At 45.2% G+C, this 71,743-nt stretch overlaps 2 protein-coding genes across 2 annotated transcripts in view; one reads left to right on the top strand and one right to left on the bottom strand.

Moving 5' to 3' along the window:
* The first annotated feature begins 1,167 nt into the window (after positions 1–1,167).
* On the top strand, positions 1,168–51,940 carry MFSD4A (major facilitator superfamily domain containing 4A). Its single transcript, XM_056867729.1, has 10 exons — positions 1,168–1,421; positions 22,522–22,720; positions 25,976–26,215; positions 42,287–42,455; positions 45,140–45,255; positions 45,825–45,998; positions 47,669–47,816; positions 48,950–49,020; positions 50,123–50,243; positions 51,455–51,940. Exons 1-10 carry the CDS (start codon positions 1,189–1,191, stop codon positions 51,514–51,516), a joined length of 1,533 nt encoding a protein of 510 aa, XP_056723707.1. The 5' UTR covers positions 1,168–1,188; the 3' UTR covers positions 51,517–51,940.
* Positions 51,941–64,015: 12,075 nt separating this feature from the next.
* Positions 64,016–71,743, bottom strand: part of ELK4 (ETS transcription factor ELK4) — a 14,690-nt gene continuing 6,962 nt past the window's right edge. The window contains exons 2-5 of the mRNA XM_056867730.1: positions 71,141–71,356; positions 67,617–68,495; positions 66,211–66,327; positions 64,016–64,151 (exon numbers count right to left, since the gene is read on the bottom strand). Of these exons, the coding sequence (XP_056723708.1) occupies positions 64,053–64,151; positions 66,211–66,327; positions 67,617–68,495; positions 71,141–71,347 (1,302 nt within the window). The 5' untranslated portion in view covers positions 71,348–71,356 and the 3' untranslated portion in view covers positions 64,016–64,052. The remainder of the gene's footprint in view (positions 64,152–66,210; positions 66,328–67,616; positions 68,496–71,140; positions 71,357–71,743) is intronic.

Below are 71,743 nucleotides of genomic sequence, written 5' to 3' on the forward strand. Positions count from 1 at the left end.
GTCACGTGTGATGACCGCAAGCGCCGGGAGCCCTCGACGGCGGGCAGCCGCGATTGCTACTGCACACCCGCGGCGGGAAAAGACGCGTGTAGGATTTTGCTCCCGACGCCTGGCTTCAGGCGCTGCTCTGCACAGGGGGACCCTTGAAGCAACGCCATGGGGAGGGGGGGGGCGTCCCTGAGCAGCCCGGCCCGAGCTCAGCTCGACGGGCTCGTGTCCTTGCATTTGCAGGGGAACTGGGGTTGGGGGGGGGGTATTGCTTTCTCGCTTCATTTCTGGACGGGTCGTGCAGAGCACGTGATCAGGGGTCTAGAGCAACTGCCCCACGGGGAGCGGTTAAGACGCTTAGGGCTGGTTAGCTTGGAAAGAAGGCGGCTGAGGGGAGACACGATAGAGGTCTATAAAATCATGCATGGTTTGGAGAGAGTGGACAGGGAGAAGTTTTTCTCCCGCTCCCATAATACTAGAACACGGGGTCATCTGCTAAAGCTGGAGGGCGAGAGATTCAAAACGGATAAAAGGAAGTATTTTTTTCACACAACGCATAGTTAAAGTGTGGAACTCCCTGCCCCAGGATGTGGTGATGGCTGCCAGCTTGGAGGGCTTTAAGAGGGGAGGGGACGTGTTCATGGAGGAGAGGGGTATTCATGGCTGTTAGTAAGAATGGCTACTAGTCATGCTGCATGCCTATTCCCTCCAGGATCAGAGGAGCATGCCTATTATACTGGGTGCGGTGGGACACAGGCAGGACGGGGCTGCCGCTGCAGGCGTCTTGTTTGGGGGCTTCCTAGAGGCCCCTGGCCGGCCAGCCTGCTGGCTTTGATGGGCCTGGGTCCGACCCAGCAGGGCCGTCCTTCGGTCCTTCTGCCCGGAGCGGCTCCGCCCTGCCGCCGCACCTGTGCGCGGACGGAGGCGAGCGCCCCGGCTGGGGGCGGGCTGGCTCCTCCTCGCCCGCGGCGGGAGGGGCGGGGCGGGGCCAGCGCCGCCGCCGCCGCCCGCGACTCGCATCCTGCTGCAAGGCGGCGAGCGGGGCGGCAGCGCGAGGCGGGCGGCCCCGGGGGAGGCGGCAGCTGCAGCGGGCGGGCGTGCAGGGCGGGCGTCGGGGGGGGGGGGGCGCTGCCGGCGCCTCTGCCTCTGCGGTCCCCTTGCCGGCTGGCCCTGGGCGGCCGAGGCGCTGCGGGGCCGAGGATGTGGCGGTGGGATGCGCGGGTGGCGACGCTCTTCCAGAGGAACCTGCAGCCCACGCTGACCTACTGGAGCGTCTTCTTCAGCTTCGGCCTGTGCATCGCCTTCCTGGGGCCCACCCTGCTGGACCTGCGCTGCCAGACCCAGAGCTCCCTCTCGCACATCACCTGGGTCTTCTTCTCGCAGCAGTTCTGCCTGCTGCTCGGCAGCTGCCTGGGAGGCGTCTTCAAGAGAACGTAAGACCCCCCCACCCCACCCCCGGCCTCCTCCTCCTCCTCCAACCCCCCCCGGCTCGGGCATCCCCGTTGGCAGCCAGGATGCTGCTGCAGCTGGTGGTGGTGGGCAGCCCGCCCCGTGCCCTCTCCTTCTCCGAGGGTCAAATGCTCAAAGCCATGCGGGGCGGCGCTGCCCGCATCCTGCCAGGCTCTGATCCCGAAAGCCGTCTCTGATTGCCAGCTCTTTGCCAGCTCAATGCACAGGGGGTCGCCGTGTTCGCCTGTCTGCAGTAGTGGAAGAGGGGCCAGAGTCCAGGAGCACCTGAAAGACGAACAAGAATATTTTCTGGTAGGGTGTGAGCTTTCGTGAGCCACAGCTCGCTTCTTCAGATACGAAAGACTAACAAAGAACTAACAAAAATATTTTCTGGTAGGGTGTGAGCTTTTGTGAGCCACAGATCACTTCTTCAGATACGAAAGACTAACAAAAAGCTAACAACAATATTTTCTGGTAGGGTATGAGCTTTCGTGAGCCACAGCTCACTTCTTCAAATATGAAAGACTAACAAAAAAATAACCAAAAAAAACTAACAAAAATATTTTCTGGTAGGGTGTGAGCTTTCGTGAGCCACAGCTCACTTCTTCAGATACGAAAGACTAACAAAAATATTTTCTGGTAGGGTATGAGCTTCCGTGAGCCACAGCTCACTTCTTCAGATACGAAGTATCTGAAGAAGTGAGCTGTGGCTCACGAAAGCTCATACCCTACCAGAAAATATTTTTTGTTAGTCTTTAAGGTGCTACTGGACTCTTGCCCTTTTCTAGCTCTTTGCTGTGTACCTGCAGGATCTCTACCCCTGGGGTCATCCTCGGAGAAGGGCGCAGATTGGTTTGCTGCAGTTTCTATCCTTCTAACTTGAGGCTGTTCGGAACAAGTACATTGTAAACAGTTGCCTGGCTCTATTTTGGGCAGAAGTGGTCCATGGACTCTTAAGGGGAGCAGGGGCTATATGAACCAGAAACAAACAAAAAAAATCTTGTTCCTTAAAAAAAAATCTTTGGCCATTTATGCATGAGAGGTTTTGCCTTGGATTTGCCACTCTCTAAATGCTCATTCCCCCCATCAGAATTCTCAAAACTCTGCATGGGGGCTTATTGTTGATTTTTGGGAATGTGGATGGGAAAAATGTGCATCTAGAGAGAGGCAATTCCAAGGCAAAACCTCCCATGCATAAATGGCCTTTGTGGAAAAAAAATCTGTTTTGCCAAATGATGTTAAGGTATTGTTTCTCTCCAGACTAGTGTAGGGTGGCATGGGATGCTACTGTACATGGTCAGGTAACATATAGCAGTCATCATCGCCATAAGAACATAAGAAAGAACTTAAGGCCCTGCTGGATCAGACCCAGGCCCATCAAGGCCAGCAGTCTGTCCACACAGTGGCCAATCAGGTGCCTCTAGGAAGCCACAAACAAGACGAGTGCAGCAGCACCATCCTGCCTGTGTTCCACCGCACCCAAAATAATAGGCATGCTCCTCTGATACTGGAGAGAATAGGTATGCTGCGTGACTAGTATCCATTCTAACTAATAGCCATGAATACCTCTCTCCTCCATGAATATGTCCACTCCCCTCTTAAAGCCCTCCAAGCTGGCAGCCATCACCACATCCTGGGGCAGGGAGTTCCACAATTTAACTATGTGTTGTGTGAAAAAAATCTTCCTTTTATCTGTTTTGAATTTCTCACCCTCCAGCTTTAGCAGATGACCCCGTGTTCTAGTATTATGGGAGAGGGAGAAAAACGTCTCCCTGTCCACTTTCTCCAAACCATGCATGATTTTATAGACCTCTATCATGTCTCCCCTCAGCCACCTTCTTTCCAAATGTAGATGATATTTTTTTTCTGGGGAGGGGGTCCATAGCTTTCATCAGCTTCTCAAAGGAGTCTATGATCCCCAAAAGTTTAAAAGCCACTGATATAGGATCACCTGCTCCAGATTCTGGTAGCCTGGGACTGTAATAAAACGTGCAGCGACTTTTGAATATTACAGGTTGCAGTCCTCTATGCACACCTGGGGCCAAGTCCTATTGAACTCAGGGTGACTTCTGAGTATGCCTAGGAGCAAGCTGTGAGACTGACAAGCTGAAATATCCCATGCACATATATATGAAAATTGCATAACAGTTGTGGAAGCCAAGGGAAAACATAGTTTACAATGTTGCTTAGGAAACGCTCAGGTCTGGACAGCTATTGGGGCGCTTCCCCTTTGGGTGCTGTTCAGAAGTGGTATGCAGATAGTACAGTCGAGAGGGCTCCCTTGGTTGATCTTAAGAGGGCTGTGGTAGAACACAAGAGTGGAGGAGGGCCCTGAACGCCCAAGCGTCATAACACCAGTACAGGGGAATATTAATTCGACACCACAACTTCTTTAGCCCCTTTTTCTGGTCAGGTTGCCACCTTTCTTACTGGCCCTGCTCCTGTACAGCCTGATGCTCTCAAACGCTAGCCTCTGAATCAGAACTTGACAAGTGGCAACCCACAAGGACTTGTGGGAGGCATCTGCTTTCCCCCTCCCCTCAGATTTGTCCGACTTGGCTGTTACTACCGGTATATAGATTGTATCACCAACACTTTATTTGTTGAAATTGTGTTCTGACAAGAACAGAACATAAAATCACAGGAGAGATTTAAAGTTGGTTATTCTGAAGCAATCACATACGCTGCCCCCCCCCCGACAATTCTTTCATACATCCGCAGTTGTGAATGCAAAGGAGCCTACCTCTTCCACTCAATTTCTCCTGCCTGATGGCTAGTCATTTTTTGTTGGTGGGCCAAAGGGCTGTTTCTCACAGATAAATTGGCCAGCTATTTGGCTCTTAATTCTTCATATGCTGAGCATGGAAATAAGCAATGCAGCAGGTCCTTAACAACTCCTTTCCCACAAATATAGAATTGCAGAGTTTTGCTAAATATTTATACACACACAAACAGAGAGAGAGAGAGTTGTGGGAATCCCTGACTGGGATCAGAGCAATGCATTGTGTGTGTGTGTGTGAGAGAGAGAGAGAGAGAGAATGAGAGAGCTCCCCCTGCCCCTGCCACTCTCCTAACTGGAGAGAAAACACAGGCACTGGCTTAAAAGCAACCATGGGCTAGTCTGAATCAGGTAAGACCAAGGGTGCTGTTTTCATTTTGAAGAGCAGTGGGAGATTTGCTGGCATTGTAACATCTAGTTGAACCCATTGTAACATCTAGTTGAACCCTCCGATCCTAAGGGTGTTTTCCCCCCTGTGTCTACTATCCATAGCTATAGAAAGCATCTGCTGACATCCCATGAGGGTTACAATTCTACCAAATTGATACTTAGCAAATCAAGAACTGATTGCTTTCTTATCTGAAACCATATTCAATCATATGGTGATTTTGACATGTCCAGTTGAGCAAATGCAGTTAAAAAAAAACAAAAAACCTTAGCTTTCACCACCTATAAATCATCATTTCAAACATATTAATGGGAGAAAAGTTGACTGGACAAAAATAAGATCTTGTATAACTAAAAACACCCCCTTTAGAAGAGTATGGCCTTTTATGCCATACTGTTTCCCTTGTGGTCACCTCTCCCAACGACTTCGGGTCTTTGTGTTGATCATGCATGCTGTTTCTGACAGTCAGAGGTCGCCTTGGTCTCCCCCTGCATTTCCCCGTGTTTTCAGGGACCTGTTTTATCTCAAATTTGAAAATGCAGGGAAACGCAGGGGGAGAGTGAGGCGACCTCTGACGGTTGGGAACAGCATGCATAATGAACACAAAGACCCGAAGTCATCGGAGAGGTGACCGTGAGGGAAACAGCCATGCATAAATGAGGATTGCTGGTAGTTGCGTTTGGGCAGCCTGTTGTCTTCTGTGGCCAGTAGATTGACATCCATGTCCACTTCAATAGCACAAAAGTTCTGCATGTCAGGAAAGTTAACGGTAGACTTCACAATTATTTGTGGGTGTCTTTTTTTATGTGTTCTTCTCCTGTGTTTACTTTAGGACAGAGTTGAGGTTAAAATTCTTGCAGTCTGTTTCATTCTTACAGTCTCCCCAGACTAACCATTATTGTTTTACCCCCTTTCCCTGGTTTATCCCTATTTCACATTTGGCTGAACACTCTCTCCCACCTGCTGCTACTCTTCTTTTCCTGTTCCAGTTGGGCTAAACCTCATCAGCAATGACTTCATTCTACTTGCATCTGGAAAATCTCTCCCACCGTTCCCGTTTCCTTATCCCTTTCTAACTTTGCCTGCATTTTTTTCTCCTCTTGAATTATTGAAGGATGTATCTTTAGAAGCATTCAAAGGGCTCATCTGAATAATATCAAAGGACCGTGGGTGCTACTTGATTGACCCAAAAACGATTTGGACAATTTTGACATAGAAGTGTTGCAAGCCTTACATAACTAACAGAGCTCTTAGTCACTGGAGTGACTATTGAAATCAGTGGGATTGCCTGGGAGGGTAAAGGCTGCAGGGTTTTTGTTTTTGTTTTTTTTTGCTCTGTGGGACCCTGGCTCTGTTCTAGAGCCCGTGCAGCCAGATTCTTGGATCTGTTCACTGTGAACTTGATGTAATTGTGGTGGTAAGCTCTCCTTCCCTGGAGGTTTTTAAGCAGAGGCTAGATGGCCATCTGTCAGCAATGCTGATCCTATGACCTTAGGCAGTTCATGAGAGGGAGAGCATCTTGTCCATCTTCTGGGCATGGAGTAGGGGTCACTGGGGGTGTAGGGGAGAGGTAGTTGTGAATTTCCTGCATTGTGCAGGGGGTTGGACTAGATGACCCTGGTGGTCCCTTCCAACTCTGTGATTCTATGATCTGAGGCCTTTTTCCACATGGAGTTAGTTGCAGAAACTGGACCATGTAGCGGGATCCTGGAAAGACTTACAGCAGGGCTGCTGTAAATAGAACACAAACTGCATCAACACCGAGCCCTTGGGCTTCAGACGCCACGCTGTGGCTTTCTCAATGTGTTTTTATAACCCCAGGGCTCTCTTGTAAAGGATCTGTTTTAATAACCTCTGTGTCAGAACTCAAGCTGTCTCCTTGCTCTCCAGAAGGTTGGCAGGCTACATGCAATGTCGCACAATAAGCACTTTGAAGCTGATGTGGGGTAAAAGAGGCACAGTAAATGTTCCATTTTCACACCGAGTTCCTGGAAGGACAGTGATATCCTTTACAAATCAGCTGTGCTTTCTGATCCCATTAATGAAAACTCATAGCAGGCCTCTTACACAAGGATCACTTTAAAACAAATATATTCTATGTGGTGTTTTCTTCTCCCCCAGCCCCAATAGGTCTTTGGCTGCTGTTGAGCACTCATTTGTTTCCTGTTTGTATTAGGTGCTCTAATTTTGGGACATTAAGCTATTGTATAATCATGCGTGAACTGATGTACAAACAGATTGCTTTCAACAGGGTGTGTGTGTGTCCATGGCTGGAGGTGTAATTGACTTAGCTACGGGTTTTTCTGCTTGTTTAGTTTCTTGTATTAAATATTAGTTATCTAATTTCACAGGCTGATTAGACAATATTTGGCGAACTGTCTCTTTGTGCTTTGTAAAAAAAAAATAACCTGAAAACATATTGCTCGGCTCGAGACAAGCTCATAGAATAGTCTCAGCAACAATTTAAGTGTAGGGTGTCTTTTCACAGGGCATCGTCGCTGATTAAAAAGAATGACACTGATTAATGTTTTCAGCACTACAATTACAGGCTTCACTGCCATGGGAATGCCAGCCCTTTTAATTGTCTGTGGTTCACACAGCAGGCAAAATGGTTAGCGCAGCCTCCATGCAAGTTCTGAATGTCTCTGTACACTGCTCTTACTCCTGTGTAATAACGTGTTAGAAGCTCAATGGTTTGACCGGGCCATATTTAATAGGGTGATCTGGCCAAGTTTTTTTTAATGCCAGGATGCTCCTAGAAAAGATCTTACATTAGTTGTGCTATAAAGATACTACCTCATTTTCTGCTGAAGCTTATCAGCTACAGAGAGATTCCTTGCCACTGCTATTGCAGTGATGTCTGTTTTAGGAGGCATATGCAGTATGGGCCTTGATTTATCACACTTCACCTCAAGCAAGAGGCAGTATGTCCGGGCAGAGTCTGATAACTTTGCCCCATTGGTGCCTAGTAGAATCCTTTCAACCGTTCTTCACAGCATTGAATCTGTTTTGCCTTCCTAAGTAGCTGTTCTCAGAATCCTTCTCAGATCTGTTCCATCGGGCTACTCCCAGGAAAATGTTCCTAGTATGTCACTGGGAAAGTCCAGGTAGTGACGGTGTCATGTTGAACACCAGGAGGATCCCATTGGACATTTTGCCTCCTTGTAGCAAATTGCATGACCTCTCCTCTTGTTGTAGGGTTTTGCTAAGCGTGGCTCTTAAAGTAGTTGCTTGGTTGTAGTGTTTCTTTAGTTGGGCAGCAGGTAGAAAAGAGCTTGCTGACATTGACAAGCTCACTCTGATCCACGAGGCCATTAGTAGCTGGACGGTGTTGCTCAGAAGAAGGTCATAAGCATACAGTCCACTTCTGCTAATTTGTATTGAACCGTACTGTAGAGTGACTTAAAGACTTCTTTGAGACATTCTCCATAGACTGTAATGATTTCAGCCACAGTTTAAAGCTAACATAGCATGCAAGTTAGGGGAGGGGAGCTTCAATTTACTATTTCCATGCACTCTTTTTTAATGAATGGAACTTAACGGTCCCAGCAAACTTGATAATTCTCCTAAAACTTCATATGCAGAGCAGGTGCTAAAGAGAGAGGGTTGTAGCTGCCTGATATTTTGAAATCGTGACACAGATTAAAAGATTGACTCTTTAGGTATAATCCACTGGCCATAGCCACCATTTCCTTTTTTATAATGTGCTGGCTGAACTTCACAGTGGAGCAGGTTAGCACATATATTCTATATGATACCCACTGACTTCTTGATGTTCGGTGACTGACTCAGGTCAGTTCCTAGACATGCACAGCAGTTGGAGGGATGGGATGTCATTTCACTTTTCAGGAGGACAGAATAATCTTTCATTTTTCAGCTGGGTGTAAACCATCCCGGGATAAAGCAGGCCAGTCACACCAGTGTTGGGAAGAGACTCTAAGAAAATGTTTCGCATGCATATCACCTGTCTGCACTAGGCTAGCTGGAAATAGGATCTGCTGAGTTAAAGGTTTTGGTTGCTGGAAGAAGATGAAGCTCTCTCTTTGAAAGACAGGGTAGGAAAGTCTGGGTACTATTCCGTCTTGACTTGTCAAGGGGAGGGGCTGTGGCTCAGTGGTAGAACATCTGCTTGGCATGCAGAAGGTCCCAGGTTCAATCCCCGGCATCTCCAGTTAAAGGGACTAGGCAAGTAGGTGAAGTGAAAGACCTCTGCCTGAGACCCGCTGCCAGTCTGAGTAGACAATACTGACTTTGATGGACCAAGGGTCTGCCTCAGTGTAAGGCGGCTTCATGTGTTCCTGTGTGTCAAGTCCAGTAATGCTTTAGGGGCTGGAACTGGGCGAGACAGTTGCTGCTGAGAGAGAGGGTGTTTGGAGATGAGAGAGAGCTTCCCCTACTTCCAACAGCAGAAGCTCTCTAAAGCTGCTTTCCTGGCTCCACAGGTGTCTCTAGCTTGAGCAAGGCAAGAAGATGAAACTGGCTAGTCTGCTTGGTCACAATTGTTGACCAACTGGGGGGGGGATCTCAGAGTTGGAATGCCTGATTCTGACTTGTTGGCAGACAAGGTGGCAAATCTATCTATCTAAAGGTGGCAAATGGACCCCAGGCTAACTTTGGTCTAATTTTGAACTAAATAATCTCACTTCCTTTTTCTTTTACTTAAAGCACTGTATGCACAGAAGACTGACTGATTTTATTGACGCGCTTACTTCATTTAGCCTACCTTTCTCACTGAGTCTCAAGACAGACCACACGATTAAACCATGCAACAAAAAACCCATATAACAAATAAAAACTGGATTACAAAATTTGAGAACTCAAGAACCCCCAGAATAATATACCCAACAATCAATGCAATTAAAAAAATAAGTTTTGAGAACATTGTAATACAGTATAATTAGGGCTGCCAAGTCTCTCTTTGCCACTGACAGGAGGTTTTTGGGTGGGAGCCTGAGGAGGGCGGGGTTTGGGGAGGGGAGGGACTTCAGTGCCATAGAGTCCAATTGCCAAAGTGGCCATTTTCTCCAGGTGAACAGATCTCTATTGGCTGGTGATCAGTTGTAATAGCAGGAGATCTCCAGCTAGTACCTGGAGGTTGGTAACCCTAAGTATAATGCAACAAGAAATGTAATGAAAATTACCTAAAATTTCTGAAGCCATTAAGTTAGAACCCTGTTCCTTTTATAGACAGTTCCATTTTACACGTTTAACTGAGGAATAATGTGGGAGTCTTCCTGACCTCTTCAGGCAGGCCATTCTACCAGATGGGGGCCACAATAGAGGTTGCCTGGGTGCCGACAACTGCTGACACCTTCATAAGACAGAAGACAATTATCTGCCCTCTTAGAAAATGCAGTCAACTGGCTGGTTAGCGTGGGGCACTTGGAGATTATTTATTAATTGATGTGCCACTTTCCTGGCATTGCATTAAATAGCTAATAAGAAGGCCCAAATACATAAATCATCAACACTTAAAATCAATAAGAGATCTTACTTAAGCTAGTAACAGCTATTAACGGTAATGCAAATTCCCTTTAAAACAATTCAGGAAGTTCCAAAGGATGCAGGGCTACACTGGCTCAGTTCAGACATAGTCCCAAACCCTTGTCTGGCGCTGCATGAACAAGCCTTGGGCTCACACTCCTCACCTTCTCTTGTGTCCTGCAGTTCCCTCCGCTCCTTCCTGTTTTGCAGCAAATGATGGATGATTGATACATCCAACTAGGTACAATGTGGTTGCTATAATTTGCCTGGAACCCAGAATGGGAAACCATGGTTTGATCATAGTTTCATTCTGGTTTCCAGACAAATTATAGCTTGGGTTCAGCAGAGCATTTCCATAGGTGGAAGGATTTCCACCTGTGAAGCAGGACCTTCTCGCCTTCACCCTCGCGCTTCAGCCCCAAACACCCCCTAAAATGGTACCCAGGGATCTCCTGTTCCCTAGGAGGAGCATTTGGGGACATTTTGGGTTGCAGTGGGTGGGGGAGGTGAGGAAGTCATGCTCCCCAGGTGGAAATCCTTCCATCCTTGGAAATGTTCTGCTGGAGCCATGCCTATGGTTTGTGCAAACCATAGTATGCCTAGTTTGCGTAAAATGGTGAAGCGTGACTTTCTGCAGCCTGGAAAAGGAGGGAATCATAGTACATGACGGTTAAGAGGGAAGAGTGCAAGGTGAAGGTTTACTCAAGTAGTAAGGAATCATGGTTTAGCTTTGTGTCTGATCTGAGTCATACTCTTTGTAGCCCATGGCAGTGGTAACATAGCTAACCAACATTACTATTGTCACTGCCACCAACTACTTCAATAGTATCATTAATCATTGGTGTGGACAAACCTTCTATTGTCATGTTGGACCTTTTAGACCCTATAGCAGTAAAAAAAAAAAATCAGTAGAGCCTCTTACACAATCTGTGACTACAGTATAGATGAGGCCTGACATTAGGGTTGGCAACCTCCAGGTACTAGCTGGAGTTCTCCCTCTATGACAACTGATCTCCAGCTGATAGAGATCACTTCGCCAGGAGAAAATGGCGACTTTGGCAATTGGACTCTATGGCATTGAAGTCCCTCCCCTCCCCAAACCCTGCTCTCCTCAGGCTCTGCTCCAAAAACCTCCCCCCGGTGGCGAAGAGGGACCTGGCAACCCTACCTGACATGCCTCCTGGTCCCCCCAGCTTGTCAAATTAATTTGCTCCTGGGGCCAGAAACCCAAAGCCAAGCACCCTGATTAGCCACATATCAAAAACAATGATGCCCTGTCTTGCTGCCCCTTGTTCCAAAAAGTGGTTGTGTCCAAATGAACAGCAGCAAGCCACAAGTACCCATAAATCATCCACCCTGTCCTCTCCAGATCCCAGTTTGTGATTCACGTGCTGTTTAGATAAATCATAAAGATTCCATTGTTTTTTCTTATTGTATATTGTTTTTGACCCATCGAGGGTTAAGCAGTCAAACTTTTCTTCGAAAACAGAGGGTGAAAAGGTCTCTGTATCCCTTGATTCTGGGTTGTGGAAGGGTGTGTTAGTAAAGCCCACTACACAGTGCATTATCATCACGTTTGGCAGTATTCTCTTAGTCTCTCTCCCCCTCCATGCCCCTCTCCTTGACCCACTCAACAGTATGCTGCTAAAAGCATTGCATCACATCTCAAAGTGGAAGGAACTGTCTGTAGCTAATGGCTCGAGCCCACCCCAGTCAGTAGACTGAACCACCACATCTTATGACTGAGAGGCAGTCGTGGATTTGTGTTGCCTCATAATGCTGGGCAGTTTTTCACATCCCAATATGTGTATAATGTGTTTTCTCCCCAGATGTTAGTGCGTGTTGAGGATATTTCCTGCTTTGTTGTCAGTTCTTAATGCTCTGTTGGGATGATCAGGAGGGAGTGCGGCAGTGTGATTTTATTTTTTTGTAATCCTTCAGGAAAAAAGCTGGCTTATCTGTCTTTTCTTCCCCGGGCTGCTGCTTGTAAATGACTCTGTGGTTTACTGAGGGTTGGAGAGACATTAAAGACGCTGGGTTTGCTGTGTTTCCTGGGCCAGGTTTCCAGGGGAGCTCAGCATGCTGGACAGAGAGTTTTCAGATGTGTCCTGACTGGGGTGTTGTAAACGAGGCCGTCTGTCTCTCCATGGCAGCTCTGCGTCGGCATCTGGAGCTCCATTCCTTCGGCTTCACAAGCACAGTGTAGCCTACCATTGCTTTTGGTGCTTTTCCAGGGCCTTTGTTAAAGCACGCTTGCACAATGCGTTGTCTCTCTGCTACTCTCTCTCTGCCTTCCCCCTACCTGTTTTTTCTTTGCTTGCCTGCCTCCTACTTCTCTGATATTTATTCTAGTTTACTCTGATATTTGCAACAGAGAAACATGTTCTCTCCTTATGCATGCACCCTCACAGCCTGCCCCAATCCTGAATGGTGCAACTCGTCCCTATCCTGCAGAACCACTGACTTATTCTTCGCAGTGTGCAGATGCTGCAGGACGAATGCGTGCGGCACTCTAGACTAAGCTAGCTGATGTTCCTGATGCCCCTAGCTAGCACTGGTCTGGTGTAAGCGTCTAGTCCATGAAGTTTAGTCAGATGGTACTATAAAGCTGTGCTCTTGGGACATACGGACAATTGAATTCTGGATGCAATCATAGGAAGCAAGCAATTCCTCCATCCTGCTCATGGCCCGACCCTGGGAATTAATGCAGTTGTGCATTAAGCAGGTTATTGTGTTGGCTGCTGGCATTGCATAACAAAGCATTTTTATAATCTCTGATGCAGATTAGAGATCGGACTTTTCTTCACCGCCATTTCCCCCCCCCAGCCGTACTCCTTTTAGTAGCACTGATCTTGATGTTGTTCTGAAGAGCTCACAAATCATGATTAATGTTTAATTCCTCAGTGTGCACTCATACCAAACGTGGCTAGAAGGGTTGTTAATGCTACAGAATGTACATAGAGCCCCAGTCTTGGTACGGTTCCCATCTCCTCTGTATCTGTTGCTATCATCTGCAGGATGATCCCCTGATGTCTTGTTTCCCCAGAGATGGCAGTTTGTTGCTGGCACATGATTAACCTTTAGCGGTTGTTTTTTATTCAGGGCAGTTGCATTTTTCAACTTCAAGCATCAGTGTAGGGCCACATCAAACCTGACAAAATCCTTTCTTCTTATAAGAAATATCATGCTACCTGTGTAGATTGCCACATGTGGTGAATGTACTGTAAACACACTTGTTCAGCTGTAAGTACCAGAATCCCTTTCTGTACAGGAATTCTCTTGTGTCTGACCTGGTTTTAAATTAGTAGGCATTTGGAAAGGGGGAGTGGATCTCCCCCTTCTATTAGATTCCTGATTAGATTACTGATTAGGGTTGCCAGGCCCCTCTTCGCCACTGGTGGGAGGTTTTTGGGGCGGAGCCTGAGGAGGGCAGGGTTTGGGGACAGGAGGGACTTCAATGCCATAGAGTCCAATTGCCAAAGCAGCCATTTTCTCCAGGTGAACTGATCTCTATCGGCTGGAGATCAGTTGTGATAGCAGGAGATCTCCGGCTAGTACCTGGAGGTTGGCAACCCTATTACTGATATAGGATTGCTTGCAACAGGCTAGTGATTGGCAGAATTCAGTCCAAACTAACCATTTTGGTTCCATTGATTTCTGTGGGAGGGAGTTAAAGGTGTGCTCCACCAATACCATGATTACAGCATTTGGGAAAGGGTAGTTGAAGTCGCTCCTCTGTATATGTACGAACGACCCAGTTTGTACTGCTTCCAGTATGATCACCAGCACATGCATGGCCCAAAACAGGCAAAAGTAGTGAATGTGAAGTGGCCCTAATTATCAGCAGAACAGAATCTGCCTTTGGATAAATAAATGGTGCTGAAACTCCACAGTAAGCACATACTTACGCAACTTTTGCATACCTTTCTGCCAGGGAATCTTGCTGGATGATCTTGGGCCAGTGACACACTTTTAGCCTAACCTACCTCACAGGGTTGTTGTGAGGATAAAGGAGGAGGAGAGGAGAACAATGTAAGTTGCTTTGAGTCCCCATTGGGAGAAAGGTGAGGTATAAATGAAATTAATAAATAAAATTAAATAATACTTTTGTGTCTGGTTGCAGTCTTTCTTAACATAAGTCATTCTGAGTTCAGAGGGAACAAAAATAGCTGTTGAGCAAAAATTCAGAATCCTTACCTTTGAACTTTCATGTAATTGGTTTTTTTTTTTTTAAAAAGAAGTTTCTAGTTCTTAGTGCTTCAAGATGAAGCTTGGAAGGGAGTAAGCAATGCCTGATTAAGTGAAACCAGTGGGGTGCCTGTGTGCAATTGCTGGGCCCAGCACTTCAGCTCCCTGCCCAGCTCTCTGCTCTTCCCCGTGGCTAGCAGAGGCAGAACAGTTTGCCTGACTGCTCCCAATATCACAGGGGCTAATCAGAAGCAGGTCTGCTCAGAAGTAAGTTCTGTTTTATTCAACGTGGCTTACTCCCAGGAAAGTGTTTTTAAATTTGCAGCAGTTGGTGAGAATGAATTCTTCCCTTTTGTTTGCTAAAGGAGGATTTGTGTGCTGCTTGTTCCCTGGTCTGGGTCTACATGGCAAACTGAGCTATTGCTTGTACCAGTCTTTTCCATACTTTACTGTCTAGTCTGTGTTTTCCTTCCTTCCTTCCTTCCATCTTTCCTTCCTGCCTTCATTCTTGAGCAGCTTCCAAGCTTTGCTGTGCCGGTTTGAGCTCTGTTGCGGGATGACTAACTCCTTGACCATAATGAGAGCTGTTTGGCTCATGGTAGCCCTGGCAGCACGTAAGATCAGTTAGCACCGGCAGGGTTCACTTCCCTTAATTTTGTGCTCTTCTGGCTTGCAGGCCCATATATCTGGCTGCATAACCGGGCCCTCCCGGTCCCATCAGCCAGTTGCATAGAACTGCCCAAAGGAGCAAACGGCTGTGTCAAAAGGCACTAATAGCTACATGCAAATTGTGGGTACAGTTTTTCTGCCCGTTCTGGAAACCAGAGGCCTTGGCACCTGGGCATGTGGTAAACTTGCTAGGCCTTGAAGCACCTGAGAGCAGATGTAAATATTGTCACTCTGGGGGAAATGTAATTTGGGTCTTCCATCTTAGGTATCAACACATCTTTGGTCAGTCTGCCCCAAAAGCTAGGGGAAGTGGCTTGACTAGGGTTATCAGGTCCCTCTTCACCACCGGCAGGAGGTTTTGGAGGCAGAGCATGAGGAGGGTGGGGTTTGGGGAGGGGAGCGGCTTCAATGCCACAGAGTCCAATTGCCAAAGTGGTCATTTCCTCCAGGTGAACTGATCTCTGTCGGCTGGAGATCAGTTGTAATAGCAGGAGATCTCCAGCTAGTACCTGGTGCTTGGCAACCCTAGGGCCGTCTGTGTGGCAAAATCTAGGTCTTCTAACTCACTAGTCTTCAGTCCATGGGTCAGGACACTCAGGTGAGTCATGGAGCCCACTACTGGGTCACGAGCCCCTATAGAGATGACTTTTTTCCTTGCTGCCTTTCTAAGACAGAGAGCAAAGGTGCCAAGGCCCCAGCCTGCCTTTGCATGCAGAGCACGAAGAGCAGTGGGGCAGTGAGATAAGATCACATAGTGGTGGAGATAACACCTTCACAGCTCTGATGAGAGGACCTCAAGGTCTTTTCAGGCACCTCTTCAAGTAAAGGCTAAAAACCTCAGCACCTTGAACTGAATCCAGAAACAAGATGGTAGCCAGATCAACTGATCTAATATTACTTGTAATATGGCTGGTTTGATTTCTGTCATTGGATGAGCTGCTTCTTTCTGCACCAGCTGAGTTTTTAGAGTCATCTTCAAAGGCAGTGCCATATAAAGCACAGGGCAACAATCCAATCTTGAGGTTAGAGCTGTGTGGATCAATGTGGCTGGGATGGCTGCGTCCAAGAAGCAGTGCAGCTTTTGAGCCAGAAGTAACTGGCAAAAGGTCCTCCTACTGCACTCTGCAGTCCAGGTCCAGGAGCAGGCACAGCCTCTTAACCGGCTCCATCCACGAGGGGAGGTAAAATCTCCAAAGCATCAGTCTTCCTGATCAGCATTCACATCTGTCTTGTCTGGCTTCAGCTTTAACTTTTTCAACTGTCAGCCACTTATTCAGTCCTTGAGCAAGGGCCGAGACCACCAGTATCCAGAGACTTACAGTGATATATAGCTGTGTATTATCACTATATTAATGGTGCTAAATTCCATAGATAAAAGGGTCTCGCATAGGTAAATTACTTGTGGGAAGCAACAGATTCCTGGGGTACCCAGTTCCTCTTATCCCCATCTAATATTCAAGGTGGTGCACCAGGACGTTATGACTGACAGTATCAAATGCTGCTGACCAATTCACTAGGATTAAAAGAGAGGCGTTTCTTCTATCCAATGGAGATAATTCACCAGAGCAACCAATGCTGTCTGCGTCCCATATCTATGTTATTTATTTCATTTTCACCCTGCCTTTCTCCCCAGTGGGGACCCAAAGCACTGGTGTAGTACTTAAGAGCAATGGACTCTAATCTGGAGAACCTGGTTTGATTCCCCACTCTTCCACATAAGCGGCAGATGCTAATCTGGTGAACCAGGTTGGTTTCCCTACTCCTACAGCCAGCTGGGTGACCTTGAGCTAGTCACAGCTCTCTTAGAAGTCTCTCAGCCTCACCCACCTCAAAAGGTGTCTGTTGTGGGGGGGGGAAAGGAAGGTGATTGTAAGCGGTTTGATTCTTCCTTAAGTGGTAGAGAAAGTCCGCATATAAAAACCAACTCTGCCACTACATCTCATTGTCTTTCGTAACCACAAAGGCTAAAATCCCATAGCTCAGTCTGATGCCAGATTGAAATGTATCATCCAGGAATATGAGAAGTTGCTTTGACACAATACATTCAAACACCTTGCCAAGAAATGGTAGACTGAGTACAGGCCTATCACTTGCTCATTGAATCATCCACAGGCAGTGAGGATCTTATTTTTTCCCCAATAAAGGCTGGAAAATATATTCCTTCAAAGGCCTTGTAAAAACGCTCTCTTTCAAAGAGCTAATAATAACCTGTATCAAAGTGGGCTTAATTTTCCCAAGACAAGATTTTTACAACCATGAAGGAGAAGGATGTAACTTGTAGGAAGTGGCCTTCACAACTCCCATAATTATGTCAGCATCTATTAGGTAAACCAGTCCAAAACTATCCAGGCACGCTTGACTATCCAGCCCTACAAGTGACTCTACTAGTTGATCAGCATTCATATTGGAATCCAAGTCAGAGTGGATCAGAGAGATTTTGGCCTTTGTGGTTATGGGAGAAAAACGTAAAATCCACTGTGAACTTGATGATACAAACTAGGTTTTAAGCCCCTCTCTTGGCTTCAAGCTTTTGCCTCTCTTAGAATTGCAGAGTTGGAAGGTATCTTATAGGCCAGTGATGGTGAACCTTTTAGAGACCGAGTGCCCAAACTGCAACCGAAAACCCACATATTTATCGCCGAGTGCCAATGCGGCAATTTAACCTGAATACCACCCCCAGAGGGGGCCCAGAGGGAGAGGCTAGGGTTGCCAAGTTCCTCTTCGCCATGAGTGGGAGGTTTCTGGGGTGGTGCCTGAGGAGGGCGGGGTTTGGGAAAGGACTTCAGTGCCATAGAGTCCAATTGCCAAAGTGGCAATTTTTTCCAGGGGAACTGATCTCTATTGGTTGGAGATCACCCGGGGCGGGGCAGAGCCGGAAAGGCCAGCGGCTTGGAGGAACCGCGCGTGCCGGCAGAGAGGGCTACGCGTGCCGGAAGTGGCACGCGTGCCATAGGTTCGCCAACACAGTTATAGGCTGTCTAGACCAGGGGTGTTGAACTCATTTGTTACGAGGGCCGGATATAACATAAATATCAGTTGGTCAGGATGGGCAATGTCTCACCAGCCCAGATCGGGACTCGGATGGTGGTGGCTGCCTCGGCTGGCTCATGAGCTGGATAAAAGCTCTCAAGGGGCTGGATCTGGCCCCTGGGCCTTATGTTTGACACCCCTGGTTTAGACTATGCAGGAAATGCAAAGCTAAAACGTCCCTAACATATGGCTGTCCAGCCTCTGCCTGAAGATAACCAGTGAGGGAGAGCCCATTTCAACCCCCTCACTAGCTGGTTCAGTTGCTGAACTGCTGTTACTGATGGGTGCATCATCTCTTCGAAATCCTGCATGTTCTTTTACAGTGTGTGTGAAGTGCCTTCAAGTCGCAGTCGACTTATGGCGACCCCTTTTTTTGGGTTTTCATGGCAAGAGACTAACAGAGGTGGTTTGCCAGTGCCTTCCTCTGCACAGCAACCCTGGTATTCCTTGGTGGTCTCCCATCCAAATACTAACCAGGGCTGACCCTTCTTAGCTTCTGAGATCTGACGAGATCAGGCTAGCCTGGGCCATCCAGGACAGGGTTCTTTTACAGTAGGTGTACATAAAATAATTTTAAAAACAGAAATGTGACAATTTAATACTTTACAATTTCCAGTTCCTTGTTCTTTGGTTATACGTGTTGGATTTTCTTTGCAGCAATAAATGCTAAAAAAAAAAAAAAAGCATTGTTAATTTTGTTTGAAAGCTTCAGTTGTGCAGCAAATTAGACGTTTTTCTTCCTCAACATAGTCAGATTTTAAAACCTTGTCTTCCTGTGCAGTACTAACAGTGTAATTTAATTTTTTCAATCCTTTAATTTAAGGGAAGAGTTATAGCACTGACAAATTTAATGTTCTTTAAAACCAACACTTGTTTTTAATTTTATAATTTACTTTCTTCTTCGAAAGTGAGGTCAACAGATTACACAAGTCCTTTGCGATGGGAGGTGGTTGGGCAAAATTTAGCTCCAACTGAATGAAATTCTCAGGGCTTTTATTCCTCTCCCAAGAGATAGTATCTGCTAAAATTCAGAGAGATGGGAGAAAGAATCCCAATTTGACAAATACTTGTGAGTCCAAACATAGTAGATACTATAGCATCTAGAAAACTACTTATTCAGTTACTATGAGGCTAGAAAGATATTTATGTCCCAAAGGGGGTTCTCACGTAAAGAGAAAGTATTCACTCAATCATTAAAAGTAAAATAAATCTTTTATTTCTGGTATGTGTTGTCAATGAGAGACAGTCAGGCACAATCAAGCAATGCTAAACTACCATACTGGAAGCATTCAGTCATCAAAAACATATCTTCTTTAAGGCATATTTTGCCTTTAATTCCAGCCAACTTGGGACTTTTAAAATTGATCTCTCTGAAAGTTGGCAGGAATGATTTGTTGCATCTAAGCTACAGTTTTAGAGGATGTCACTCAAACCTGACGTGCAAATGTGCTTTGACCTTAGTTACCTGTAAAACTGAGACTCTTTTCTATCTCTGACATTTTACGTAGTTATGGTCCCTTGGATGAGGAGTACTATACCAGAAAATAACATCCAAATTGTATGGAAAACAGGAGCTGCTGCTGGAAACGTTTCCCATTAAAACTAACTGAAACAAACAAGCATATAATTTTATAATCATGCAATTGCTTAATTTTTTAACACAAATAGACCAGGGTTGCCAACTCCAGGTTGGGAAATTCCTGGATATTAGGGGGGTGGAGCCTGGGGAGGGACCTTTTCTATAGGAGAACCGATTGTGGTACTCTGGAGACCAGTTCTAATTACAGGTGATCTCCAGGCAACAGCTGGAGCTTGGCAACCCTAAGGTAGACACAAAATTGTTCTGCGGGCCTAACTGCCTCGGTGATTCCCCCCCCTGCTAATCTTGCCCTCCTGCTGTTGTGCTTTTAGGCTCTTCCTCTGCATTTGGCTGGACAAATGGCCATGGTATTAATTTTAGGAAGAGACTTCATGGAGAGAGTGTACTGACACATGTGCTCATCGCTTGCTCTCACTTAGAGTTAGAATAAGAACTTTGAAACCTTGTACGTTTATTGATATACAACAGGTCCCGACACAAAACTAATTAAGGGATGTTTCCAATTTTTTTTTAACGTAACTTTAACCTGAAAAATGAGGATGTTTAAGTAGGGTTGCCAGGTCACCCCTGGCCACTGGCAGGGGATGGGAGAGTGAAACTCCTGGAGATTTGGGGATGGAGCCTGAGGAGAACAGGGATCTCAGTGAGGTACAATGCCATAGGGTCCCACCCTCCAAAACATCCATTTTATCCAGGGGATCTGATCTCTGCAGCCTGGAGATGAGCTGTAATTCCAGGGGATCCCCAGGTCCCACCTGGAGGCTGGCATCCCTCCATTTAAGGTATGAGTTGCTCAGTGGTGACTCAGCAAAGAGTGTTGCCTGAGACCGCTGCCCCCTGCCTGCCCTCACCATTGCTATAATACCACTGCTTTCCTGCTATTCTCTTAATGTTCCCTCCCTGCTAATGTTCCCCAGGCATCTTTAAACACTGCATGATAAGTCATTCTTGTCCAGTAGGGCTTCCTAAATTATTCCTTCCTTGCCCTGCTGTGTTTAAAGATGCGGGGTGGAGGGAGTTAGGAGGGAAGGAACATTAGCTGTTTGCAGATGGAGGCAAGAGTGCAAATACAGTTTTCGCATCTGCAAACTCAAGGCAAAAAATGTGGCCACTGGCAGGATATTACTGTACTCCAGGTAGGTTTTCTGTGCCGCGTTTCAGATGCTTGGGCAAATTACCTGGCTTTTTTCATTGAATAGAATTTTGGGGCTGTGTGATGGTAGAATGCTGTTTAACTAATGTGTCTAGCTGTTCCTTGGCTGCTAAGTAAGGCCTCGGTTCCATCAGTGATATGTGTTCCCACTGCAATACTCATGCACCAACTAGCAATCATAGGAAGGCCCTTTCATTCAGCCTTGAATTCCCAATCTATCAAATATGAGCAATAAAAGTCTACCGCACATGGCTACCATGAGGATTATAAAAAGTTACATACCAGCCTGTGAATGCTGCATTTGTACCACGGACACGTAAAAGTTGTCTGTTGGGGGAAAGTTTTCCTTAAGTGCCTCAATACAACCTCTAGACTGACAGTGCCTTCCCTTTTAATGTTTCAGGCAGGCTATCTTTTAATTTTATTTTATCTGTTCTTACATTTGTTCTGCATTTTACTGTTTTAAGCTCTCCTTTTTTGTTTATTTACACTTGGAAAACTGCTCCAATACCTTGGGGGGCAGCAGCTTTGTGATGGACACAAAGGCTAGCCAATCAGCATCGTGTACAGCCTAGCTCTGAATAGGTGGAGCGGGTTGCTTCATGACTGGCCAGCTTTCATGTCCACCTACTGCGAAAATCCAATATCTGCTCTAATCCTCTAATCTGGTTTTCCTCTCCCCCCCCCATGACCATCCTCCAAAGAAGGCTGTACATATATCAGATATGCAGAGTGCACTTCCTACAGTGGGTTCACAAAGCTATAATTATGTATATCTGTATGAACCCCAAAGGGTGCAAAAATGGGCTTGAGTATGTGGGAAATGCCTATTAAAACTCTTGCTGATGAAGAGGGGGCTGAGCAGTACTCTCATTGGAAAGGAGGAAGTGTGTCAATTCTTGGTCTGTCTTTTTGATCTGATTAGCCAAAGCAGAAAAAAAAACAAAGGAAATTAGTTTGAACCTGTGCTTGGGGCAGAGTCTTGGATCCACCTGTGTACACACAGAAACATAAAACAGACTTGCCATCATTCTTCTTGTGCAAGATCTTGTGCAACACCTAATGGTTTCCTCCTATATCTTCTAGTGCCCAGACATTTCAGGCACATCTTGTGCTAGTGCGGAAATGGTGCAGGATGCAACCTGTGTGGGGGATGAGGGCGAGGGGTTTTCCCCCACACTTCTGCTTGCACAAGGGACTGTAGTGGTCCTTGGTGGATCCACAACAGCATCTGAGCCCCCTCAGTGCATCAAAGATAATATGAAACTCGGACTGTATAAATGATAATAAACAGTAATCCCAAAGTGATAAGTGGTTTCAAGGGCAGTTAAGTTATTATAGGAGTGATGACGGGCCTTGGCCCAGTGAGAGAAACTGGATCCAAGATGAGTCATAGGATGGCCACAATCCAACACAGAGTTAAGCACACTTAAACCCATATCCTGGATGTAATCACCTGCAACGTACACTTGCGTTTATACGTAAGAGCGTTTCTTGGGCTGTAGCCACAAGCATACATGCAGGCTAACATTGAAAGGAGAAGTAAAGGACAAGAGGCAGTCTAATGGTTAGAGAGCTGTCTAGGACTGGAAGACCAAAGTTCAAATCCCCACTTTGCTTCAAAGTTCACTGGGGTGGCTTTGGGGCAGTTATGTGCTCTCAGTTTAATCTGCCCCCTGCCTCAGAGGTGTTGGGAGAATCTGGTTTGGAGCCCTGAGCCCCTTGGAAGAAAGGCAGGACTAAAAATGGAGTAGACTACAGAGATTGACCTCTGCCTCTTTTGTCTCGTCCAGGTTGGCTCAGTCCCTGCTGGCCCTTTTTGCATCGTCGCTCGCGATCTCTGTGGTTTTTGCCATCATCCCCTTCTGCCACAATGTGGTGGTGCTGGCAGTTGTCATGGCCATGGCTGGGCTGGCGATGGGATGCATTGACACTCTCTCCAATATGCAGCTGGTGAAGATCTATCAGAAGGACTCCGCCGTCTTCCTGCAGGTGAGACAAAAAAAGAAACCGATCTAAGACTCTTTTCCTACTTTATTTTGGAATTCTGTTGACTCCCCCTCCCCGTATTGTATATCTTCATGTTTGTTCCAGGCCTAAACTCTCCCTTCTCTCTGCAGTTTGAAGTTATTTATTTTCCATATCTTGTTAAGAGGCATTATCCTATTTTACAGCCAAGGACGTCGTGTCTCAGAGAGGTCTGGCGTATTCAGGAACTATTCCTGGTCCCAGTTTAAAGTTGAGCGCTAAACTGGAAGTGCAGGTTCTGTTGCCCAAAGAAAGAAGGTACAGTAGCACAAGAGAATCTTACATCACATCGTTCTTCAGTTATTTGTGTAGGGAAGGGTATATTGACCTCATCTTCAGCCCTGTCTTCCATGCGGGCAAGCAACAGGACCCATGCTTTTAATGTAAGAGGGCTGAGACTGGATGCAGCATGTAAGCACATTCTATACATACAAAGTCCCATTGAGGTACACCATAGTGCCTAACCCAAGAGATGCAACATTAGGTACAGTAATGTTTCATCAGAACAAATTCCATTGAGAGAAGAATCTGTACGCTCAATAGAACGCTTCTTTCAGTCCTGTCGTGACCCCTCCAACCAGCTCAGTGACTCAGACTTGAAGTCCTCAGGGGAAGAGCCTGAGGAACCAAGGCCATCAGCTGAGGAGGACCAGGGGGACCAGAAAGAGGCTAACATGATGTGCCAGAGGCCCCCCCAGTTGGAACCTGCTAGGGAGACCTCGCTGCCGACTCCTGAGATAGCTACCATGCCTCCACTGAGCAGGTCTCAAACTTGGGCCCGTAGCCCCCCAGGACCCCTCCCCACTCTTCAGGAACAGCAGCAACAGAAAGCCCAGGTTCACCAAAGGAGGTGAAGTGCCAGGCTGGCTATGTGCAACCCCATCCCGGAGCCATGCAGTGGGAGCGATACTTCTTCTCAGGATCCTGGCCAAAGTGCAGCACAGCTGCAGGAGCTCAACAACTGCTAGCCGTGTAGCTGAGCCTGATTCCGTCCCAGCCTATTTAGGCTGAGGTTTGGGAAGGCTGCCTTGCTGGATCAACCGGTCCGCTAGGCGCAAGCCTCTGTTTCAGCCGCAGGCCCTGACCTCCAGTTCCTGCTCCTGGCTGACCACTCCTATCTATGCTCTCAAGTCTCACTATCTAGGCCTGAGGGCTCTACTCCAGAGGAGACCTGACTAGGCCTGCCTGCAGAGCACAGGACAAGCCCAAAGTTGCCAGCTCATGACTATGGGTTGGATCCGGACTAACAGTTCTGCAGGAGAAAGGAACTTTGCCCTCAGAGTGGGATTTTTCCTGCCTCCCTTTCTCTCGGCAGCCCAAAATGGCCTCCGAAATTCTGTTTGCTGCTCCTCCAGGAAAAGCTGTCAGGTAGCATTTCAGGCTGTTGTGATGGGGGAAGCAGGAAAATCACACTCTGTGGGCAGAATGCCTTTCGCCTGGAGAAACATCTAGGCTGGATCCAAGCCTATGTACAGAGTGAAACCATTCACAAATGCCAGTATCTTAAATCACTTCAGGAAGGTAATGTTGTAAGCCCAAAAGTTTAATTGCATTGTCTGCCTGAAGTTATTTGCATTAGGAAGTAATTATGCTCTGAATAAGTGAGTTCGGGTAGCCACTTTGTTCTCTTTGACATGTTCGTTATAGCAGTAAATACTAGGCTTGTCACCCAATTAAAGAAACCGTAGTTGATTCATTGGCCAATGGAAATGTGCATCTGAATAAAGCAGTGCTTGGCTTGGCTTTTCTTGTTTGCAGGTGAGTCACATCATTCACAGCAGGCAGCATCTGAGGTGCTTCTTCATGTGGGTGGGGAGGGAAGGAGAAAAGCAAGTGCCTCTTGTATGATGACGCATGGTACTTGCAATAAAAAATAATCTCCGGTCACTTTCATAATGTTAAGCTATTTCAATAGATTGGTCAAAGGCTGCTTTCAGACATTGCAAACAAGCTCTTTTAGTATCTGTGTGATGAGGATGAGCCTAGTTTCGCTTTGGGCTTGCGTGCTCCCTCCCTCGGTCCCTCAAATGCAGAACAGAGATCGAAAGCTTCCTGGTTCAAAAGCAAACTGCAGCTTGTTGTGATGTCTGCGTTTATGAAATCCTGGTTTTACAGACACAAAGTAAAGCAACCCAATGTCATTGGTCAGAGGCAACAGTCCTCCTTACCTCATTTATCCAGGATCCTTAAAAACATGGCAGCAAGCTACACATGCCAGTTCCTGAACTCTGGAGGAATTCCTCCTCCTTGCAAGAGTTCAATCACCACTTTTGGTTGCAAGAAGATGAGAGGATGAGAAGCCCTGTTGAGCATGCATTGCTTTTTGTGCTGGGGTGGGGGAAGGGAAGCATGCTGGTAAGGCATATTATCTCCTCTGGCTTTATGGGCATGGGCAAGGTGGAGGGGGGAACAGCTTCTGTCCCAGCTGCCTCAGGTAGCAAAATATGTTGCTGCTGAGGAGGTCTTTTCACTGCTTGCAAGGGGAGGGGAGAATCTATGCTTGCTCTTCTAATGGAAAAGAGCTCTTTCTTGACATTTGGCTTTAGCCTGATTGACCAGTTACATAAGTTTACTAGGGCTGCAGCGTTTTAACATCTTTCGCCAAGTCCCTCCATCTTTGTGCATCTTAAGGCATCTCTGCACAGCAGCCACCCAGGTGCCTAGTTGTATGATGCAGCATTCACCAGATATAGAACTTTGGAAAGGCGTTCTTTCCCCTACCCTCAGGACACTCCTTGAAGAGAAGAGAAGGCATGCGCCAAACCACAGTTGCCCATCAGGGTGTGACCACTGAAGCCTCAGTTAATGTGGGTTATGAGAGATCAGATGAAGCTTGAGCATCATGCACTAGTTGCTTGAATCTATGGGGCAAGAACTCTCAGTATCAAAAAGGCCTCCTCAAGATAATACATACAAACCTGTTACTGAGTTGATTAAACACCATTTTCTGGCCCAGGTGGCACTCCTATACCATTGATAGTTTTGTGTAGGGAGAAGATCAATTTCTCCTACTATGGGGCTGTAGCGATAGGAAAAGACTCAGTTCTGGAAGGATGTTTGAACAGGCCTTCCAAGTTACCGGCAAGAGTTCTGACTGTTGTTCTAGGCTTGTTGTTTGTCCTGATTTAACTTAATCCGGCCAGCCTTTGTCATCAGAGATGCCAGATGTGCTGGGTGATGCCAGGAGTAAAAGATCTGTTTGCTTGTTCTTTTGTGCAGGCCCTCCATTTCTTCGTGGGCTTTGGTGCCCTGCTAAGCCCTCTGATAGCTGACCCTTTCCTGTCAGACACCAACTGCATCTTGACAAACATCACGACCAACGGTAGCAGCAATCTCCCTCACATCCGGAAGTCACTGGTCCCACATCATCCTGGAAACTTGTCACACTATGACCTGCCCACGAAAGGACTTGTGGTGACACGAGTCTCTTACGCCTTCTGGATTATGGCCTTGATCAACGTGAGTAATGTGATAAATGACTAACGTATCATTCCAGGTGAACATCCTTGAAGGCAAGTGCTTGAGGTTTTCATGCGGAGACCCTCCCATTAGATACACAGGTCCCAGAAAGATGTTGTTCCAGGAATAACACCTTAAACCCAATTTGTAGTTTTCAAACTTTTTGGGGGGGCAGGAGGTGGCACCAAATTATTCCTGCCCTACTGTGGTTGTTTCCTCAGTTTGTTTAAAAATTATAAATAGTTATGAAACAGACTGCACAGAGGTCATATTGTCCCTAGACAGAAAGGTCGTGTTGAACCTATTGGAGTAAAAAGGTTCATAAATCAGAAGGGCAGCCCCATATTACCACTTTGCATGGGGAGGATCACCTGTGTCTTCTGCTAGTATTTTCAAGGAGGAAACAAGGTTTTTTTGGAATTATTGGACATGAACAGAACTGCAACTTGCCTGCCCTGCAAAACCTTCCTGGCACAAGAGGAGCGTAAAATCCTCTTCTCTGTGTGTGTGTGTCAGTCAGTCAGTCAGTCAGTCAGTCAGTCAGTCAGTCAGTCAGTCTCTCTCTCCCCCCCTCTCTCCCCCCCTCTCTCCCCCCCTCTCCCCCCCTCTCCCCCCTCTCCCCCCCCTCTCCCCCCCTCTCTCCCCCCTCTCTCCCCCCTCTCTCCCCCCCTCTCTCCCCCCCTCTCTCCCCCCCCTCTCTCCCCCTCTCTCCCCCTCCTTGTTCTGTGGTGCATTTATTAGTCTTTATGTCCACCTTGCAATTATCTGTAACTGGCTGCAAAAGAGCCCTTCTGGGTGTTTTCATTATGTGTTAATACCTATATAAATATTAACCAAACAAGGTTTCTCTCTGCCATTTAACCATCGATGGTTACAGTGACGTGAGCATTTTCCAGTAGTGTATTACTTGAAATGAAGGGCAGTTTTAAAAGGTCTCTAGGCTCTCATAAAGAAGTAGGAATCTTTGCTGGGCAACTGTGATGCTCTGATCAGAGTCATATTTTTTGGCTGGGACAGTCGCTAGTATATCACCAGTTTCTAAAGCTCTTTCTCCTATCTATCCCTCATTCGTGCAATTCCATGTTGCCAAACAAAACAAAACAAAACAAAACAGAAAAAAACAGGGTCTGTAACTGCACTTTGGTGTTAAAAAGAGATATGTGTGTGTTTGTCTGTCTTTGGCTCAGAATGTGATCTATCAGTTTGCACAATCAGTAGAAACATTTAATAAAGGTTTTCCTGGACTGTACCACTCCAGGTCTGAAAATATGCCTGAATATATAACTTCCCTTATGTGTACATTTGTGGTAACTCGTTTTTAGGCTACTTTTCGGTCTGCAAGGGCCCACAATGCTTACGATAAAAACAAATTCCAAATGACAAAACAAACAAGCCAAGAAAATGCAAACAAATCTGAGCTGGTCTGGAGCTGCCAAGCTGCTCACTGCCGGTGCAGGTAACATGCTATGGGCCACAAGCCCTTTAGTTTGCACCCACCCATGCGAAATTCTTGCAGGAAGAGGAGACTAAAAGCATAGATGGGCTTCAGCTGCACGTAGTGTGCTGCTAGCAAGACAGCAGGATCTTCCTCATTTCCCCTTCTCTCTCCCCCCCCCCCCCAGCATCACCAGGGTGTCAGGGTAGGAGCCCAGAGACCTGGATGCAGTCCCCATTCTGCCGTGAAACTTGCTAGGTGATCTTAGGCGTAGTGTAGTGGTTAAGAGCAGTGGTTTGGAGCGGTGGATTCTGATCTAGAGCACCGGGTTTGATTCCCCACTCCTCCACATGAGCGGCGGTGGCTAATCTGGTGAACTGGGTTGGTTTCCCCACTCCTACATATGAAGCCAGCTGGGTGACCTTGGGCTAGTCACACTCTCTCAGACCCACCTACCTCACAGGGTGTCTGTTGGGAGGGAAAAGGAAGGTGATTGAAGGCCAGTTTGATTCTTCCTTAAGTGGGAGAGAAAGTTGGCATATAAAAACCAACTCTTCTTCTTTTTCAGTTGCTTTCTTTCATTCTAACCTACCTCACAGGATAAAATGGAGGTATGGAGTCCGATATAAACTGCCCTGAGCTCTTTGGAGGAAGGGCGGGATAGAAAAATGCTAAATAGGTAAAAATGAGTCTCAGGATTTGGGATGCTGGGGACCTGGCAGTACAAATCCTTATAGTCATTGGAAGCAACCCCCTGGTGATGGCCTAATGTTCCACTGGCAACCCTCCTGGCAGCTGACCAGGTGAACCTTAAGAGCTTTAAATGGCAAGTAGGGTTGAACTCTGTGGTTCACCTCTGTGTGTGTGTGGTTTGCGATCATGTCACAACTGAGTTATGGCAACCTGGTAGGGTTTTCAAGGCAAGAGACATTCAGAGGTGGTTTGCCATTGCCTGCCTCCGCGTCACACCCCTGGTATTCCTTGGAGGTCTTCATCCGAATACTTGCCAGGGTCGAAGCTGAGAGTGTGTGACTGGCCCAAGGTCACCCAGCATGTTTCCATGGCAGAGTGGTGATTCGAACCTGGGTTTCCCAGTTCTTAGTCCGACACCTTAACCACTATACCACACTGGCTCTCTGGCTCACCTCTACAGCACATGTATTGCATAGCATGGCACTTCGGTTCTTGCTAATCTTAACTGTAACACAGCATATACTTACCAGGTACATTTACTTCAGTGCCTGTCGTTGGCAGAGACTGGTACTTAGAGTCCAGAGACTGCTCCTGATGAATCTGTGCTTGTACTTCTCACTCCAGTCTGATGTTTAATAGTTACAAATAAGACTAAGTCAGCTGAGTTTGGGTCTGAAGCATAACTCTGTTAGCCCTCACCGCTATTTCTTTGTGCCCAGGCTGGGTAGAGGTTTCTGGAAGCTCACAGCCAGTTAAGAATTAAGCTGGTAGAGCTTTACCCACATTTTTTTTTTATTTAACCAAGGTGGGCCTCCAATTTACCTATCCTACGTACATGTCAATATTGTTCAGTAATCTGGCTTTGTGGTTTGGCTAGAACTTTGAATAACCTAGAGGCTAATAAACACAAGATTTATTCTGGAAAACTAAACATAATTTCACAAGCATGCTAAAAGGAAACATAAAATAACTTTTTGACTGATGCTGAGAGGCTATTATGTGCCTTAGGAAAGGATGCCGCACTTACAGCTACAAAGAATCTACAAATTATTTAGCTCATTCTTAGAGAACAAAGTCAGGCCTGTCTCTCAGTGGGCAGAGACTGACAACAGCATGTGTTCATTAAAACTGGCATGTTAAACCAGTTCCTTGGACCTGATGATGATGAGTTAAAGTTCCTCTCTTATCCATGAAAGGGTCCCTTTGAAGCAGAATAGAAGGAGCTGTTTCCAGACTCTTTTAAAGTTCCAACTGTACCATAAATATATAGCTTAAACACTGGGGGAGGGTGAAAGAGAAAACTGCTATTTAAGAATCTTATTATATCACTACAGATGTTATCTCTTGAACATGTTACATAAAAGCTCAGATTTTAACTCCAAGGCATGGCAGAGAATAGGTGAGAAAAATTCCATTCAGGAACAAGGACAACAGGGTCTAGAAGACTTTAACACCATTTTTTTAACCGCCAGGATAGGTAACTAAATAATAATAATAATTTTTTGCAGTCATAGACCAGTAAATATCATATTGCATTGCTATGCTACAAATCCAAAATCTAAAACCTTACATTTAAAAAACTGGTGACAAATAAAATATCCACAGTATAAAACTTGGAGCAGAGTTAACTATACTTATTCAATTTCCTTATCCTTTCCATCAGCCCTTTTCTTGCTCCGGGTTTTTATCATACCAGCACAAAAATTGGCCACTTGTTTTGAGATCATGGGGTTTTCGTCAATTAATAATTTATCCAACCATACCTGCTCTGAACTTTCTGCAAATTTAACTATTATAGGATGGACAAACTTAACCCTCATGTCAATTTCAAATGGGTACTGTATCTCCTCCCCCCACCCAAATGGTAAAGTTGATTATAATATAAACCAGAATTTCACACTTGGTGGCAAACAGGATTTGATTTCCATCATATTGTTGCCACGTTACTGAGAAAATGTGGGTGCAAACTCAAGAAAACATCGCTGCAGATGAGAAACGTTAGAGAGACAGGCTTTCAGTTTCCTCTTGCACATTGTTGTTTCCCTTGGACCCTGCCAAATTTACTCCCCCCCCCTTTTGGGCCCAGAGGAATAGTACATGGCGCTGTACTATACTAGAAGCTTAGTATCTCTGGCCTAAGGTTGTCGGCCCTCTGGCTGTAAAGGCCAGGTGCTTTAGGGGGTGGAGCTTGGTGAACATCATAGACCCAGTAATGGCACTTCTGGATGATCATCCAGAAGGACATCCCCTCCACAACACTCTAGGAATTCCCACGATCTCTGTGGTATGGACCACAGAGATTGGGGAAATTTCTAGAGCATTGTATGGGGGCTGTGATGTCATTCCCCCCACACACACACACTTTCCCTCTTGCTGCTCAGATGACTGAGTGTGGGCAAATGAAGGCAGGAGCAGAAGCTAGCCCATCATGGGCAGGCAAATGGTAAACCTATTGTGGCACTAAAAGTGCCTGGATGGAGCCATCTTGGAAATCCTATGTACTCCTCATTGAGAGTATCAGAGAGAATAATTGTAAATAATATTACGGATTATGGCATGTTCTATAAAGTGGGCTCATGGGGTAAGTTTTGTAAGCATTAACACATTTGGGTACCACGATTACAGCCAACAACAGCTGTGAGTGTGCCATAGCTTCTCCAGGAAGACTGTGGGCAAAGTTTAATTTCAAGGAGGATTCATTTGGGTGCTCTCTTCTGACCTCATTAACCTCCTCCTTTTACACTGCAAAATTGCTTGCACAATTTTTAGTCCTCTCCAGCCTCTGCAAAGCCTTTGAGCAATTCTGTGTGCGTCGGAGCTTCTATATTCAGTTGTGCTTCGGAAATATTAGAGTAGCCTACTTACTTCCTTGCCAACTCTGCTGTAGTCAAGCAAAACATATGGAGCTGGTGGGAACAGGAGCAATGCCTGTACTTTGCTTAAAGGGAGAACCTTCTTGTACAACTAACGATTTCGGTGATGGAGAAGAATGGTGAAAGCAGCAGTTCTATAAAGCAGAGTGAAAACAGATGTACCTCCTGGAGCGAGCAGAGGCTTTGGTTGTTGCTGTGGAGCAAACTCTGCTTCTTCCTGTTCGTTCCTCTATTGGTTCATGAACCTCTTTCCAATTCCAGAATGGGTTTTTATCCCTCTCCATATGCCTCAAGCAGAGCTTGAGCATATGTCATGCTTACGAATGAGAATATTTATTTAGCACTTTTAAATTCCAAGAATGCAATGTTTCGGAGGGTAGCCATGACGGTCTGCAGTAGAACAGCTAGATTCGAGTCCAGTTAAAGTTCTCTTCGTCAGATACCAAAGGTGCTCCTTAGGTATCTGACAAAGGGAGCTCTGACTCTCGAAAGCTTGTACCTTGAAAACGTTATTGGTCTCTACGGTGCCACAGGCCTTAAACCTAGCTGTAAGAATGCAATGGAGGCATCAAATAAACTTGAAACATTATTGTGGCCAGTGAGGGGAATGGCAAGGGCCAGCCAATCAGTACCCAGCACAACTAGATGAGACCCTGGAGAGCTAAATGATACTGATGGTCACAGAGGCCGGACAATCGGCCCTCTGCGAGGCTGGCTCCTCCTTGCTGCTGAGCTGGATTCAAGATGGATTTGTATATACTTGTCCAAATAGAGAATGTGCAGTTCTATAGCCAGTTCACTGGCTATAAGTCCCTCTAATTTTCATAAGGTCCTTCCTCCAAGGACCTCAGAGCAGCATAAATACTTTGTTCCTTCTCCACTTTAACCTCACAACCACCCTGTAAGTAGGGTTGCCAACCTCCAGGTGGTGGCAGGAGATCAATCCGGTGGCTGGAGAGTCAATCTGGAAAGAATTTTATTGCAGAAGGAGGCGATGTTTATCCATCTTTTAGACACAGTGACTCCTGGGGGTTTGAATGCCTCTTAGGACTTGACATGTTATATTTAACTCTGCCATTTTATTATGATGGTCCCTTCAACTAGATTACTACCTTTTCACTGCAGCATGACTTATCTTTAACAGATGAGTCATTACACCTGTCCCCTATTAACGATTATAAACTAGCATCTGCCTCCAGTGGGCTTTAAATTATACGAACATACGAGTTCATGGCTGTTTAGGAACTGGCAAAATTGCGGTCCACAGTAAGTTTGATATGAATTTGATGAGTTATTATAGCAAGTTTATGTTGTTTAGAGTGTTGCTGAGGATGCTATTATTGCATTGTTGAAGTTATGTAACATTTCTGAAGAAGCCTCTGCGAAACAGGAAAGAGTACCCGATCCCTGTAAAGAAAGTTCAAGAGAGTTCAGGATCCCTGTCTGAATTCTTCAATTTAGTGACTGATATTGGTCTCCTCATTATAAACTTTTGCATGATAGAGTTGGATTTATTGCCACCAGGCCTGGCGGCTTCTGGGTGACCTATTTCTTTCAGTTTGTTAGTTTAAAAAAGGACTTGTGTTATCAGTGCATAGTATAGGTATGCCTTAGCAACACTGTAAAGGAATCTTTCTATACCTTGTATAGAAATCTATGCACTTGCCATTCGTTAATTTTAGTGGTTGGACATACAATATTGTCTTGTGGATTTTGTGGCCATCGTTGCTGTAACTTCTTGTTCAACCACCAGGGGGTAGCTGCAGATCTTCCACTATTACAATTGATCTCCAGGCAACAGAGATCAGGTCACCAGGAGAAAATGTCCACTTTGGAAGCTGGACTCTATAGCCAGCGTGATGTAGTGATTAAGAGCAGTGGTTAGGAGTGGTGGACTCTAATCTGGAGAACCGGGTTTGATTCCCTACTCCTCCACATGAGCGGCAGACTCTAATCTGATGAACCAGGTTGGTTTCCTCACTCCTACACATGAAGCCAGCGGGGTGGCCTTGGGCTAGTCACCGCTCTTAGAGCTCTCTCAGCCCCACCTACCTCACAGGGTGTCTGTTGTGGGGAGGGGAAGGGAAGGTGATTGTAAGCCCGTTTGATTCTTCCTTAAGTGGTAGAGAAAGTCAGCATACAAAAAACCAACTCCCCTCCCCCCCCTTTTTGTTCTTTTATTCATTCATATAATGAATGGCTCTAATAATATATAATGGCTAATAAGATTTGAAAGAGGTAAATGGCAAAAGATCATTAAGAGCTGGGGACTCATGAAACGTGGTTTTGCTTGTTTGCTTTTTAAAGTTTTTCATATTATTCTGTGAACCTGGGGGTGGGTGATTCCCCCCCCCCCAGGTCTATAAAAAAATACCCCTTGTCTGTGCATAGCCTGGTTCTGTGAAGCCCTCCAACTGCATAGCAGGAGAAATACTGGGGAAGTGGCACCTGCCAAAGACTGATGGCAGGAAAATGGCATTTATGTGGGTGTAACCGTTGCAGAGTAGGAAAATGTATGCTGTTCCTTCCAGGTGGCATGCAGAAACTGCGCGTTTGGAAAAGAAAAAAAAATCAGCGTCAAGCTGGTTTGTGAAAGAGCACACTGAAGGCTGGGTAAACCAGAAACAGCACTATTACAACAAACGTTGTGTGGCAGCGCCCCCCCCCCCAACCTCTCCAGTTTGGAAGCTGAGGCACAGGAAAACCCCAGTTCTACACTCACTGCTCAGGCTATGTCAGTGTAGCAGTAGAGCTAGGATGTGGGGATCAAGACCCCTCCCCAGAGCTCAACTTGATCCAGAAACAGGATCAAAAGAAAATACATTGACAACGATCATGTTTTCTTTTGAGTGCGGAATTAATTAAGCACGTTTTCGAAATGGTAAATGAAAAGTCAGAAAGCAGCTTAGTGAGCAAAGTGGATCAGGCAGACTGGAACCGTTGCCGCTTTCTCATCGGCTGCCGGCACAGGGCCAAGCCTGATAAAACACATTCAGCTACTAAATACTGCTGGTGGGGAAGGAGAACATAAGCGATGTGTGGCGTTGGGTAGTAGCTTCTTGGCTCAACTGCAGGAGCAGTTTATCTGAGCGGCAGGAAATTCAGCAGCAGTACCACAGCCATACAAAAAAAAAAAAAAAAGCATTTGAAAGAAAACCCTTCTTTTAGCTTCATTTTGGAGGGTTGCCCCCCAAAGGTTTCCCTGGAATTGTAAATGTGCCCAGCAGAAACAGGAATTTGCGTAATTCTTCGAGATTAACTGAGCTGCTGTCATCTCCCAGTTGGTTCAGTTCCAGATTCTATTATTCAACAAGTTGGTGGATGAAGAAGTTGAATGTAACAGCTTTAAAACCCTTGGTGCTCTGCCATAGGTTCTGATCATGGCCAGCCCGCACCTGTGGCGGAAGGGTCGCTCCCTTCAGCAACTGCGCTAATGCTTTAGTCTAACTGCTCTAGTCGAGGTTGCCCAATCCAAATAATTCAGTTCCCACCTATTGTGCTAAAGAGCTTCAGAAGTGAAGGAGAGGCAAAAAAAAATTAAAAAAAAATTAAACCACTTCTGATTGGTTCTTGTAGGTTATCCAGGCTGTGTAACCGTGGTCTTGGTATTTTCTTTCCTGACGTTTCGCCAGCAGCTGTGGCCGGCATCTTCAGATGCCAACCCCTTTCTGACTATATATTACTCTTCCTACACACTTGACACTGAGAGACACTGTCCTTCAGTGTTACTCCTCTGAAGATGCCGGCCGCAGCTGCTGGCGAAACGTCAGGAAAGAAAATACCAAGACCACGGTCACACAGCCCGGATAACCTACAAGAACCGATGAACTCTGACCGTGAAAGCCTTTGACACTTCTTCTCAGTTTTGTTTCTCCCTCATCAACTGAAGAGTGTTTCTCAGAACTGGGGAGGAGACCACGTGCCTTCTCCCCTCACCGTTATATGGATGATAAACGCTGTTGTCAGCCCTGACACCACTTTGAAGGGTGGTAGGTAAGGGGTGGTAGAAACGACATGCTTGGAAGACAAGGGATGCCTTTGAGAGCACTTTTAGAAGTGGGGCTAAAGACAGGCTTTGATCGCAAATGCACTTGTTTTGTGCTGTGATGGTTGTAATGTAGTCGGCGAAGAGGGCGACAGCCATTTTGAAAATGGGAATGGCAGGCCTTAGAAATGCGCCTCCTCTAAACATTCTGTTATTTGCGAAATGTACACAAGTGCAGTGTCTTATCTGGGCTTTTCTCCTAAAAGCCAAGTACATGTAATGCTGGGAGATTATTATTTATTTATTTTGCACTTTCTTTTATGGAACCTGACAGGGTGTACGAAAGTTCCCTGTGAGGTTTCTCATTTAGGAACTGACCATACCCAGGCCTGCTTTAACCAAGCAGGGCTTAACATGCTTAGTAGTACCGTACACTAGGGTTGCCAACCTCCAGGTAGTGGCTGGAGCTCTCCTGCTGTTATAACTGATCTCCAGGCGACAGAGATCAGTTCACCTGGAGGAAATGGCTGCTGTTGAAGGTGTTCTCCATAGCAATGTACCCCATTGAAGTCCCTCCCCAGACCCCGCCCTTCTCTGGCTCTACCCCCAAAATCTCCAGGTAACTCCCAACCTGGAGATGGCAACTAGAGAATAACCTTCCCCAGTTGCCTTTCATCCAATTAAGGGAGGACTCCCAATTTGCTGTTGAAGATATAGGACTGTGTAGCTGTGTGCCCTTTTGTTTCGCTTTTGTCAGTGCAGTTGAATCCTGGAACCTCAGGGGAATGAACCTCTGAATAAGCTTATTCAGAGGTAGGGTTGCCAGGCCCCTCTTCGCCACCAGCGGGAGGTTTTTGGAGCGGAGCCTGAGGAGGGCGGGGTTTGGGGAGGGGAGGGACTTCAATGCCATAGAGTCCAATTGCCAAAGCGGCCATTTTCTCCAGGTGAACTGATCTCTATTGGCTGGAGATCAGTTGTAATAGCAGGAGATCTCCAGCTAGTACCTGGAGGTTGGGGACCCTATTCAGAGGTGGGCAGCGACTTACCCATCCCTCTCCCAAGGAGGATGTGGGGATGCTCAACAGAGTGTGAGTTGCCGCTAGCTAGTTAGTTTTCTGTACTGAACTCCTGCTATTGTTCCTGAGGGTAGTCATGTTGGTCTGCAGTATGTACAATTTGTATTTTTGTAGGCCCCATCCTTGCAGTTGGGAATGTTATTTTTCTAGCGTTCCCTCCCCTGTATAGGCACAGCACCTACATGTAAGCAGTTTGTATGCGCACAGGCTCAGTGGTAGAGCATCTTCTTGGCATGGAGAAGGTCCCAGGTTCAATCCCCAGCATCTCCAGTTAAAGCAGTGGTTCCCAACCTTTTTTTGACCAGGGACCACTAGGACTTTTTTGTTCGGTGCAGGGACCCCAAGGTTCAAAATAAAAATTCCGACAATTTGAAAATAAACTTTAATCATAACTGTTAGTTAAACATTAAACTTAGAATAATATTTGAATATATATTTTTATAATAGAGAACTTTTAATTGAAAATATTAATTTATTATGGGTTTATAACTTTGTTTTGCGAACCTTAATTTAGTTCTCACGGACCCCTGGTTGGGAACCAGTGAGTTAAAGGAACTAGGCAAGTAGGTGATGTGAAAGACCTCTTCCTGAGATCCTGGAGATCTGCTGTCAGTCTGAGTAGACAATACTGACTTTGATGGACCATGGGTCTGATTCAGTATAAGGCAGCTTCATGTGTTCATGCCCAGGTGGGGGAAGAAGTGAGGGGTGCCCCACAAACTCAGTTCCACTCCCCCTCGATGCACCGGTGTTCTTCTGTGTTCAGAGATGAATCACTGAAGGAAAACAATGAGTGACAGATCACAGCACATATGCAGTAACATTTTTCCTGTTGATGGTCAGAAGCAGATGGCCGGGGGGCGGGGGGGGGGGCGGGGATTGCAGCCAGAGCTCACCCTTACATTAGGAGTGCACTTAGCATCCTGCATCCATTGCTTTAGCACAGCCCGTATGCTTAGTCAGACATTCCTGGTGTTTTTAAATTACATTCAGTGCTCGCTATGGGAATTTGTTACCTATCCACATGTCATGGTGAGCAGGACACTGCACAAGCCTCAATATGGCCAAAAGTGAAAGGGGAAAGTCAATAACCCCTTTAAGGCATTACAGTTGTGCGTACCGGAAGTGCATGCTAACCACAATCTATGTGTGGTCACCATTTCATCAGAATAGGGCACCGTGCTTATCCAGTATCTACTACACTGAAGCAGAAAATATGTGTGTTATCCTATTCAGATGAAATGGTGAGCATGCATATGGAGAGGATGACGGACAGCACACGGTCCAAGTACAAGCAGTTGGATACTCCCGAATCTAATAGAAGTGGGCTTCTATTCCTGCTTAAAAAGTTGCCTGGAGAATCCACCCATTGACCACAGAGTGGCAATAGTCCAAGTGAGAAAATGCTGGAGTGTGGGAGAAACCAAGGCCTGCCTACCTGGTTCACTGTTAGCTTTTCAACAAGTGCTACGTCAATGCAAACGCGAGGCTCCGCTTACAGTTGCAGGCAGGGCACATAGCCATGAAGCAATTTTGATTTTGCTGTTTGTTTAGGCTTGCTGATGCTGGCGAGCCCTATGCCGAGGCCTCTTGTTAAACAGAATACCAGTAGGTTCAGTATGTCACCCTAAAGCAAAGCATGCCAAGTAGTAAGATCCTGTAATAAAACCCCTTGGCCCTGCCTCTGTGTATCTTGGCAGATGAACCAAGGCACAGAAGCCAAATAGACTCATCAGCACCGTTCATCTTTTTTCTTTTTTTGTTTGAAAAGGTAAAGCACAAGGGGAAAGACACGAAAGATGAGCTCTGTGCAGTTGGGTCCATAAATGAACACTCGGAGGAGCTGGGTGCAGGCAGGAGGATCACGGAAGGGACTCATTCAGCATTTGTTCAGTTTCTGCAAAGTGCCTTTCACCTTTCCACTCCTGGAGCAGTTTTCTTTAGCATATCGGACCAACACATCTTGAACTTGGCACTATCAAAACATGCCTTTGCAAAGCTGAGGCGGACATCTGTGTTTGTTGTGCTCTGTTGCTTTGTGAATGGTTTCTCCTGTCTTGCAACAGGCCCCCTGCTGGGTAGAGCAGCAGCTGCCTCTGCCTCAGCACCTCTGCTCAGGGATGGTCTGTGATCTGTGCCTTTTGCCGAGAGAGAGAGAGAGAGAGAGAGAGAGAGAGAGAGAGAGAGAGAGAGAGAGAGAGAGAGAGAGAGAGAGAGAGAGAGAGAGGTGTAGTTAGGGTTGCCAACCTCCAGGAACAAGTTGGATATCTCCTGCTATTACAACTGATCTCCAGCCGATCGAGATCAGTTCACCTGGAGAAAATGGCCACTTTGGCAATTGGACTCTATGCCATTGAAGTCCCTCCCCAAACCCTACCCTCCTCAGGCTCTGCCCCAAAAACCTCCCACCGGTGGTGAAGAGAGACCTGGCAACCCTAGGTGTAGTGGTTAGAGTGTGGGACTAGGATCTAGGTGACTCACTTCAAATCCATGCTTTGCCGTGGACGTTTGCTGGGTGACCTTGGGCCTGCCAAATGCTCTCAGCCTCACCTAGTTTAACAGGGTTGTTGTGTGAGGACAACATGGAGGAGTGCAGAACAGTATACACTGCTGTAAGCAACGGCAAAGTAAAAATGTGCTAAGTAAATAAGTAAATGGGAGTTAGCTTAAGTCCTGTGCTCTTTCCTCCTTCTAAACTGACCAGAAAAACAAACCATAATCTGGCCTGAACCTACAATGTTAACAAACTTTAAATCAGTAGTAGCATTAATGGCTACGAAAATCCTGTGTTGCTGCTAGAGACCAAAGACAAAAGATTGGAGGCGGGCAAATGTTGTCCCCATCAAACTGCCATCAGTAAACCGCAGACTCTGCACACAGCAGTTCTGAAGGTTATATCTGGGTCGCTTTCTGAGAGCAGTTTCGGAGTCCACAGTGCACACTGCCAGCCAGATGTTCAATTGCCTCCTGACCCCAGGTACATTGATGCCTTGAGATTGTGCAGAAAAGACTGGCAAGTTTTAGAAGGGCATCTTTCCTGCCCGTGTTTTCTGTTTGGGCATTACAGCAGCAGCACAATTGCTTGTGTCTGCAGGTGCTGTAACATCCGAAGACACCACTCAGGCTCACTTTTGGGCTATTGTTAGCGGAAATCGCTGAACAAAAACCTCAGCAAAGATTCTCTTTCTCCTGCCTCATCGCCGCTTCTAGCTTTTGAACAGGGTTAACGTTTTGACCCAGTTCAGCAAAACGCCGCAGTCATTCTAGGATAAATGGCCAGCCTTTGCAAATGAAAGTAATGTTTATGGGCAGCTGACACACAGTTCTCTTTGCTCCTTTAGTTCATTCTTGTTTATGCTTGGACCCCCCCCCCCCAAAAAAAAATGCATTCTTAATAGTCATGGGTTTTTGGAGAATGCGAGCTTAAAGAGAGCAATACATTTGGGTTCTCGCTCATGAAGCTGCCTTATATTGAAACCAATGGTTTATATACAGACCAATGCCTTATATACAGACCAATGGTTTGTCAAGGTCTGTATCATCTACTCTGACTGGCAGAGGCTCTCTAGTAGAAATTTTTCGCATCACCGATTACCCGATCCTTTTATCTGGAGACCCCAGGGATTGGACCTGGAACCGTCTGGGTGCCAAGCAGATACTCTCCCATTGAGCCATGCTCCCTTCCCTAACAAATGAATTCTGATTCAATTAAGATTCTCGTAATTCAGATATCTTCCTGAACTTCTGTCTCGGATGATTTAGAATATTCTGCATGACACTTAAGTAGTTGTATAGTGCTTTACCATCCATAGCTTTTCAGCCTCAGAACAAACTGCAAGGGAGGTCACTACCCTCATTGTACAGAAGGGGAAATGGGGCTGAGACAGTAAATTGCCCAAGACAAGTATAGGAGGATTCCATTTTAGTGCTGTACCGCCAATACTGACTGGGAAAATGTAAATCTGTTACACTGTTCTCCTTTTTGTGGTAAACCTGTTGTTCATGCAGACTGGTTCTGACCTCCGGAAGGATTCTGTTAGCAAAAACGTTTTTTCATCCATGGGTCCGAGCTGGCTGTTCTTGTGCCTATTGTTCTGGGAACAATGGAGTCCTCTTAAATGAATTCAGCTGGGGGTGGGGACAGAGAGAGAGAGAATGCTCCATAGGTAAAAAGAATACTTCAAGCCAACAAAAGCCAGGAAATGTGGAGTTACGACTCCTGCTAACTCACAGACAGGAGGGAAAACAAACATGAAGCCACCAGCCGTTAATTATGAATGTCTTGGCTTTTGCAGCCAATTGGTGGGGGGGGGGGAGGAAGCCAGCTTCAATTAACATTATTGAATTCTTTTCCTATACCTCTTCTACTACAAAAAGAGACATCCCAGTGGACTTTTAAAAGGCAGCCTCACATTTAAGAGATGAGATTTAAGCAACTCGGTTGGTGCCATGGAAGAACACTAGAGGGTGCTATTCCATGTAATTGTGAGCAGCCCTTTAGGGTTGCCAACTCTGTGTTGGGAAATTCCTGGAGATTTGTGGAGAAGGGTGGGATTTAGGATGGATAAGGACTCCAGCAGGGTATAGTTCCATAGAGTTCACCCTCCAAAGCTGTCGTTTTATCCAGTGGAACTGATCTCTCTAGGGGATCAGTTGTAATTCTGGGGGATCTCCAGGACTGCCTTGGAGGTTGGCTACCCTGCCCATAGGGCTGAGGTGTTCTGTGTCTGATTTCAGGCAATGCCTGTCCAGATGGGAGCCAATGACCCAATCACCGTCTTTAAATCTGTGCTTCCATAGCATGCTGCCTGCAAGCTATTTTTAGTTCAATGTTACTTACAGTGGCGGTGCTAGACTGCCACCTGCTGGCAGAGTGGAAAGCAATTTATTTTGGGTTTTCAAGTCGCAGCTAACTTCTGGCGACCCCATAGGGTTTTCAGGGCAACAGACATTCAGAGGTGGCTTGCCATTGTGTGCCTCTGCATAGCAACTCTGGTATTCCTTGGTAGTCTCCCATTTAAATACTGACCAGGGCTGACCCTGCTTAGCTTCCAAGATCTGACGAGATCTGGCTAGCCTGGGCCATCCAAGTCAGGGTGGAAAGCAATTCTACCTACCAATGTAGGTTTTTATCCACTGAAACCACAGACTGGTGAGTGAAGTAAACAAATCTCACTAGGGTGGCAGGGATGCTGCAGAAAACATTGCACAGATTATATTCTAGCTTTGAGTTTTTCAGCACAACTTCTTGAGAGCCCAGCATGCTAGGAACATGAGGAAGCAGAGTAGTCGCTGTGCATTAAAGCATCATCCCCAATCAGTTGCATGTCATAGGCCTTTACATGCATAAGTGCTTCATGCATCCAATTCCACATATCTGTTCAGCAGGTGGGTGTGATGTCTGGGGCATAGTGGTTAGAATGTCACACTGGGAGAGTTGGGTTGGAATCCCCACTTTGCTGTGGAAGCTGGCTGGCTGACCTTGGACCAAGCATTCTCTCGCAGCCTAACCTACCTCACCGGGTGGCTATTCTGAGGTTAAATGGAGGAGGGACAACAATGTTGTAAGCCACGTTTGGGTCCCTTTGGGGGGGGGGGAAGTGGGTATAAATATCTATGCAAACTGCAGTGTCGGGGTGTGTGCTGTTGAAGAGCAGTGTCAGCACAGAGCTCTTTCTAGGTTCAAAAACACAATGACTGAGGCAGAGCCATCTATTCCTTCCAACAGTTGTGCAGAAAAATTGACTGGGGCAGCTGGTTTTGCATCCTTGCAGACAAACTGCCCCTTCCAAACTTCCCTCTTCTGCATAGAGCTTCAAGATTGAGGACCGCCCTGTTTGCCCAGCTTGCGAGCCTTCCTCCTGCTCTATGCGGACAGCAGTTGACATGAGGCAGACAGGCAGACAGAAGCTGCCCAAGAGGCAACTGTTTTTGTGGAAGTTTTCCTGGGCTTAACAGCACAGCTCCACCTGATGGGTGGCTGACCTGCCTTTGCTTGTTGTTTTCTAGCTGCCTGTCCCCTTTGCGGTGTTTCTTTTGCTCTACAAGGAAAGGCTGGTGCCCTGCTGTCAGAGCAGCAGCCCCCCACTGCTGCTGGCTGATGAACTGGCGATGGAGACACGGGCAGCCGACAAGGATGATTCTTCTACTTCCTCTCCTAAAATTCAGCCAGAAATAGGTGAGGACTGCCATATTAAGTGTGTGTGTGTGTAGTGGTTAAGAATGGAGGTTTGGAGCGGTGGACTCTGATCTGGAGAATCGGGTTTGAATCCCCACTCCTCTACATGAGCGGCAGAGGCTAATCTGGTGAACTGGATTGGTTTCCCCACTCCTGCACACGAAGCCAGCTGGGTGACCTTGGGCTAGTCACAGCTCTCTTCGAGCTCTCTCAGCCTCACCTACCTCACAGGGTATCTGTTGTGGGGAGGGGAAGGGAAGGTGATTGTAAGCCGGTTTGATTCTCCCTTAAGTGGCAGAGAAAGTCGGCAGATAAAAACCAACTCTTCTTCTTTGAAGGGAATTCACAACTTCAGGGCTTCGGGGGACTACAACAATGATTGAACTAATCCAATTGCGCCTCTCTGCACCCAGCCTGTCCAAGTTATTAAAAGTAAAGAGTAATATTGGCACATATTCCTTCAGTACTGGCAGAGAGGCAGGAGGGAAAGATAAATACCCCCCCAGTCTCCTCTGCTGTTATTATTTTTCCTTTATCTAACCTATGAGATCTTATCCATCTGCTCGCCCGGCTGTAGCTATATGTTTCACTTTAGGGGCGCCTTTAGATAATTTTGTTTGAATTATTGATTTTATAGGGCTATTTTAAATGGTGTTTTTAAGCTTTTGGTTTTATTCAGTGGTGTGTTATAATTTTTTGTAAGCTGCTCTGAGCTCAGCCTTGGCTGGAGAGAGCGGGGTAGAAGTTTTAACAATAAATAAATAAATATTAAGTGCCATCAAGTCACTTCTGACTCATGGCGACCCTATGAATCAGTGTCCTCCAGAGCATCCTATCGTTAACAGCCTTGCTCTGGTTTCAACTCATAGTCCTTCTGGTTCACGTTCACTGGAACTTAGTAATGAAGAAACCCAAACAATTCCGAGTAGGTTAACTCAATTTATCAAAGAACACAAAGAATGTTGGCTGTGTTTTAGCTTCTGTTGTTAATTAGGCATAGGTCGGTCTCAGTTTGGTCTGCCAGGCCAATACATTGATTTTGCAGCATAGCAGGAGTCTTAGGTACAGTATATGTGAATAGGTTCTCTTCTGTATTGCATTCAGCATGGCCATTCATGCCCATCCACGTAGAACCCTTTGCTAATTTAGAATGGCATTTCATAGCTGCTTTGTATTAGTAGTGAGAAAGTGAAAACTGGGCCTCCTAATAAAAATGAGTCTGTTTCCCTGTATTGTGATAACTCCCGTGAGTAAAAGGAGAGCAATTATTGCCTTGCATAGAAATTGTTTGAAGCTGAAAAGCAGTTAATATGTGCCAGGTCTGTAATTACTAGAGCCCTGAAAGGAGAAACGTGTGTATTTAAATCTGTTTATCTGGTGATATTGCTGTAGCACTTACCAACTTTCAGATAGGTTTGTACATGCACACATGCTCCAGGAATGCTAGACAGCACGTATATATGGCACATACTGTCAGATAAGTTTGGCCGCATACATCGGGGGGGGGGGGAAGCTGTGATTCAATCCCCCCCCCCCCAGTCCATGCAGCAACTAGGCCAGTTTCCCTGTAGTCTTTGTGGCAAGTCAGGAAAATTATGGCGTCAGCATGGCTGGCAAATCCCATACACCATGGTAACTTTCCCCCCATAAGAGCCCTGCTGGACAAAAACTTTCCTTGGAACATAGTCTGGCCAATCCAGTTCTACGTTTACATGGAATCTTGATTTTTAAACACATAGTTGCATCATTTTACCTGTGTAGATTTGCCATGGTCTATACTGGCCCCTAGAAGGGGTGACAGAATTTGGAACCTCTTGCTATTCCTTTATCTGAAAACAAATGGGCAGGTTGGTTGCCAGAAGTTTTTTGTAGGTTTCTTTTTTGGTGGCTCTTTTATCCAACTAAATAGTACCAGGGAGCCTGCAAGCAGAACAGGAGGGCAACAGCCCTCATCACCTACTACCTGAACTAAATTTGTGAGATCTTGCTGAACCAGGAATTGTGGGGAGGGGGTCACTGAGACCTAACACCAACTCCCTGACACTCACCTTCCTAGCACTGAAACATCTGCGAGCAAGAGAAACGAGTGTGTGATCTCATATACATACATGGGGGGTGGGGAGAGAGGGAGGTGAGGCTCCAGATCTTATCTGGGCTTTCTGAAGCACAAATCATTTTCCTCCATTGTACTCCCTTCTGATGTCCTTATATAACACTGGCCAAGTCTCTCTCTTCTCTGGAATCTGATGTCATAATGCAGATAGGTGATAGAGTTTAGATAGATGGCAGGTCTAAGCATGCTTTCACACATGTTGATTAATGCACTTTCAGTCCACTTCCAATCATTTTACTTTGCAGCTGGATTTTACTGCGTGAAACCATAAAATCCACTTGCAAACAATCACTAAAGTGCATTGAAAGTGGATTGAAAGTGCATTATTCAGCATGTGTGAAAGTCCTTAAGTCTTTTCTTTAACAATAAAAACAAATCTCTCAGCCTTCATTTTGATGCAGAAGTGAACAACCCCTTTCTGTTTTTCTTCAAAGGCTGAGATGACACTAGAATCATTGCTGAGTCCCAGAACCTATTTCAGGAGAAATCACTCTTCCACATGCGAAATGATCCTGGCTAGTCAAGAAGGTTCAGCAAGGCTTACTTGCATACTATTGTTTTCTTTATCCAGGGCATGGTGACCTCTTTGGATGCTGCCAAAGCAAGAACTTCAGAGGAGTACCTTGCTCTTACTTTGCTGTCCACGTGACTGGAGCCCTTCTCCTCTTCATGACTGATGGGATCATGGTAAGGACAAGTGGCAGAGAGTTTGTAGCAAGTTGACAGGTGCACTGCTCTGAGTTCCTGAGAATGGGGTGGACATGCTTGAACTGGGCTACTGTACGCATGAGCCAAGAAATAAACGATAAGAGATTTCAGTGACAGACTTGCAGAGTGCTTTTTAAAGCAAGTAATGGTTGACAGATATCTATTGGTAACATTCCTTGGGCCCAATGCTCCTGCAAATTATGCTAAGATTGAATAAACTGTTAATTGCTTCCTAATTGTGTTCTTTCCTTTGCATATCATCTCCTTCTGGCCTAAAGCATGTAGTGTTTGCTCTTATTTATTGGGCTGATAATCCAAGGTTACCCTTGCTCCCTTTACTTTCAGTATTTCCTCAGATTATGCTGAGCCCAAGACCCTTAAGTTAAGCATCACCACAGGTCTTTCTAACGCTTTATCCAGTAAGCCTTCCATGGACTTTGCTGAGAATGTGAGACGTAGCATGAGAAAGGGGCCTCCCTTAACATTGCAAAGGCAATGGTCCAGACAATGCAAATCTAAATCTGTATTATTCTTTGTTTCTTTTGCAGGGCGAGTATTCGGGCTTTGTGTACAGCTATGCCGTGGAGGAACCACTCTCAGTGGGACATAAGATGGCTGGATATCTGCCCAGCCTCTTCTGGGGGTTCATCACAATGGGCAGGCTCATCTCCATCCCAGTGTCATACAGGATGAAACCAGCAACCATGGTTTTCATCAATGTGGTACGGCCAAATCTTTCTCCCATATTTCCAAGGCACCCGAGATAATAAATTTTGCGAAGAAGGCTGATTGGCTGCTGCACTCATAGACAAGTGATCAGCACTGAGCCAACCAGTGCTTGGTTTCCTGATTTTGGAAGCAACACCACACTACAGTCCTTACCAATATAATGGAGGGTGTGTTTCTAACATCAACAAGTTGGTTAAAGATAAGGCTGTTACCCTATCCATAGAGTTCATTATATAACGGCTGACTTGAAGATGTGTTCAAAGGTATAATTAACTTACGCCTAAATGCATATTTGCATACAGGCACTCATTGGAACTGGTTAGACTGACATGGCTTTCCTTCAAGGAACCTTGGGGATTGTAGTTTGGTGTGATGATCTCTTTAACAAATCCATCTTGGCATCCTCAAGTGTTTTTATTTATTTTTTTATTTATCTTTCTATTTATAACCCACCCTCCGTCCTGGCAGAAGCCGACTCAGGGCGGCTAACATCAGTAAAAACACGATACAGTAAAATACATAGGAAAATTCAATCCTAGATTAAAACCACAGGCTTCAAAATTAACAAGTCGGCGCTTGTTATCTGCACTCAGGCCCGTAGCTAGCCCCAGGGGAAGCAATCAGGGTCCCCTATAGAGATTGGGTGGAAAAAAAAGATGAAGGGGAAGGGAGGCCAGCTATGGTTTCTTAGCAGTGCCGGATTTAGATGAAGAGAGGCCCTAGGCTATTTCACTTGCAAGGCCCCTCCCAATCGCCCACCCTCACAGCTAGAGGAAGATGGAAGCTTGTTTTAAACAAAATTCAGTGAAGCCGAGACTGATGTGTTAAATGCTTTAAAATAGGACTCGTGTAAATGCTTTCCTGCACAAGCTTAAAACGAGGTGTGTAAAAGAATGAATGAAATGCACACCAAGGGACTGATACAAATTCAGGTGGCCCTTTAGAGCAGCAGTGTCAAACATATGGCTGTGGGCCAAATCCAGCCCCTTGAGAGCTCTTATCCGGCCCGCGAGCCAACCACTCCCTCCAGTCCCAATCTGGACTGATGAGGCCTGGCCTGGCCTGACCAAGTGACATTTATGTCATATCCGCCCTTGTAACAAATGAGTTTGACACCCTTGCTTTAGAGTATCAGGCCTTCATGTCTGTGTGGGAGAGCTCAAAGAGCAGTCGCAGCACTGTGAGGTGCTTCTCGTTGTTTGTCTTCCTTGGCCCTTCCTTAAAACAGTGCAATCTGTTGGGATGCCGGGAAATGGCCTGATGTGTTGTTGTTGTTTTGTACCCCAGCAGAGTCTGCCAGAGCATCTAATATACCCCCCCCCCCCGGATTTCATGCCTTTAAATCAAGGAGCATTCACATGTGTTGCAATTATCAAGTAGTAGCAGTTAAAATTGATTACTGCCCTACAGATGGGTTTTCTTTGCTTACTGTGAGGCAGTCTGGGTACTCTCTGAAGTAGTTTACTTTGTTCAGCTGCAGTAAACATTGAGAGGCTGAGAGATGCTCAAGAACACATAAACCATTTATCCGGAGGCAAGGCAAGGCTGGGCCATATTCTGGATCTGTTTGCTTTTTAAAAATTTCTGTTCATCTTTTTGAGACAAGACCCAAACTTTCTGACTCCATGTTGCTCTCTCCCCCATACCCCGCGTGTCACTGCAGATTGGAGTGCTTGTCACCTTCTTCCTGCTCCTGATCTTTTCCTCCAGCGTGGTCTTCTTGTTTGTGGGGACTGCATCTTTGGGCTTATTCCTCAGCAGCACTTTCCCCAGTGTGCTGGCTTACACAGAAGACATCCTCCAGTACAGAGGTAAACCAAATTGCTAAGCCTGCTTCCTTCCATCGGGAATCGCACCGACAACCACAATTAAGGCCAAGGAAAGGCTTACCTTTGCCTGCCAAGAGGAATTGACTCATTTTGTTTTTGTCTTATAAAGACCCCAGTGAGACCAATTTTAGGCAGACAGCCTGCCTTATTCCTTGAGCTCTGGCCGGCCAACAGCATTCCTTGTTGGGCCTAATTGGCAGCCTTGGCAGGTGGGGTTCTTTCTGTGCTTACCTTCAGAGTCCTGTTTGTGAATGTCACACAGTAAGTGTTTTAAGGTGTACACAAAATATGATGTACGTGAATGCAACAGACAGGTACATTTGTCAGGGAGCAGGAATTGTCTGTGGCTTCTTGTTAATAGTAAACTTTGTGTTACGCCCAGATTGGTTATCAAATAGTGTGTGAAATAACTGTACAGATGAACGAACATCCTGTCTAAAGTCATGGGGTGAAATCTGAATCTTCCAGTTCAAAATGCAACAATCTGCCATTTTATTCTTCCCAAGCTAAAGCAAACTACCTAGTTTATAAGAAGTCACAATTTGTCTGCCTTCGCAGTAGGAAACTTGTGCCGTTTGACTTCTACCACTCCTTGTTAAATGCCCTCCTGTATGCTGTTGTTGTCATCACATCTCATGCTACAACCTGGACAGGAGAGACTTTGTCTAATGAGAAGGAAGCCGTACAGGTTTTTATTAAAGATTTGCTTGTCATAGAAACTGAACACACAGGCAGACTACGATAGTCACCTAGGTAAAAGGTAAAGGTCCCCTGCGCAAGCACCGGGTCATTCCTGACCCATGAGGTGATGTCACATCCTGACGTTTCCTAGGCAGACTTTGTTTATGGGGTGCCTTCCCCAGTCATCTTCCCTTTATCCCCAGCAAGCTGGGTACTCATTTTACCGACCTCGGAAGGATGGAAGGCTGAGTCAACCTTGAGCCAGCTACCTGAAACCGACTTCCGTTGGGGTCGAACTCAGGTCGTGAGCAGAGCTTGGACTGCAGTTCTGCAGCTTACCACTCTGCGCCACGGGGCTCTTACGATAGTCACCTTGTGTTCATTTTATCTGCTTGTTAAAGTTGAAAGTAGTGATGTAACCGTTTTCATTTTAGGCTGTGCCACCACTGTGTTGGTGACGGGAGCAGGACTTGGAGAGATGGTTCTGCAGTTGCTGGTAGGATCGGTAAGTCCTCTCAAGTGGACACGTTCCTGACCTGCACGCCTTCTGCTGCCACTCAGGACTGATTCTCACAACCACCTCAGAAAAGAGATCCTGAATGTGTTCCTTAGTAAAGTTAGTTATCGCTTTAAAATAATGTGAACGCTTTCCCCACACAAAGGAATTTTTTATTTGTGGAAATGGTGCTCATTGTTTATAGAGGCTCTAGAAAGCTAGCTTTGTTTTCAAAAGCAGGTTGAGATGAATGGCAACCAATAATTGGATTTGGTATGACAAAGTGGGAAAAGATTTCATAATCTACCATCCCCAGAGGATAGAATTTGGGGATTTGCTTGCATAGTGGAGTCAGCCCAGGCCATTTGGTAGCATTGTAAGTTTTTCCTGTCTTGGAGAATGCGGCGGACTAGCTTTTCCTAACTTCTTTTCCATAGGAGAACTGAAGAGAATAGTTTAATTATAAGAGGATTTAGGCACACTTACAAGTAGAAGCTGTACACTTTTTGAACTAGCAACCACTAATGCTGCCCACCCACCAAAACAGATAGATGCACTCCCTCCATTGGAAGTCAAACCCCTGGGGAAATAGAAGATGTCTGCTGCTTTCCCTGCTGGTCAAACACGGTGGCTCAAACCACTTGGCTGAAGCAGGTTACTTTCAAGCATTGTTTTCCCTCTGGCTTTGAACCTACCAAGCCCAATGGGTTTCTTTCATTAATTTAGTGCTACGCAGGGCCCTTCTCTAAACTACACATAGTTAAATTGTGGAACTCCCTGCCCCAGGATGTGGTGATGGCTGCCAACTTGGAAGGCTCTAAGAGAGGAGTGGACATGTTCATGGAGGAGAGGGCTATCCACAGCTACAAGTCAAATGGAATACAAGTTAGGATGCATACCTAGTCTTTCTAGTATCAGAGGAGCATGCCTATGATATTAGGTGCTGTGGGACACAGGCAGGATGCTGCTGCAGCCGTCTTCTTTGTGGGCTTCCTTGAGGCACCTGGTTGGCCACTGTGTGAACAGACTGCTGGACTTGATGGACCTTGGTCTGATCCAGTAGGGCTTTTCTTATGTTCTTACCTAAAGCCAGTGTTTTCTTTTGTGACAGATCATTCACGATCAGGGCAGTTACAGTTTCCTGGTTTGTGGAGCCATCTTTGGAGCATTGGCCTTCACTTTCTACGTCTTCCTTTTATTTTTCCACAGGATGCACCCTCAGCCCCAATCAGGTAAGAATGGCCAGCATGTACCCCTGCACTTCAGAAAGAAAGAAAGGAAGAGTGGGGCATATGTTAGCTCAGAGCAAGCGGCTAGAGCTTCCCATACAAATGCAAGGAAGTGTTTATTTTACAGCTGCTTCCTGTCCTGTCTTCCTGCTTAGACTGGCCCACAACCCTCTTGCAGGAACACATGGGTTTACTTTCTTTTCTGTGGCCTTCTCCTCTGACTGTAAATGAAACACATCATTGTAGAAGCGGGAAGTAGGTGTGGGAAAGAACACTTAAACGGCTAAATAAATAACCATTGGTTGGCTTTCTTTACTAAACTCATGAGAGAGTTCAAATTAGCAGGATATTAGCTATCCATCTTTTCCATTAGAAGGCAAACCCGAAGAAGAGTTTTGCTCCTGTACCAGCGTTAACATTCTTTTTATGTCAACAGTGGGTCTATTCTTAAAGCAATAAGTATCACTGTGACTGTCTGAAGGCAGTATCATACATCCAGGGTTTTATTTTCCAGACAAATCAATCTCCAGCCTTGCTTTGCCTATGACAAAATTGTCTCATGGTTTCTTGTGGCTGCAAGTTTCATGTATCTGTACCCGCCCCAGTGGACAAGACTCTGTGTATCTCAGGATTTATCACAATAAATACACAAATTGGGGAGAGGCACATTGCAAGAGACTTGGGGAGGGGGCAGAGTGCAATGAACTGTAGTTCCCTAGCATACCCCATGTGTAGGGGTTGGAGACGCAGGTGTTTCACCACCGGTGTACCTACAGCATGAAGCTTTTTTAGTGCTGGAATACTTACAAGGTAGAGAGCATCTAAGAGCCCTGTGGCGCAGAGTGGTAAGCTGCAGTACTGCAGTCCTAGCTCTGCTCACGACTTGAGTTCGATCCCGACGGAAGTCGGTTTCATGTAGCTGGCTCAAGGTTGACTCAGCCTTCCATCCTTCCGAGGTCGGTAAAATGAGTACTCAGCTTGCTGGGGGTAAAGGGAAGATGACTGGGGAAGGCACTGGCAAACCACCCTGTAAACAAAGTCTGCCTAGGAAACGTTGAGATGTGACATCACCCCATGGGTCAGGAATGACCCAGTGCTTGCACAGGGGACCTTTACTTTTACCTTTAGAGAGCCATCTAGCTTTCCGATGTACTTCTCCATATTCAACAGAAGGGAGGGTTGGCATGGATTTTATGGGAAGTTTTTTTTTGCAGATGCGGATCTGTCACCTGACAAGCCGCCACCTGCGGGGGAGCCTGAGCTTTATCAGAGCTAAAGGAAGCATCACCTCTGTAATCGGACCAAGCACAGTGTCACTATGAATGAAAGATTCGCTCTCACCACCTGGCTAAACTACCTGAATTTTTTTTACAATGAGACTTTTGGGTTCCTACTTGTTCCTAGCAAAGAAGCGTTCATGGTTATCAGGGAAGGCTCACTGCAGCGTAAACCAAGGGACTGAAGCTGCCGAATCCTAGAAGGGCTGAATTTTTGATATGGAAATCTAATTTCTCTGGTAAAGAAATTTGTGGAGGCAGGTGGTGAACAAGTGTACTGCTGTCACTTTTTACATGCTGTGGGGCACCCTCCTTATATTCACTCTCACTAGGAGGCCTCTCTCTATACAGCCCTCCTAATTTGGTAACCCTTAAGCAGTTTGCTGCAGAGGAATTTTTTTAAAAAAATTCTGTAGCCCTACTGCTGTATCACAATTGTGATATGCAAGTTTTGTACAACCTCCCCTCCTCCCCGCCCCCATATGGGATTTCGTTATCTTAGCATGGCTGAAGGGCTCCAAGGTGGTAGAGGTGGTTTAAGCACAGAAAGTGGTGGATTAAGCACAGTTGGACCAAAAATAGGTCGATCTCTTAAAATTAGCACAATAGCTGTAGCCTACTTCGGCTGCAGGAGTTGCCCAAACTGGGACTGGGTGAAAATTCCGATGTACATGAAGCCAAACATCGAGTCTCTTCCATTATGTGCAATATAACAAAGAGGTGCCTTCCAGGAGCAGAACTTGAAAGGTACTGAACAGCCCAGAGTAAAGGTAGCTGGACAACAGTAGCGACGTTAACGACTGCTATGAAGAGAAGGTGGTGGGATAGCTTGAAGATGGAACTTGAGCAGGACAGAGCTGATTTTGTTGCAAATGCTGCCCCCTAATATACATATGTATATACAGGGAATGTTAATTAATGTGATTGCTCTTGTTGCATGAACTTTTGTGGAGTGACTAAGATGGGACCCAACAACTTCACTGAAGCAGAAAATGCGCGTGACGGGCTGGTCACCCCCCTGCTCATCTCAAAACAGTACATGAGACCAAACTTTTGTTGCCATTTGACTTACAGAATGCTATGTTGCATGGGTATGCACCCTCATCTTTGGTTTCTGTGTTGCCCATACCTTGAAATACAACCTCCTTGAATACAGAGTGTGTGTGTTCATGTCTTATATATATATATACACACACACAATTATTTAAGAGGGAGGGCAGAAAGTCCCCAGGTAGGTAACTGCCTAAATTACCCACAGATCTGTTTTATGGGCTTCTTTAAAAAACAGGAATAGGAGGACTTTTGCTGAAAGCAACAAGGAATCTGTTGTTAAGTGAAGATGCATACTGGCAGTAACCGTTTAGTTACCCATTCTTCACTGCTCATGAGTTCTCAAGGTGACTATAGTTGACTATGTGACATGTGCATTCACCTTACTTGGTGTGTTTAAACTCTCCATAGACAGCAAATTTTTACACAAAATGTGGTTGCCAGGCGCCAAACTCAGTGCACTTGCAAAAAAGCTACCCTGAAAGAGACATAAAACATAGTTGTCAGATCTCTTCCCTTTGTTTCCAAGAAATAAAATGGCCTTCTGTCCCCCTCCCGACCTTTCTATGCATAGCCATAATAATGTCCAAAACTCAGACACTGTACCTTGACAGCAGCGTGTAGTCAACTGATGCACTTAGTGATGTCTTTAGAAAAGACATCTCACAATAAAATTGATGCTTTATGTAAGCTGCAATCATTCACCATGAGGGCGCCATGAGAAGAGAAGACAAGCAATGTAATAGCTGTGGGGTGCTGTGGGGCGAGGAGATGCTGAGAGTTCTGTGATTGGAACCTCCCAGGGTTTTTAGATACTAATGGAAGCTAGTTCAATTCTTTCCCACCCAAGTGATTTTGCTAAAGTCGAACTAATGCACCCATTATCTGCCTTTACTCCACCTAAAAATAATAATGGGGGGAAAGTTTCAATTAGCATTGTGGTTAACTGCTGGGCAGATCCAATCACACATCTTCTAGTGTTTCTTCATTCTGACACGAAGCGTTAACAGCTACCTACGGCAATGTGCTGCCTGTACGCATACCTAGGTATGTCAGTTCTGGTAGCACTGATCATTTGTGGCTGGAGAGGACAGCTGGATTCAACCCCCACAAACAGATTATGGTCAGCACTGTCAAAAGCTGACAGAGGGGGTCTTCCGCTCCCTACGCTGCACACGGTCCCACTCCAACAAGGGGAATTGTGTGCAGAGCTGTATGAAGCAACCATGCCCGCACTACACCATTTTCTGCCTGAAGGATCCAACCTGTGAAAAGCTGACTTCATGTGCCACTTGCCCCTACTGTATCACTGTGCATTAGTCTTTCACATTCATTTCTCCTGTCAGATTATTCTTAATAGTTCATGCACCTTTCAAGCAAAAATGGTTAACAAAACCTGTAAAAGAGGCAGAGGGTTCTGCTCCTTCCAAAGCAAAGTTCTGAAACTGTATCAGGAGGCCACTAAAGTATTTTTCAACTTGGAAGGAAGAGGAGGAGGAGAAGATGAGTTGGTTTTTATATGCCAACTTTCTCGACCACTTAAGGAAGAATCTAAACGGCTTACAATCACCTTCCCTTCCCCTCCCCACAGCAGACACCCTGTGAGGTAGGTGGGGCTGAGAGAGCTCTAAGAGAGATGTGACTAGCCCAAGGTCATCCAGCTGGCTTCATGTGTAGAATCTCAGCTGTAACTTGGAAGCAGCAAGAATAGTACTGGACAATGAATATGCGTGAGTTTTTCCAGTGTCAAGTACAGTCCCATCACTGAATATAGGTAGAAGCTGACACTGAACATAAGGTTCTTGTAGGTTATCTGGGCTGTGTGACCGTGGTCTTGGTATTTTCTTTCCTGACGTTTCGCCAGCAGCTGTGGCAGGCATCTTCAGAGGCGTAACACTGAAGGACAGTGAGGATTTGGCAATCTGTCTAATTGAGAGACACTGTCCTTCAGTGTTACGCCTCTGAAGATGCCTGCCACAGCTGCTGGCAAAACGTCAGGAAAGAAAATACCAAGACCACGGTCACACAGCCCGGATAACCTACAAGAACCAATGAACTCTGACCGTGAAAGCCTTCGACAATATACTGAACATAAGGATTCTAACAATGATAGACACCTGCTGAGAACATTCCTGCATCTATTTCAAGAAGATTTTAACTAAGCACATACAAGGTACTACACTGTACGGCAACTTCTTCCACTGCAGAAGAGAAGACATACTCAAGATAAGGAGTTTTGTTAAAAAATATTTATTTAAAAAAATACAATTGTTTTGCAAGTTTGGTTGCACATCCTTATTAACATAATTTGCTACAAGGTTTAAAGTCAACTTGATTATACAAAGCAAATCCCTCTGTCTGTTCTTACCATATTTAACACTCCCATCCAACCCAAAACCCATCCAAAAAAGAAAGATTGCCATAACTTTTTTTTTGCACAGAAAATCTAAGCAATAGAAAAAGTCACCTGATTTCTCAGAAAAGACCTTCATTATGTTTAGATGTAAAAACAAAACAACCAATACACCACCCTCTGAAAGCAGACCACTCCAGCAAATGTCATTACCATGAAACCCACATACACTTTAAGACTAACTTTGGACAATTCTTGGTCAAATCTGACACACTCCCCCAAATAAAACTTTCTAAAGAAGCACATCCCCCCCATACAACCAGCATCACAACATTATGAAGGTCTCCCTAATATGTTACCCAGAGGTGCTTACAGTCCAACAGAATTAATAACATTGACATTACTTAAAAACTTTGGCTACTTATACAATTGCATTACATACCAGCCCTGCTCACAAATTGCAGTTGGCGCATGTCCAATCTGTGTACAGCATAAACTTGGTTTTCCTTATACACTTGTTGATTAATTTTCATGTTATGTTCAATATGTGTATAGCTAAACATGTGATTTAAACCCCACACTTATCCAGGTTCTGGTCCCTGGTTTTGCTCGTGAAGTGAATGCGCACCAGCCTGCCTTATGAACAGTTGTACGTGCGTTCACTGTAACGTGAACAGGGCTACACAATGACATTATTTTTACACAATGGCATTAGCATACTGGATATATAAAAGATACAGAATTTCATGTTTTTAAAAGGGAATGAAACTCCAAGAAGCTACTTTCCCCCGCCACCAGCCAACTTCACAGCTATTGCAGCAGTAGGCTAAATACCTGTCAAGAAATCCCAATTAGACAGATTGCCAAATCCTCAAAAAGAGCACATACCGTGTCTGCAAGTATATAGGGAAGTACATGAATTGCATGCATTTTCCATTTATGTACCAAACACTCCCCTTGAATATGCCAGACTGCACTGATGCTGCAGGCCCAAAGCCCCTCCTTTTTGCAGTAGCTAAGTACTTGCTCCCAGCTGTAAGAGGTAGGGTGGGATGAGCTTCACCTGCCTTGGTTTTCATTACCAAAGAACAGCGAAATACCCGTGGATGGAGGGCTGCAACATTATAGTGTGTGTGTGTGTGGTAGTGGTGGGGGGTCATCTTTCCCTTCTGCCAGCCTGACGGACTGCTCTTTGCAGCAGAAACAGTTAGAGGGGCCCTGCAAAGGCCAAGCCCCATTGCTCTTTCCTGCACTAACCAGCCTGGTCCATCTCCAGTTAGTCAGCAAGTGAACAGTCAAGTCAGACCCATGATAGGAAAAAGCTGTTGCTTCTAGGAAACTGATCAAGAAAAAGGGGAACCAATGAGGAGGGTATTTGATTAGAATCAAGATGACAGGTGCAAACTCCTGACTTGCCCCCTGCTATACCAGTACAACGCCAGAACAAGCAACTAACTGAGTAGAAGAATTTAGCAGGAAGTATCATTTCTGAACAACAATAATCAAAAAAGAGCTCTGTCCACTGGGATCCTGTTAAGTCAAATAAGCATACTGTGTACAGCCTGCCTATTCAGTGGGCGCATCCACGTTCCCTACCTTCCAAGGGACTTCAACTGAATGGTGCAGCGTAAGCCAGCAGAAGAGTTAGTTGGTCAGCATTCTGGCAGAATCCATTATCCGTATTTTAGGGCAATGACAGGCAACTCACTTGCCCCTTGCTTATAGTTTTGCTGGTTGCTTTCATTTTATGAGAATTGTCCTGCATTGCAATATATAGATCAAACAATGTCGGTCGTGGTTCTCCCCCTCCCCCAGAATCCCCTTGCTTAAAAGATGCATGGAATACTAAACATGAATACAAATATAGCAATCAAAAGCATCAAGTATGCTACTTTATCCATCACAAGCACTGTGGCGTACATAAGGCCATTTGGTAACACTGCCGCAAAAATACAAACGATATTTTAAAATTTCTTTAAAAACAAGACTTTCCATATAAGGTTTACAAAGTATTTATTTTTTTCATCTTCTACCTAATATATAAAAAATTCTGTGCAACTGAACAGCAAGACTGAAAGTCAACAATTTTAAAGCACAGTTTCAAAACAGACAAGCAGGAAAAAAAACCAACCTCCCGGCTCAAGAGACCTGGTAGCAAACCTGCATATTCAAACCCCTCCCCTACTAATTACACAAACCAAGCGAAGAGATTGACATTCTGCAACCTCCCATGGGTGAGGACAGCCTGAAGGTAAATGCTTCCAGTTATTAATATAGTGCTCTTTTAGAGTACTGTTCAATAATCACCTATGAAAAGCCCTGGTAGGACAAATTCCTAATAGTACTTGCTTCTTTGTCAATACATATGAATTTAAACATCTTGGTTTGGAATTTACCCATAATAAAGAAATGTACTTTGAGCTGATCATTCCAAATCTGTCTTACTGAGATTTAAAAATTAAATCTTTGCTTTTTTACTACATGAGCAGTAATTTGGGTAAACGACCTTACTTTGCCAGCTAGGTTACCCTTGTCAAGCAAAAGCTTATTATGGAAAGAGGCACTGTCTAATTGTGTGCCTACAGGCAATTGTTTTACCTGTCCAGGCTGCTAAACAATAAGCCCAAGTCCATGAACATAAGAACTTACCCACAAATGGTGTGTTTAAATCACTCAGAGGAAACGACACCTTAGCGAACAGTTTTAAAATGATGTCTTACGAAGTACAGACAATATGACGGGACAGAGCAGATGTATACAAAACATCCTCAAAGTGCAAGAACTTTCAAAAGCTGCAGCTGCAAAGAGCAATGAACACAATTCAGAAGCCCAAATAGTTATCTGTGTCTGTAGAGCATTGCCTTGCATGCTTATTTCTCCAGACCACTGATTAGATTCAGCTTAGATTCAGTAGCACGGGCGGGGGGGAGCATGCACTAGAAAACAATGGCCAAAAACTCATAGTTCCATGTGCCAGAGCTGACTCCTGATGCTACCATGGGAAGCAGCCTTTGAAATTAGAGGGAAGATTTAAAAGCACACACACACACACACAGAGTAAGATCACTATCTGAGCCTAAACATCTCTTTAGATACACCTACACGATTCTCCTAAAGACAGAGGGCCACTTACACCTTAGCCACACACACCCATGTTAAGCATTCTGGAGAAATATGGTTTCTTGACTGGAAACAAGCTTTAAAGCATTTCATGAGCTATTTAATGGGATGGGATGAAGCGAATCTCACCAAAGAACCACTTGGCTATAAAGTGCAAATGTTCCTGGCACAGTATGTGAAGGCTACTTGGCCGATCTTCTTCAGCAAAGTCATCTCCACAGGCACAAATACATTCCATTGCCTGCAACATCAGAAATGCATAACAGCAGTGCCTACCTCTTTGATGTACCAAAACCTCTTTGGGAAGGGGCAGACAGTAAGGCAGAAGGTGGGAATTTGCCCACAGGAACCAACACCACTAATGGGATCTCCAATGAGAGCAGAACTGACTGGGAAATTGCAAGCAGGTTGGCGGAAAGTTTTTCTGTTTTTTAGAAGGACCAATGATCAGTTGTAGAAAAAAATCAGTTTCAGCTTGGATTTGGTACACAGCCTGTGGTTCTCCTTCATGCTATCTAGAGTTAATCAAGTCATAAGCAACCAAGAGAGCTGCCTGGACAATTAGGGGCTCTTGCTTTATGGCCATCAGCAGCCAAAAAAAGCATATGCATGCAATTTTAATGAGGAACCAAAGATAACAACCGAGGGAATGCACCTTACACCTCAAGATACTTCACTCAAGGCGTCGATGATTTGGGGAAAGAGCCTCTGAAACAGTCAGACATTTATATTTTATCTTGGAGGAGTCCAAGAGAGGAAACTAAAGGCCAAAAGAAAAAGGGAAGAAGCAAAAATACACACATCTAGAGCACAAGAGGGGAGAACTCTACATTCTCCCTTTTGAACTACCATTCAAAAAAAGGATCTGTGACCTTTGTGCCAAGATCAACCCCCTTTTAAAAAGGACCAGCATTTCTTTGCCCTTCAAAAGCCGCCATATTATATAAACTTACTTAGAAGTTGTAACTGACTTCAGTGGGGCATATTTCCGAGTCAACACAGAACAGAGCTGCAAATCTCCCCTCTCTGCTTCCAGGGCCAAAACCTCCAGGAAGCACCACCACTAAAGCAAGCTTGCTAGATTTCCCTTATTTACATGACTTGCCCTCAACACAGAATTTCAATCTTTTAATAGTATTTGCCCTGCCCCAACCCTAGCAAAGACAGTACTAATGCAACGGCGTAAACACTGACAATTCACTGTCAAATCACGTGACAAGTATCTTGTATTAAAGTTCTCTTCCCTTCAAGGACTCTGTTGCATGTCTTTTCAATGCTGCTGACATCGACCAAGATACCTTATTTTGATACAACAGCATGCATAAGGCAAACAATATTAACTTACAAAAATGAAATAAAATAGTAAAGCTATACCCCAAACTGATTAATGGTTTAGATATCCCACAGATTGTCCAAGCTGAATGATGAGATAAAGAACAATTAGACACCAGTTCATACAAGTACATGAGGCCCCCCAAAAAAGTTATGATTGCTCGTCCCCTTAATTACCTCAAGGAAAAGCAAACACAGCTAAGATAGTGTAGTGGTTAAAGAGTCAGATTATTATCGGGGAGACTCAGGCTTGAATCCCCACTTTGCCAAGAAAACTTGATGGGTGACCTTCGGTCAGTCACACATTCTCAGCCTCACCTACCTCACAGTTGCTGTGAGAACAAAATTGAGAATGTTGTGAGCTGCTTTGGGTCCCCATTGGGGAGAAAAGTTACATATAAATGAAGTAAGATAAAAAAAAATACAACCAACTTTATCTGCAGAGCATCAACCCTTTAAGTTAGATCAGAAGCTTAGCTTTGAACACGGAGCTGAATGCTTCAGAAATATTTTCATCTAAAAGAGTGATAGCTGTTTATAAACATTAACGTACTGAAAGGAATATATATGCAAGTGAATGACAGCTGGTAATACAAACATCAGCATAAACGGCTAGATGAATACAAACACACTGGAAAACATCCAGGCAGTGGCTACTAATAATGATTTTACTAGTATCGCATAACATATGCTCAGACACAGATGAAAATACCTTGTGTGAATGAGATCTGTTCATCCCTGGATTTGACAGAAACACTGACACAACATAATCTGTATTCATATTAGCCTCTGGGAAACTGCAGCACCAAAACTCAAAGGTTTACACACAAGAGCAGAAATCCAACGAGAGCGAATGCATCCCAATTACTTCCCCAGAGCACACTGAACCAATAGGGAGCTCTTCTCACTCACCTCTCTTGCTCAGGATATGCAGAACCCCAGAGTACTAAGGGCTGCAGTATGTACCTTTGCTCCTTGATCCTGTTTGCTGTACATCTTGCCCCAGAAGATTTTTCCTAAAGGAAAACACCTTCCAGCTAAGCAGGAATTCCAGGGCAACAAACCACCGGATGCATTTCCATTATACAGTACATCTACATCAAGGAAAACAAAGAGGTCTGGGTTCAAAGGCACACTGTGGTCACACGGCTCAACCTTTCTGCATGAATTGGCAGTCGATACAGCTCCATGACCTGAATGTTCCTGGTGAGAGTCTAAATAATTGCTTTAGGGTAAGCATAGCAGGAATCTCTCTAAAGCAAAATGGCTGGATTCAGAGCTGTTTCTCACTTTGTGGCAAGGGGGAGACATGCTCCTCAGACACGTATCCTGCTGTAACCTTCTTTCTGGCCCAGGCCAAATGGTTGCCTGGGCCACCCCAAAGGAGGGACGAGAGTCTGACAGGCACTCATGCTCCTTCTCCTTCAACGAAGGCTTGACCTAAGATGAGCACACGAGAACCTTCCTCCCCATCCTCTGTCCTCTTACAGGCAGACTTTCAAGTTACAACCGTTCCTTATTCTTCTCCCCACCTTTCAACTCCTGGTCACCCATTTGAAGGACGGTAGGACATGATACTCTCACTGAGAGAATAGAAACTACATTCATACATACACAGAGGAGAAAGAAAGACAGAAAGAAATTACATGGATCTGATTTGGAGGACAGGACAGTGGCTGGGAAGAGGGATGACACAGGCTCCTGTCCAGCCCAGTTAGGCAAAAGCTTGCATCTCTGTAAAATATTTTCAATTCTGGTTTTTAAAGCAAGCATTTATCCCTTTTAGTTGCAGAGGCAAGCTTAAATATGCAATGGCACCGATTTCCCATGTAACCCCCAGTGCCAAATGCAGTAGCCCATTGTAGATTGTGATTACTCACATCTTCCACCCCTACATGGAAAGCAAGAACCTTACATGTCATGGCTTAAGCAAAAAAAAAAAAAAGATTCATGACCATACAGAAATGCAACGGGTAAATAAAATGAAGCCACAAAGTTCCACCAAATCACCAGAAATGGAGGTATGATCCTTCTGTTTCTGCCCATGATTGCTTTATAGAAGTGCATCTTTTTGACTGAACACAAAAGCTAGGGGAAAACATAACAGCTACTAAGATAATCTAAGTTTTGCATCACTTGTAAATCTAAAAATACTATGCAGATGCTTCACATATTGCACAACAACAATATTTGGACAAAGATAACCTAGTTTTTGCCCCCCCACACACACTGGTGGAGGGAAAGTGAAGCAGGAACCTGCAAAGACAATTTAATTGCTGCCCTTTTAGAGCTCAAGGAAGAATTTTAAAGCAAAATCCTTGGTTCAAGATCTCTCTGACCCGACATGCATGCCAAAAGCAGCCAGCCTATAATGGCCGCTGCTAAACTATGACTTTTGCTTTAATACATGAATGGGAACATTACTAAAAAAGAATCTAAAATATTCCCCCTGAAGAAGCTGCACGTAAAACGCACAGGGGTTGCAAAAATTATTAAAGAATTCATTTCCCTCTGCAGCATTTGTTTCCTTGCCTTCGGTATTACATTTGAGCTAGACGCAACACATGAGCCGCTTTGCAAACACAAGAAAGCAAGGTGCTGCCTCTCGCTTACTACTCAACAGCTACATTAAAAAGCTTACGAAACATTGCACATTCAGTTTAGGCACAACTGGAAGGGGACTTTCAAACCATTATTTGAGGACATCTGGAAAAGGAATCAATAATGTGCCCCTGGCAAGAGACTGTGCCGGCCATGGTCAGGCTTTCATCCAGATGGGTTACCCCTCCAAAGCCAAAAAGCAAAGCAAAACTATCAGGCAGCTTTTCTGATGTGTATCTTAGTCTAACAAATATCTACTTGCAGCTGTAAGTCTTAAGGTGCTTTCGAAAATTACAGACAACCCTGGCAGCTGTTCCCAGGTTCCAAGTGCGGTGTATGTACAGAACTATAACGCTTCACAGAACATCTGCTTCGACTGCCTTTGCCCACAAGTCGCCATCATGCTTTCCATTCCCAGTTAAGGAAGCAAGACTTGCTCATCATCAAGTCAGGATAATTTTACGGGCCAATTACAAATTACAAGAGGGTCTGAACTGTCACCACAGCTCAGTGAAGTTAAGTGCTGTCTTAAGGGTGATTTTAAGCTGCTGCTATCGAGCTCATGTCAACCTCCCACCCACACATTTCTCGTGTAACAAGAAACTCTTCCGATAACTTCATGTTCTTTTTAGTTTTAGGAGTTTTATATGCCGAAAACTTCAGCCCAGATCTCACTTTAATTTAAAGAGACCTTTGCCAATCTACTGTTATCAGGAGCCAGAATACCAGATGCCTCCCCAGTGGATACCTCATCTGCTGGGGGGGGGGGGCACAAAGCACAAGTGCTCATTTCCCTGATGTCAGGTCCACATACAACAGTCTCAAAAAGCAAGTCAATGCTGCACAACGCCTGACAAATAACGGGCTCATTCCTCAAGGGTCACAAAGCACCCATTACAAGGACCTTCAGCTACTATGATTTATTTAAGGTCAGAGTTGCTCTGCTAAATATCAGAGAGGAGTATTATTGCCTGTCGAGTGCTATCAAATATCTTTAGGATACTAAAGAATTTTTTCCCCATAATCTAAGGAAAGCTCTACTGTTCCAGCTCACAGAATCATGCATCGTTCTTGGGAGATTAACAAATCTTTTGTTATAGCACACAACGCTAGATATTCTTTATCTATAGGCACCACCCTGAAAAGATTGTCTGATTCTCTTCTATACCACCATAAATGTCTCCAACCAAGGAAATAAGAGATTCTCCTACTACATTGTTGTAGTATTAATACACGTCCGTCAACTGTAAAAGCACGGCCATTTAAAACAAACACACTTTCCCCAAGAATGTCTTGGAAGGCCAGCTTCCAAAGATCGTTAAGATTTTCAAATCAAACAGTCAGTTACCAGCCAAAAGGGAAGGTTTTTGTCAGCTGCAGGCAATACAGATTCAGCCCCTGAATCCTAAGAGAAGATCCCTTTCACCAAGCCAAGTCTCATTAAACCACAGGAGCACAACATCCAGCTTGTGGGCTACACGTAGCCTGGGGGAGAAGTGTTGTGCATCCCACAGCCCCTTCCCACGAGGCTGATGGAGGGAGGCGTCAGCATAGCCACATTCCTACCCACTCCCTAGAAACTGCTCGATGCATCGTTACCCTGGGGTATAGTCAGAAATTTTCCCCTCCCCTGGGGTGAGGGGGGTGGGTCAGCTGTTCTTTGGGAAGACAGCTGGCATTCTGCCCCACCCATTACCCCTTTGGTGTGACAACACCCCCCTCAGCAAGCAGCTCTTGGCTATAATGGATCCAGGTGACATGACAGGATGGCCTGCTTACCTCCAGTCAAGATCCGTTATAGCCCATGTAATTGCTTCAGTTGTGTGCACGTCTGCAATAAGCTAAAATAACCAGAGGAGAGAAAAAGATGATGGAGATAAGACTCCAGTTAAGGCGTTTCCACATGAATTCCCTCACATCTAGAAGGGAATTTCTGCAAAGGCATTTGAACAGGGAATGGCAAAAATCAAACCAGCTCAGTCTCTGTGGAACTGATCACGCTCCTTAAAAATGACTGCATCACTTTGATGAAATCTCATTTTCTTGATTCCCAAACTGTTCTTTTCCCATAATCCCATACTATGTCTTCTGTAAGTCTGGGGAGAAAGGCCCAGGAGTAGAGGGCCCATCCATTCCTGACAGAGTAAATGGTCCATGAGCGTTCAGCACCGATGGAAACTATAAAACAGAAAGAGATGTTAAGAATGTAAAAGGATTCATTTACTTTGGTCTTTAGCCTCGTCACTAATGGCTGATTATACCAAGGCCTTTGCATCACTCAAAGGTATTAAACATTTTCTGAGTTTTTCCATTTGAGCTGCTGATGGGCAGAATGCGGACCAATTTCACAGTACTTTTTCTGAGGAGGGAAAGTAGGAATGGGGCTGCCTTTCCGTTCAACATTCATGCTATTAAATTGTCTTATCAAAGTGATCCAAAACCTCAAAGGACCCTGTCCTGGAAAAAAAAAATCTTTAATTTTTACCACATTCTGGCATCTTCACTGGTCTGCTTTTAATCATATGGTACTGAGGTGAAAGGCCAACCCGATTGACTTATCTACTTTAATGATAGCCATATGACATGTCCCCTTATTCTGTTCACTAGAAGCTCAAGTGAAGGACCCAAGAGAACTCTGGAAATCTTACTTTGGCTTCTGCCAATAGAGAAGCCCTCATCCATCAACTGTCAACACACACACACACACACACACACACACACACATATATGCACAAATTAAATCTAATGCACAAATTAAAGACATACAAGGGGGGCACAAAACTTGCAGGGGGGGATACCATCTCCCCCCTTGAGCTGGCACGAGTCAACTTGGCTGTGGTGGCAGCTGTGTCTGGGAGCCACTCCAACCCCACAGCAGCTCCCAGCATCGACCACCACCGGGCCCAGAGCGCCTCCTGGTGTCCACCGCTGCCATGGTCAGGTTTCAGGGATTTGTTGCAGCTGCCGCCAGGCTCTACCACAGCAAAGTAAAACCATGCTTTTTAATTTTTTTATTTTATGGGGGGGAGGAATTTAAACATTTCAGATTTTTCTGCAAACCTGGAGGGTCACCCAAGTTTGCAGAAAAGTCTGTTTAGCATCTGTGTGGCCCCAATCTGTGGATTTAGGTATCTGCAGATGGGGGTCAGACATTGCTGTTAGATATATAGATACTCCTTCCCACAAATATACGGTCTCTAAGCATTCTATAGTTTTATCAGTTTGGGATATCTGATACAAAATCACACTACAGTTTAGAGGTATAGGAAAGGGGCACTAAGGGAAACTCTCCAAATTTCAAGTGGAAACACAGATGACAAGTCTCTGAGCTACTCTGACAATCACACAGGTGTTACTTAGGAGAAAAATATTTTTATAAAATTGCCTACTTTTCACTTGTCTCTGTTATCAGGAAGACAATGGCAATATTTCAGAGAGACACAGAGCAACAGAAGCCAATGCCCACCACACAAAAGAAATTCCTCTAATACAACACGTTAATACACTGTGAACCAGGAACCTCCAAAACAATCATGCCCCAAAACTACAGCAAAGAAACAAGCTACGAAATACTATAATCAAATGTCCCATCTATAGGTGCCTTACAAGTAAAATAGGAGAGGTAGATTGTTCCTTGGCTGAGAGTTTGAACTCAGGATTAAACAAGGAGTATTATGCTTATCCTTAAAGACTTAGCCTTTTTTAGTCTTTCTTACTAAGTCACTAGGTAGGTGCTTGTGATTGGCAGGGGTGCAAAAAATCCAGGTGCCCAGTTGTTACTGGTACCTTAGAGGATTCATGTTGGCAAACGGCACCAGAATTGCTGAAGAAAGGAAGCATCTAGGTTCTCCTCCTGCTCCCCACATGCTCACTTTCCTTACTTTCTTCACTGCAGGCATTCATTGGAGAAGGGGCAAAAAGTGAGAAGCTTTGATTACCAGGTTGTGCTGAACTTCAGCACTTCTCAATATAATGTACTGCCTGGAAGAAAAGGGGTGGGGAAACGAGGGGAGAAGAGGCCTTCCTGATGCATTCAGAACAGAATTTCTCTTCTCACTAGAGTACCCAGGTCTCCACCTCTCGTCTTCCAAGATGGCTCTTAAAAATGCACCCCTAGCTGCTAATAATTTAAAGCACAAACAAATGGACTCTCCATATTTAAGTGAAATATCAGTTTTCACAAAAATCCTGAGGAAGAGCCAACAACAGAATTCTTCATGCTCTTTCAGGCACTTACCTGGAAAAGGGTGTTAGCACCTTGCAATCTTGCCGGACTGAGGGGAGCAACTGGGCTGAGCGTGCTCCAGAAATGGATACTGGACAGCAAGGGGCTTGGGGTCAGCAAAATAGGTGTCTGTGAGACATACAGAACAATATCACATAACCTTCTTTGAGTGTGCAAAGCACCCGCAGTTCCCATCAATTTCAACGCAGTTCAACATGGTTGACCCAGAACATCCATTCCAGTAACTGCCAATGGGACCAGCTACCCAAAGTTGCAGGTCACCGGGCTCACAAAGCCGTTGCTTAGAACTACAGTCTTCATGTGTGCAAACCCTAGAGGAAAATGGTGGCTGTGTAGAATAGAGAAAGTCAGTGATGACCACCTGAGCTGAATTAGTTCCCAATGTCCCCATTCCACCCATGCTACATTCGAGTAAGAACATCCTCGTCTTAACCCACATGAAAGTGCCCCTGGAAGAGACAAGCATAAACCGCAATGGTGTGTGGCCAATTTTCATTTGACTTCTTCCAACACAAGTACAAAACACCTGTGCTGCAAAAAATTCAACCAATGTATAAAATGAGAGCAGCTATGCAAGTTTCTAATTTACTCACAACACATGCCATAGATTCCCAGGTGTGCACCAGGAGTGAAACAGACCCTTGTGCAGTCATTCAGACCTTATGTTTTATGTAACTTTTCTAAAGCAGTTATTAGCATACTTAAGGTCCATACAGACATAACATCCCCAGTTAACCATTATGCCGCTAATCAATTGTAGCTAGAGCTAACTGGGAATCTGCTAGGCCCAATTCTGAAACCTCAGTTTAACATTAGTTCGAGATCTGAAGAGAAACTCCCTTCCGACTCCCGTACAGTTAATACTGCTACAGCCATAATAGTTAACCAAAGTCAGATACAGTAAGGGGAACTTCTGCACCCCAGAAGGCATGGAGTGTGTGTGTGGGGGGAGGGGAATGCAATCCCTAAATCTGCTCCCAATTACATGATCATGCTTACAGAATTGGAAACAACTGTAGTTACCATTACTAGCAACACATCTTAAAAAACTCAACCTAGGAAATCTGAATGTCTTGAAGGATTCTCTCCCTAGAATAGCATACAACAACTCCAGACATTCTAGCCTGATTGCATCCCTCACCACCACTGGATACAGATGATATAAATTTTTTTTAAAGAGAATGAGTATAGTACTGTTGATAGTGTACCTGATCACATGGAATTCAGGGCAGATTACCTTCCAGCTTAAGTTATCATACTTTTTCTTGACCTTCCAAAAAAATAGTTAGCACAACCTCTTTTCAAGAGGTCACTGAGTCAACACTCCTTTTTCTAACCCAGCTTCTAGTACGCATACAGCGAATTGATTTTTTTTTAAAGACAGAAGGTAGGATTACCTGTGAAAAAAATGCTGGTGTAAGAGAAGCGGTTGGGAGAGAAGGGCTCAGTATCCCCAGTGGACTTGGGTCACTGCCAGTAATGACCAGAGTGGGTGCTATTTCCAGCCCTTTGGGCTTTCTAGTTCGGCTGTGACGCAACTCTTTCTCTAGCGCTGATGAACTCTGTTCTTTGGACTCCAGAGCATGGATCTGAGAGTGTCCCAGCTGCTGGCAAGCCACCGACTCTATCTCCGTGTCTATAATCAGATCAGAATCGGAACTTAAAGGTGACTTCGTGGGAGCCTGCAGAGACGGAGAAGTGGAGGATGCGAGTGACATCGGTGTGAAGTTGGTAGTTAAACTTAGCAAGGAGGCTGAAGCTGGAGTTACTTTGGGCGTCACTAAAGACTCCAAGGCTTGGAGAGTTTCATCTGAACCTGAAGGAAGGGGAGACGCTGCTGACGTGGTAGAAGCCAGCTGACTAGCAGACGCAAGGGGAGAGGCTGAAGGCTTTTTGGAGGACACAGTCACAAATCTTATGACTGAGGGAGTCGGATCCTGAGTTTTTTTCTCTGCCAGTTTTTCTGTGGGGTTCTCCATCTTGATTGGTCTAAAGAGTTTTACGCAAGAGGACGCGTTCAGGGAGTTCAACGTAAATGATGAATATAGGCCTGAGTGGATATAATCATTGCGGCTGGAGGACTTTGCACAGAACTGAGGCTTCTCTTTCCCGCAGTTCTCTGTGTCCTTTGGCGCATTACTGGCATCTGCCAAGCCAGCCTGCAATTCCGCATCACCCTCAGTCCTGCCAACTGCTAACGGATCCATGTTCAGAATATCTGGATAAGACACAAATTTGTAAACAAACTTCTGACCATTAACTTTTTTGATGATGTTCTGTGGAAACAAAAATCCAATGGAGGGGAAAGAGAGGGAGAGAGACAGAGAGAGAGAGAGATCAGCTAACCTTCCCATTTGCTACAAGTGTGCACTTCAATAAGGAAATACTAATTACAAAATGAGGCAAGTAATCAACAAGTATATTTATCCTTATGTGCTATAGGAAGCTTAAGGTGGTATATGTGGAGGTTCCAGGTGATCACTGCATCACATGACCACATGATCCTCCATCACTGGAGGTCCAGCTGGTTAAAAGAAAGCATTATCATTTCTCTCAAATTTAACCGAAAAGCACATCCATGACCGAAAATAGGTACCCAAAAAGCACATCCATGACCAAAATGACCTTAAAGAGTTCCGCAGGGCCTGCAAGACAGAGCTTTCCCGCCAGGCCTACAGTTGAGGACAGCCGCAGGTATCATCTTCTGCTGGCCTCCCTATTCCCCCCCTCGTTTTTATGTTACTCTTGTTATGGGGGGGGGGCAACCTACTGCTTATTCTGGGCACTATGGGCTAAAGTAGGCGCCATCTGGAGTTTTAAGGTTTTAATTGGGTTTTATTGTTTAATTTTAGAATTATTAATTTTATTGTTGATGTTTTGATGTGTTTGGATGATGTTACCCGCCCTGAGCCTGGTCTCAGCCGGGGAGGGCGGGTTATAAGTTGAATGAATGAATGAATGAATTAGATAGATAGATAGATAAATAAAATAGGTAACAATTGCCCTAAAGCTACACAACAATTTAAATTAAATAATACTTTATTATAACGGGCATTGATTCACTTCTGCCTAAAACCACCAAAATCAGTAACTTCATGTAACTGTTAATCTGCTGCCGCCACAGACCTTTATGCAGAAGGCCATGAAACTTAAGGACAAAATTCCACAAAGTAGGCACGACACTCACATCAATGTGTACACAGTGTTACAGCACCAAGGCTAAGCATTTGAGTGAGAGAGCATGTATGCAACTTTTTGCCGTAGAAGAAACAAGCAGGCCACCGCAACACCTTGTGGAACAGCATGAACTGCAGCCATTTCAATGCCGCTGGGCAATATTTGGTGGCACTAGCTTCATTCTGTACTTGTAGAAGTGTTGATCTAAAGTGTATGTGTGTTGTGCAGCTACATAATACTCACTAGCCAAGGCAGATATAATGTTAAGCTAACAGAAGTTCTCATCATCATGCCACCCAGAACCAACTACATTACTTCCCGAACAGTTATTTTCTCATACCCCTACACACAAGGACAGTTAACAAATAAGCCATTATCAAGAGGTCCCACATATTGCTGTTCTTGGAGAGCACTTAACAAGCTGTTTCTGACATGACACTGATTTACAAAAAAAAATACCACTGATTTACAAAAAGTTTTTACGGGGGGGGGGGGGGAGAAGCAGTGTCTAAAAAATGCTTTGATAAATTCCCCAGGCCCTTGTGGTGTAACAATTAAAGCATAATAGGAGGAGTGGGGAAAACATGTTCCAACCCCTTTCAGCAACAAGTGCAGATTACTGGGAGACCTTGGACTAGTCACACCCACTGAGCCTGAGCCATCTCACAGGGCTGCTGTGCAGATAAAATGAAGGAAGGGAAGAATCATTTGTCACCCTAAACAACTTGGAGGAAGGGTGAGATCTGAAAAAAATAATTGAAAGTTGTAGTCACCATCCTGGAATAGCAACATGAATAGATTTGGAATAAATGGCCAAGCATAACAGTAGTGGGCTACGAAGCTTCAAAAGTAAGGCAGATTTTTAAAAAATAAAGCCAAATGCACAACACAATTTGCTGCCATCCATGACTTGCATTATTTTCAATTGTTCCATCTTCCCCAAATGCCTATCTGTTTTTGGTTACCTGCCAGATACCTTTCATCAAAACTATGTGTTATAGATAATAATAATAATAAGAAGACTTTCTCAACCACTTAAGGAAGAATCAAACTGGCTTACAATCACCTTCCCTTCCCCTGCCCACAACAGACACACTGTGAGGTAGGTGGGGCTGAGAGAGCTCTAAGAGCTGTGACTAGTCCAAGATCACCCAGCTGGGTTCATGTGTAGGAGTGGGGAAACAATTCCAGTTCACCAGATTAGCCTCCGCCGCTCACGTGGAGGAGTGGGGAGTCAAACCCAGTTCTCCAGATTAGAGTGCACCACTCCAAACCACCGCTCTTAACCACTACACCATGCTGGCTCTCAAAAATCAGTCTAAAGATATTCAAGCCTAGACAAATCACCATGGAAAGTGATTTCTCTAATGGGGGGGGGGGGGGATGAAGGAACAGGTGGGATATCCACTTGTCATCCTAAGCAGAGTTACACTCTTCCAAGCCCTTCGGACTTCAATTGACTTAGAAGGGTATAACTCAGTTTAGGATGGCACTGTCAAATGCCTGTAAACGTTATGCTGGGTAATAAAGCAGAAACACGTACCATAAATGCTATATGGAGCAAGACAGACAATGACAGTCACTTGACACACCTCAACTAAAGCACCGAAGTAACATTTGTATGCGTTCTTCAGGCAGTGACATTGACATCTATGCTACTGTGAACAGGAAAAGCAGCAAAGCTCATTAGACACAGGCCAGTGAATAAGAAGGTTAAGGATCTGAGAGCTAAAGACAGTGTTACCTTCACATAATAGTATCTAAGTGCCCGACTGAGTTTGTCATAGTTCATGCTAGGCTTGTTCTTACGAATCCCCCAGAGGCGGGCTACCTCTTCTGCCTGCAGAAGTTTGAATTCTCCGTCATTGGAGGTCCAGCAGATGATTTCCTTGTTCCGAGGCTCTTGGAGGAGTTGCAAAAGGAACTGCCACAATGTGATTGCACTGTCCATAGCAGTGAGCTGAAATTCAGAACAAAACAAAGAAGATCACCACAGAGGTCATGAGTAAGCATTGAGGGCGGGGGTCCAGGGAAACACGGACATCTCTTCTGCTTCAAGGTGGGAAGCAGACAGCGCAAGCAGACCCCAAGGCCTGTCAAACAGATGTGCTCTAGGATTTTCATGCTCAGAACTTCCCAGTAGCATCGGGGCCTGATCTGAAGCAATAGAACTGGGATGGACACAAGGATAATGCAAGACATCTACTCCTCCACATTCAGGATAGCAGAACCAAAACTGTACAAGTATTCAAAAGGGAAATGAAACCATATAACCCCCAATTCATTTTTGTTACTTGGGTATAAATGTATTTTAATCCTAGCTATACAACGATAGCAATATCACAAC

This window comes from Euleptes europaea, chromosome 2 (genome assembly GCF_029931775.1).
Source record: "Euleptes europaea isolate rEulEur1 chromosome 2, rEulEur1.hap1, whole genome shotgun sequence".
NCBI classification, from domain to species: Eukaryota; Metazoa; Chordata; class Lepidosauria; order Squamata; family Sphaerodactylidae; genus Euleptes; species Euleptes europaea.

Excerpts from the sequence above, each read along its gene's own strand:
- MFSD4A (XM_056867729.1), top strand. The coding sequence starts at position 1,189 with ATGTGGCGGTGGGATGCGCGGGTGGCGACGCTCTTCCAGAGGAACCTG. Across the intron at positions 26,216-42,286 it reads GGATTATGGCCTTGATCAAC|CTGCCTGTCCCCTTTGCGGT; the intron begins GTGAGTAATGTG and ends GTTGTTTTCTAG. Across the intron at positions 42,456-45,139 it reads TAAAATTCAGCCAGAAATAG|GGCATGGTGACCTCTTTGGA; the intron begins GTGAGGACTGCC and ends TTCTTTATCCAG.